Here is a 61,025-nt window from a genome sequence, read left to right on the forward strand (position 1 = left end):
ATGTGTATGGCACTCGTCCAAGAGAGGCCGTCAGAATCCTCAGCAGGCAACCCCGGTTGTCTTAGTGAGCGCAAGTGTGAGTGTGTGCTGGTGTGTGTGTCTGCACAAGAAGGCTGGTAGGGTTGGTAATTGTGTAACTATATGAGTGTGTGTAATTTTACAGACAGTTGGCGATGAATTGTGTGAATGTATGTGACAAAACCTTCAATTTAAAGCTTTTGTTATTAGCTGAAGCAAACTAAAACTGATATGAGCTCTCCCTTTCTTCCTTGCATACACTCTAGCACAGCCATAGGGGTGGGCCCAGTGACCACATAATGATGAGTGTAAGTAGAGCATTACCTTATCTGATGCAGTGTTGTGTAATATATCAAAATTCCTTAAGAGCTACAGGATGCAGTGGAGCATCTGCAGATGTAGAGTTCCCTTGCAAGTGGGCAGTTACTACAGCCACTAAGGAGGAGATCTGCCCCCTAGGGAGGCTATCAGGAGTGAGGGAGGACACTCACTTATAGCGCCACGCATCCCACTAATCCCAAAAATACAGCATGATGTCATGCAGATTCCAAGCGTGGACTGCAGTAGCAGAAACAGGGTCATGTGTGCACTTGACTAATGCACGACCGAAGAAGAAGAAGAAAAAAAAGGGAGTGAGAGAGGAGTAAGGAGGGAAAAAGGAGGAGAGTGAAGGGCTGTTTAAAATATTCAACCCCCCTTCCATTAACTAACGTGTAGGGATGGGAAAACGACCTGCACTGTACATCTCATGAGGGAGAGGAAAGAGGGAGAGGGAGAGAGATGGTGCACTGTGGGAGTGGACCTCTTTCATCCAGTAGCCCTTGAATCCAGCTCAGCATTTTCTCAGTGATGTCATCTCTTTTTTCACTCTCACTTCACCCTCTTCACTTTCTCCCTCACCTCCATCTGCTCTCTCACTCCATCCTTCCCGGGCTTTCTGCGTCTCGCACGCACATGTTCGCACCCCGCAACCCCCCCAACCCTGCACTTACACGACGCGTGATGCATTACAATGTACGATGCATCTTGTTCAGCACACATAGATCCCTATAAATCTGGAGCTTTCTACAGTCAGCCCGAGTTCAGCTGGAACAGGACGTGTGGGGTTGGTTTGTTTCGCCGCATACCTCTCTCCGTTCCTACATTCTCCTGTTCCTTCACACTCCAGCCACGCAGCATCATCTGACAAGGCACGGAGAACACTGTGTTAACAAACAGGGAAATGGCTGCCAGCTGCATGGACAGGGCTGGACAGGGGGGGGATGCATTGTGCTTGCAGCTTTTTATTGGGTATGAAGAGAAGGGAGAGGTATGGGGAGAACATGGAAGAAAGGAAGGCGAGAGGAGGAGTGTACGTAGCTCAGGCGCAAAAAAAAAAACCCTCCCTTTGAAGTAGTCATTATTTTTTACAGCAGTGGAGTTGGTGCAGAATATTTACAGTGTAGACAGGTTTGGCTGTACTCAAGAAAGATTCAAAAAGACTTTCATGAGGGAAAAGTGTAAAAACCCCGACAAGTCTGCACTTAGCTTTGCAACTTATGTTCGAGTTCTCTGCAGGAGACACGGATCTGACCGGTCTCTGCCAGCGAGGACTGGTCGGATCTGCTGTTCAAGGAGCCTCAAACACCTGCCTACATAAACTGTAGCTACTGACATTATTAATCTATTTATTAATCATTTAATATAGTTTTGTCTTCTGCATGTTCTCTGGCTTCCTCCCACAGTCCAAAAACATGCAGGTTAGGTTAACTAGTGACTCTAAATTGGCCGTACAGGTGAATGTGAGCGTGAAAGGTCATCTGTCGTCTGTGTGGCAGCCTTATGATGTGACCTGCCCAGGATGTAGCTGCAGCAGGTTAGCGCTCTCGGTGGGACCTCCAAAGTATGTTGTGACAAGCCTTATCACATACCCAGGAGGAACGAAGCACGTCTTCTGACCAGAGAAGGGAAAACTGCATCTCTTACAGCTCTTCAAACAGCATCTCATTGTTTAAAAGTACAAGCTACTTGTCAGCTGAGTAGCATCTGACTTCTTAAGATGGAATAAAACACAAAAACCTGCTATGACAGCAGAGCATATGATGTCATATGACTTGCTGTTCAGTCTTTAGCAAACAGTCATGTAACTTCCGTATGAAATGTTTTCAGTTTCAACATGAACCAAGTGTGCAGATTATACAGTAATCAATATTAAAAATGACATTAATGTTGTTATACAAGCTTAATTTCACCTAAAAATGACAATTCTGTTACCTTATCTTTAGTTTGCCTCTCACCCAGTATCAGCTGTGACCCTGAATGGGGTCAGCAGTGACAGATAATGAATGAAACAATTGCTTGAAAGCACTATTTTCCTGGAAGCTGACTGTAAAGTTGCAATGTGCCAGATTCAAGTTTTGCCAGAGACATTTGTTGCAAGTCACCCTGCCTCTATTGCCCCTCATTTCCCATCAACTCTCTGTCAAACATTCTGAAAAGAGTGATTTTCCCTGAAGAGGAGCCCGATCCCTCTCAAACTCTACCATACTACCTCCATAAAAGGAATCACCTGGGTCTGGTTCGGCATTTCCTGGATCTAACACAAAGGACAGTCAAGTGCACTGGGTAGTCAGGGCAGGAAATTAATTCAAATCTGATATAACGGGGATGTGCTTAGATTGGCCCGAGGTGATGCTCAAGCACCTGCCCTTTTGACAGCTGACTAGATAAGTGCCCTTTTTTTTTTTTACACACAATTTTTTAAAAATATTTTGTTCTTTACAAATTAGCCCATGGCATCAATTCTTAATTAAAACCGTGTTGTAATGCCTGACAACTGCATTTAAGTTTAATTCTGCAAACCACACAACCCACTATGACTTCCCTTCTCGCAGTCACCTCAGTTAACACAAATTATGTGGAGCAGCATCCACGTCTGCATTGGTGCAGGCTGTTCTCATGCACTGTTTGAACCTATACCTACGAAAAGTAATGCACCACAATTCATGTATATAACCCACATAATCAGAGAGACTGCCATCACGTGAACAATGCGCTGACGGGAGTAAAGAAGTAAGTAGTGTAAAGAGTGAAACTCTTCATAAGAACAACACAGGACTTTCCCCCAGGAGACCAGTGTTTGGAACAGCGTGATACAAAGTAGGGATGCACCGAAATGAAAATTTGTGGCCGAAGCCGAAGCCGAATATTATTAAACGCTTGGCCGAATACCGAATATCGTTGTTTAGTTTTTCATTAGTTTTTNCACAACTGATGGGATTCGCCTTTCGTTTCTGCTGCTGGTTGAAATCTGTAGGCTGCTCGCACAGCCTGCTGAATAATTTAAGCCTATTTTGCTCGCTCAAAACTATCTTTAGTCGCAAATGCGAGTGCAGTGAGGGACAGATCGCCACACTGCCGACATTTTACTCCGCGCGTCACGGCACGCTGTTTGATTGCGTTATCAAAACACGCCGCTATTATTTGGCCTTGCTTTTAACTTATTCCACCGAATACCGAATGTGTGTTTTTTTGCAACATTCGGCCGAATATATTCGGTTACCGAATATTCGGTGCATCCCTAATACAAAGTGAACTTTGAGTTGTTTAAAGGTATGTCATCACCATGTTTCTTTTCCTAAATCTAGCCCAAGTAATGCCTGCCCAAACCTAACCTACGTTACTCTACGTTAAATACGTAACTTCACGTTACACACATTATGTCACTTATGGCGTGCTAATTCATTAGATATCACACAAACCATTGTATGTGCATTTTCATAAGATACACAAACTGTATAGACTCACAAGTCAGTCTTTAGACGCTTTGCTTAACTAAAGACTGATGACTTTCTCCCTGATTTTGTGTTTAGATGGGCGGATACAATTTCAGAGTTTAAAAAAACTCCCTACGTTGCAGAACCAATAGTAAATCCGCAGTGCGGTCCTTCGGTGGCTCGCTGAACTCTTGTGCTCGTAAACATAGTCCGACTAGAAACACGTGTAGCGGTACAAAATGGTTCAAGTCGCTGTAAGTCCTTCATTTCCACAATCTTGTGGACTGAGCACACGTTTGATAAAACGGAGGTAAATCTCTCGGCATCCATTTTCAAGCTCTCTGTATGTTTGTGTCCTTGCAGACGAGAAAAGGGGGAGCGCACATTTCCGGGAGGGCGTGTCCTTTTCAAAAATGCAAGAGGCGTTGCTTTGTTGCCGGCCATTTTCTCCGGTGTGTTAAACACACTTTAGAAAGGAGTGTCCCCAGACTATCAGAAGGCGGAGATCTCTGATTGTCTGGTGGCGAGACTACAAACTGTATAACAAGGATATGTTGATTGGCGAGAGCCAGCCAGGTAACAGAGTGTTTCGCCCTGAGCCTCGCAATTGTTTGTCTCCGTTGTGAAGTTAAACCACTATGCATGAGTGTGTGGCTGTTGAAATGAATAAATATGTTCATTCATTCATTTTCCATAATCGCTTATCCTGTTAGGGGTTGTGGGTGTGCTGGAGCCTATCCCAGCTGACATTGGGTGAGAGGCGGGGTACGTCCTGGATAGGTCGCCAGACTATTGCAGGGTTGAGACATCATTCACGCTTATATTCAAACCTACAGGAAATTTTGAGTCAGCAATTAACCTAACATGCATGTCTTTGGACTGTGGGAGGAAGCCGGAGCACCTGGAGAAAACCCACGCTGACACGGGGAGAACATGCAAACTCCGCACATAAGGGCTCCCCCACCCCAGGGTTCAAACTCCCCACTGGTGCTGTGAGGAGACAATGCTAACCACTGCACCACCATGCCTTAAGTTAAAGTTGTGCTACTGTATGGAACTTTGTTTTTTATAAGTAATTAGGAGGGGTGCCTTTTTTCTCATGTGAACCCGCCCCCAGAAATACCCTTGCACTGCCCTGTGATTTAAAGTGAAAACATCTGTCATTTTTCTGACCAGGTCTGCCTCTGCGGAGCCCTGCACATTCTGCCACACAGTTCTCACATCCCTTCTCGTAAAAGATCTCAAACGCAAAGCGCTGCTACATAAGGAGACACCTGATGGTACTAAAGTTTGAGTTTCACTTCACGTTCTGCAAGCAGGATGATTCACTACGAACCACTCAAATGACCTCGCTTCTCAGAGCTCACTTTATGGGTACTAGACACTTTTCAAATCAGACTACCTCAACTTGTAATTAAGGAGCTTCCTGCTGTTGTATGCAATGAGATGAGGGTCACCCTGTTGCGAGGTCCAGCCTCTTTCTGATAATCTGAAATAAAAGACTTCTGGTGATTATTAAAGAACAGCTGGAAACCACAGTAACGGCAGATATTAGAAACACATAAACTGCTCACATCTTAAGAAATAAGATTTGGCATTTATTCTGCCTCAGAAGCTTTTAATGTAAATGTTGCATTTTGAGGTCAAACTGTGTTCTTTTCTGGAAAGGGAAACAATCATCTGTTTTATTCACGTCCAAACACTACGCAATTTTGGCAGGTCCTCCACAGATGTTATCACTTAAAAATGAAAGTCTATTCTCCTTCAGCTCATGTAACATTGTTATTGATTAGAATAATATGCTAAATGATCTTGTCAGCAAAACGATCATCATGGGTAACAATCAACTTATGGAATCTTTTTTCTGTAGAATATAAATGATCTTGAGATTCACATTACTTCCATAAAAAATTTTAATCACTCAGAAAGCAGTCTGTCGAGAGAATATCATGTTACATTGTGAGTCTCGATCTGTCTATGACCTCATTTATTGTTTTACTCCTTCCGCCTCCGAATGTTTCTTTTCATCACTTGTTCCCGTTTGCTTGTTCTTTATAAAGAGCTAAAATGACTAAGAGACATTTATCTGTGTGAGCAAGAGATGAGCTCATCAACCAAGTGTGTCTCAGTGTCTGTCTGTTCATTAGCAGTGTCCAAAATGTCCAAAACACTACATAACCATTGCTATCTGCAAGCCTTAAAGGCGCAGTTCACCCCAAAACCAAAGATACATATTGTAACTCTTACCTGCAGTGCTATTTATCAGTCTAGATTGTTTTGGTGTGAGTTGCCCAGTGTTTTCATTGGCCGTAGAGATGTCTGCCTTCTCTCCAGTACAATGGGAACAGATGGCACTCGGCTTGTGGTGCACAAAGCTCAAAAGCAATGTCTCTTTCCAGAAATCATGACCCGCATACTCACAAGAATCCACAGACCTTTTTGTGAGCTGTTTCATGTAAGAACTATTTTCTTTCCATCAATGTACACCTGTCAATTGAATCACCATGCAGAAGGAAGCGTGCATCTACTCATGAATGAGAGCCTTATGGTTGTGACAGCACAAGATGTACACATTAACGGTGTCCTCCTTGGCTGAACTGTAATATTAGCTAGCTCAGTAGTGCTAGGTGAGCTAGCAGTAGATGCACTTGTCCTTCTGTGCAGTGATACGGTTGGCAGGCGTAGTTTGGTAGAAATACTTCCTACAAAAGTGCTTACAACAAATCTGTGGATATAACTTGGGTATGCAGGTCATGATTTTTGGAAAAGAGGCACTGCTGTTCAGTTTTTCAAATTTATTTTTTGGTGCTTTGAGCACCACAAGCCGAGTGCCAAGTAGTTCAGTCACACTGGAGAGAAGGCAGACATCTCTACAGCTGATATTTGCAACACTCTAGACTGATAAATAGCACCACAGGTAAGAGGAAAACTACGCTTTTGATTTGGGGTGAACTGTTCCTTTAAACAGAGTAATACTCAGCACCTCAGTGCCAGCTTACAGTACGGTATGTGCAAGTATGTGCATCTGATTGACTAAAGGCACAGGGTATCCCCGTGACAGGGTACAACAACAACAACTTGGCAAACACCAGATCTGGATTTCTCAACTTTCATGTGGGGTCTGTTCAGGCCAGAAGGAGAGTGAGAACAGGAATTTGGTCTCCCTCTCTGTTGATTAAGCAGCTGTTTCTCTGGAGGTCCGGACTGGGTAACAGAGAGTGAAAGGGGAAAATAAAAAAATGAGAAAGTGAGAGTGAGGCCGACAGAGAAGAAATGGAGTGGCTGTGTAACAGGAGGCTTGTTTGGTTCCAAATCAGATTGCTTTATAGCAACGCAGGGGGTGAGTGGTTCCAGGCAGCAGACAATGGGCCAACAGGATCAATATTGACATTCTCCTTAGTGATAGCTGAGTTGGCTTGGTGAGGTCAGGGACTGGACCTTTGTATTAGCCAGCCAACATTAGTGGTCACGGCTGGGGGACACTTACTGTAACCTTGGCCTCTCAGCATAATGGTGGGTCTGAGCGAGCCCAAGAGAGATCCCTCCCCTTTATGGGCCTTATTACCGTAAGAGAGCTCTGTCCTCCAGTGGCCCGACTCGAACACAGATCTTTTTTCTGTTTTTGTCAAAACAGCTACCAGACCACGCTGGCACACGCGCAGGCCAGCTTGTGTGGTGAACAGCATCTCGAAGTGCCAGTTGTTGAGCGCAGCAGCCGTGGGAGATGAGGCGAGGAACACAAGAGAGAGTAAGCAGAGCACTTTTGGACAAGTGACCGTTTATTAGTTCTTATTCCAACAGCACTTACAATTAGACAGATTCACTGGCAAGTCCCGCGTGCTAGGCAAACACACACACACACAAACACTGGGTACAATCTTCTCTCAGAGTTATGGCAAGAGGTGCTACCACAAAATAATAAAACACTCCAGCAAATTCCATGTCGTTGCTTTGCTGAAACAACATCTCAATTGTTGTTTACCTAAAGTGGTCAATTAATCCAAGGCAAACTCATAAAAAAGGAAAGGATGTGGGTTGTCCAGGTAGTCTGATCCAACTGGCGGAGAGTCAGGGCTACTAGGGATGGCACACTATAACCCTCCCCAGCGTGGCAGAGGAAGAGGAGCGTAGGAGAAGGACAAGGAGGGAGAGGGACGGCAAAGGAGACGGACGAGAAGGAAAGGAAACTCCTGAGGAAAGAGGAGAGACAAAGAAAGAGGGGGTGCGGAGGTACTGGTGGCAAAGAGGAGGGGTAAAAGGAGGGGGGTGGCAGATCAGGAAGGGTGGGAGGAGGAAGGAGAGGAGGTCATCTGAGGTGATGGAGATTCTGTACGGTGGGCTGGTTTCATGAAAGATGGAGCCGGGCCACTCTCCTCCTCCTCCTCCTCCTGTGATTCTGTTCTGGCTCGAGTTACTGGACCGAAGCCTCGCTAACTCACATGCGCACTCACACACACCAAACACATGTCTCCAGTCTCCCACACACATGCTCATTCTTCTTCTACAACACACTTGTGAGCAGTTTCTTACAGAAATAGAAGTGACATCACAACAGTCGCGTTGTAAATCAATATATGTTGCTCCCAATGAAACACCCACGCACACATATGAGCACAGAGTTCCCGGTCAGTGGGCTGTCTCAGAGTCCGAACCACTCCGTGACCCCTCCTCTCCTGGGGTCGGGTTTCTGCCTCTGCTTCTCGTCCTCCATGAACTTCTCCTGCATCTCTTCAATGGAGCCCTCCGCTGACGTCCCATCCTTTTGGGGGAAGATGTCAGGAAAGGTGAACGTCTGGCCTTGGGCCTGGGATGCAAAGGAAACGAGAGCAAAATGAGCAAAGACACCATCACGTTCCGACCTAATAATAAGAGGAAGTAGTTCTTATTTTCTCTTTAAATCATTTCACAAACCATGTTTTGTGCAACAATAAAAAAAAAAAAGTGTCAACTGAAATTTCCTTAAACCACTTCCTTTTCTTTTCAGAGACGTGAGATACTGATTTGGAATTCAGGACACAGTTTCTCCTTCTATATTCCTCTTCCAGTTACACAAACGCTCTCTTTCTCTCTGGCATTCAATTTCTCCAACTCTCTCCCACATTTAATCTCTCATCTCTCTCCATTTCTCTGGTCTTGATTTATTCAGAGGGAAAGGATGGTATCCATTATTTATTCCATACCAACCCATCTCTGGCCATGGCTAATGCACCACTGGCCCAACTGTAGTCTGTGTCAGGCTGCCGTGGAGTACAGTACGGTACACACACAAATGCATGCCTGCACACCCACGCACAAAAAAATAACAGGTCAGTGGGTGCAGGCATGCACACATATCCATAGCCTATCCCTCTCAGCCTCTCCCATGGACACCTGGCAACAAGAATTCACTGTTATCAGTCTCAACTGGAGCCAAATCATTGTCCTGAAATGACTTGACTTCACACAAAGCCGGATCATATCTTTTAATGGTCAAACTGCACTGATGTGTCATTTTTTAATCACTGTGTGTTTGGATTTTGAGCAAACTGCGAATCCTCACAAATGTTCCCAAAGTGATTAATGATCACTAACATTGTAGTTCACACCAAAACAACAGCTTCCCCTTCATAATGACAGATAGCCAAAATGTCCTAACGTGACTTGTAAACTTCTCAATTATTTTATATAGAGGCCTACTACTATAAATGAATTGCTTCCATGAACACAATTGTCAATCAACTATTCTGTTTAAATATGTGAGATATTTTGTTTGGGGTCAGTGTGTAGGCGTTAAGGAATGGTCTGGCTCTGATGTGAATGTTACTTTGTCTGTCTCCAACCCCCAAAATACCAAGAGAAACATGCATATAATTACCACATAGCATGGTTTAATTCCCAAAGGGCGAGACAACATGAAGCTCAGTCAGCCAAAGATAAAGAATGGAGCTGGCCTCATCTACTTCGGAACCTGCTCGAGTGCGACAACCTACAGCAGAGTCTCGGGGATCAGTATTGTATGTTTAGACAAGTGTATGTAGAAATGTGTGTGCTCTGAGGCATGTTTGCATATGTTATGTTATGTTATATTATCACCAGGTAAAAACTTAATATCTATATAAAACAAAATGACAGACAACAAATTCGGATTGCACGCTCGGTGGACTTCAACCTGTAAAAGCAGTGACTGGATACTACAAAACACTCGAGAAAGACAGGCTGAGTTTGAAATGGCATGTGGGACCAGCAGCTCTGATCATCAACATGTCTCTCTCTCTTTCTTTCTTTCTTTCTCGTTTTTACAAACATATAGAAAAACACTCGTGTGCACTCTCATGAATGGAACCGCGTGTTGATCCGCGTGACCGATATATGTCCGCAGCTGTCCGCAGATGTTTTACAGGCAAAGTATGTCTGAGCCTCACACACACTAGTGCGGGCTGAATGTCTTCTTGCTTGCCTGAATGAAAGAGGTGCTGTTGGGTGCACGGGAGATCCTGAGAATCCTGGATGCACGTGTGTGTGTGTGTGTGTGTGTGTGTGCGTGTGTGTGTGTGTGTGTGTGTGTGTGTGTGTGTGTGTGTGTGTTAAATGCACTGTAAATAAATGTTAACTTTTATTTAGTGAATTGTTGTCATGTTGGATTTTGTATTGTAGGACAATGTTTATAAGGCACACATCTATGGTTATATGGTTATTTAAAAATGTGATTCAAATGATGCTTATAAATAATATTTCTTTCGGACAATGATCATTAAAGTTATAGATTAATTTGTGCTTAACTTTGACTGTGTTCTGAGTGTTTTATTACTTAAGTACACAAGTCCCTACTTCAAACATAACTAATAACAGAAATGAGCCTGCAACATATTTTGCTTAGGAAACGCTCCTCCTTTTGGTTTAACCAAGTTTTACAAAAACAAGAAAAAGAAAAGATTTTTAAAAGCAGCAGACTGGTTTTTAACTCATTTTGTCTTTAGCTTTATGTCTCATGTGTTTGCTGCTGCCAGAGGACACTGTTAATTAAGAGGTGTCATGCAAAACAGACACTATTGAATATGCCTCTGATAACTCAAAGTGAAGAGAAAAATGGGGAGGAAATGCAAATGAGCTGCTGATCATGTGTCAGAGTGCCTTAACTAATTCAGAACCCAGTTAGATTCTAAACACACAAAAACAAAACATTGTAATGATAGATTTCTACTTCAAGTGCATTATTAGCCAAAAAAACCCCAACTTAATTATGTGTTATCTATCTTAACAGCCCTTTTTCCAACACAGAACTTGAAATGATCTATTTTCATGAATGATTAACTCATAACATTGAATTAAGTTATGCTTTCAACCACATTTCATAAATATTTTTGTATTGTATTTATCATTACTGATCAAAATATCCTCAAGTTCTTAAGTATGTCTCCACAAAACAGTAAGTTCAAAACTTCCTAGGATGAATTCTCAGTTGTACATGATAAATAAGATGGATTATAAGATTATTATATCATTAGAAAATCAAATTAAAACAGTATTTCCATTTTCAGTTTTCAGTTTTACTCAGATTACCGTCCATTCCAATGGGTTTTTCCCCCCCAAAAAATCCTGAGTAGATGCCTAAAGCTCGTTCTTGATACTTTGACATGTATAAGTAAAATAACATCTTGTGTTTATTTTAAAAACATTTAATCACAAATTATGTGCTTAGACAATACTATTGATGGATCAAAATGTGCCTTGCACTTCCTGCTTGCCTCACAATCAGCCATGCTTGGTGACAAAGGGGGCGTGGCACTACTGCAGTCCACTTTAGATAATGGGGAACTCTGTGATTGGCTTATAGACACTGAGTCTAATAAGTTAGTGCATTTAGGTGGAATCAGACAACAGTAATGATAGAGCTAGACATCCTAGAAAATTGTATGTCCATAGGTATGGATGGAGGATCTAAACAGGTTATTGTAAATAAAAAACAACAACAACAACAACAACAACAACAACAAAGAGTTAAACTACACAGTTCTCATGCTGCAATAGGTATTTTTAATTTCCATTTCTGTATAATTAAGTTGCCACCTGTTTATTTCAAAATAAACCTCAAAGATTTTCTTTTCTGTAAAAGCCAAAAATAACGAGGCCCAAAAGCCACTCTCTATTTTCTTTGTAATGGTTGGAGAGACCACAGTCCACCTTCCACCAGCATTTCTTAGTTACTGACTAATCCTAATTAGAGGTTTTGAGTGAAAAACAAGACACCCTGGTGGGAGAGACTGGCTGGGTCTTAGCCTACACAGATCCAGAGGTCACTGCATTAAGATATTAACCACAACCCAGTCTTTTGTGTGCGAGCTACAATCGAGCCTGACATGTCCAATCTGACAATACTGGCATGACCAGGCTTCTAACTACATCCAACCATCCAAAACACAACTATTATGGAAACTACTATTTTGGTGTGATACTTTACACAGACTTGAATTCATGTTTCTCTTTAAAACCTGGCCATTTGAGTCTAAACTCTCTGATACCAGCTTTGAGGAGCAGCTAGAGCAAAAACATGCACAACCTTCAATCAAAAGAAAAACCACCCTGTTCTTGTGTTCCTGTCTTGCGGCAACGCCTGTATTGCAAACTACAGGAGGTTTTCTAGTGAGTGCAGTAATGCAGGAAGAGAGGCAAGAGTGCAGACCCAGTGAGGAGGAGAGGGGTTAGTCAGCCACAGGCAGAGGGTTGCCAAACACCAGAGAAGCACCTGGAAACTGAGCGCCCTGCCAAGGCCCTCAGTGTCTCTCTGCACTCACACACACTGCCATCGAGGAACGCATAATCCAGAACACAAACACTGGACCGGGCCAAGGGAAGTTTGCTGCAGGAGTAAATGGAGGAGAGGTGAGATGGAAAGAGGCAGCGATGAGAAAGATGGGAGTAGGCGACGTGAGGACGTGACTTGGGAGGAGGAAGAGGAAAGCAGGGGTGATGGAGGAAGGGGTCTACCACAGCACTATAAACACCAGACCTGGCAACGCGGGGGAAACAATGAAGCAATGAGCCAAACAAGACTTCACCCAACTTGAACCAAACCTTGTCGCATGACAATTCCCAGTTGTACGGCGCAGCGCTGGACACCTTATGTATACACATGGCGAAGATTAATACCGGCCTTAGAGAGCGCGATTCACAAAAACAACAAAGCCCCGAGATTGAAATCAACAAAGCGCCGAGACTCGTTAAACAAGTCTTATTGTTGGCAGCAGGCCGCACCCAGCATGTGTGTGCATGCGCGCACATGTGTGTGTATGTGTGTCAAGTGTCTGCTGGACACATTTCCGCAGTGAGAGAAAGTGCTGGCAGAGAGCATTCATATTTTTGTTTGAAATATATACATTGCACCACAGCAGAGGCAGACCCCATGTCCCCTCGGTCTCCATGTGCCCTGAGCCAAAACCATCTTTCCTGTGTGTCTGTCTGCCTCTCCTTACTTGTGTATCTGCGTGTTAGGCACAGAGAGAGTGTGTGTAAGAGTCCATATTGAGTGATTTATGGAGAAGACCGAGGGCCCTGGCCAAAAAGGACAAAAGTGGAGAAAGACAGTGAGGCATTATGCGCCTCCGAGGGTTTTCTTTCTGTTACCTACTATGCTTCCTAGACGACAAATTGTAGGAGTGGATATTTTCCCTCGCTCTGCCATCATCCTCAACATGCTATCCAATTGAATCAAGCTGCCATCCAGGAATATTGGAACGAGGCCCCACGCTGCCAGTGATGTAAACATACTCCTCTTACGCACATGAACAACCCATTACACCCACAGTTTCCCTCTCAATGGGAAAAGAAGGAGAAACACTGGAGGGGGGTTAAGAGGGGAAGGCAAATGTTGTCATTGACTCACTACCAACCCATCTCACTTTCCCCATCTGTGTGTGTATGTGTATGTTTCCTTATTAAGCTCTAATTCTGTCTTGCTCTGTTCCAGGAAGTGGGTATTTAGGGTGTCGGTCTGCGCTGTGTCATTTGGGGACCACTGTCAGACTTCTAACCAGTTGATTGGGGACATCTGTCAAATTAGGGACAACAAACGGTGTCCCTGTATTGTTTTCATAGCAGTTACATTCTGAAAGTGGTTTGTGTCTTTATTGGTATGTGCTGTTCACTTACAGTTGGTGGTAGCCTCAAGGGCACGAATGTACTTTAGTGAAATGTCCCTAAATCAACTTGGTTTTGTGCATGAGTGTGTGTGTGTGTGTGTGTGTGTGTGTGTGTGTGTGTGTGTGTGTGCTCATGTGAATACAACAGAGTCATACAGAAACTCTAAGTAATCCTGTTTGCAGCCCCAGAGGGAAGGAGGGAAAGAGGAGAGTGAAAAGAGAGAAGACCGGGCGAGAGATGGAAAGAGACACACAAAGGACAACTGTATTCTATCTGATTGACCTTTGCTTCTGATCTGTAACAAACTAAGCATGCAGTCGTAACTCAAAAACAGCCGTAGGGGGAGGAAAAGAAAGTCCTGGTGTGCGTTTGTGTGTGTAACAATTTCCCCGTAACAGGAGGAAAAAAATAGAAGAATGTTGAAAGAATGGACGAATTTGTGTCCGGCAACCTTGGAATGCATGTGAAATCAATACAAGGAAAATGTGAAGGGGGGGACTCTTTTATTATTCATAAGCTTAGATTTAAGTATGAAATATGAAAGCCGCAGTTGTTCTGGCTTGATGTGTTAAAATGTCTTTGATGAAAACAGGAAGGTGCCGGTGCGCTGCGCTTTTCCGACCTGGAGCTGAATAGAACATTATGGCACAGTCGGCAGCTGAGGACACAAAAGGTTGATTCAACCTGCTGCTCTGAGAGTTAAAACATAAGGGACACGACTGGACCGGACTGGACTGGGACCAGACATCACCATGTGACAGATGAGATACTCATCAGCATTTAAATACCTCTGAAAGAGCTGCACAGTAAGCACAGAGTTAGAACTATGCTACAAATCTGAGAAAAAAAAAAAGACGGCTTTCAAAGACGATTACTCAACCCCATTGTAGTAGCATTGACTTCATTTTCCAATATCCTCTATCCACAGGACAGCCTCCATGGTATCAGATTTTATGTCCTCTGGAATGAAATAAGTTTGGCGCAACATTTTATTACTTTGAAGACTGTTTAACAGCTGTAAACCTACTCTTGAGGTCAAACGGTGACTTCCATTCAGATAATCGAGACGACGTAAAAATTGAATCCATCAGAAAAAAAAAACCTTCTAACCGCTATTTTACGACCTGAGATCAGCCTTTCTTTTGTGCTCTCTCGAAACCTTGTGCACCTAGACTTATTGTGCAGCTAAATAAGATGTGACTGAGGGGTGGAGGCCAAGTACACTGACTTCTTGGATGACCACACTTGACCGAATTAAAGAACAGAGGAGCTTTCAATGTGGTCACAGAGACTGAAAAGGCTTTAAAGTGGTCTGAAAATGTGAAACTGAGCCATTCACACTGGCCATTAGAGACTGTCAGACAAACTACATATCCCTTTTTATTGATGAGGGACAATCCAGAAGGCATCACAAGATAGAGCCATTCACAGAGCACTCAATAAAAATCAACCATATGTTGGCGGTTGCCGGTCAAATCTGGACCGCACACTGAAACGGAGAGGTGTTGACGACGCGGTGAGAAATCTCACGAGGCTGCGGCTCATGCAGCTGCGGTGGCAGTGTAGTGGGTTAAACCGTGGCAAAGCACAGAGACATCTTAAGGAGTAGTAGTAATAGTAGTAGTAGTAGTAGTAGTGTGTGCGTGTGTGTGTATGCGTGTGGTGTAAAGAGACAGAGAGGTGTTCACATTGCGGTAGAATCTATTTTGACCACACGGTAGGAGAGCCTGGCAGACTACAGAAGGAGAGACCACAGTGATGAGGTTACCAGGATTAGAGCTGAGGGCAACCCCCTGCTGAGTGTGTGGGATATACGTGTGTGTGTGTGTGTGTGTGTGTGTGTGTGTGTGTGTGTGTGTGTGTGTGTGTGTGTGTGTGTGCATAAACCCTATTTAACTAGGGAAATGTTGACTGCAGCATGCATCATGCTCTTTTTCAGCAACTCATCAACTGCTTAAAAGAGCCACCGTTCTCCGGCTGCTGGCCAGTGACCAGCTCCACTTGACCATTTGGAGGAGGTCACACGCCTTGCTCAAGGACAACTCAACTCAAGGGAGGAGCATTTACTATAATCTTTCCAAACAAGCTTTAGCAGCCAGACTGTGAATTTAAAAGGTGTGATCACACCTTTCTGAGTGCGTTTTCTTTGGTCTCAGACACAGATGAAAACGCTGTTGCATTTTTTCTTCTCGGTTCATTTAAGTTCACACTGGCCAATTACAAGTGAACCGGGGCTTGTAAACTAAAGTCAGATGGACTCACAAGTAGCTTGTTTATTGGACAGGGTTTTGGCAACCTGTCATCCTGCAAGATTACGGATTTTGGCAGCTGAGGAACATGGGGGCAAATCTTATTTCAGTTCCTTTAAGTTCAACGGAGCATTATGAACTTCTGTCAGACGTCTGCGCTTTTTGACATAATTTAGCATCTCTGGTCATCATACCAGATAAGAAGGAAAGAGCTGACTAGAGTGATCAGTGCTGGCTGTGGTTTGCTCTTGGTTCATTTTGTTATGCTTGCCTTTCCAAGCATGAGTAACTGCTGGCTATCCGATGTCAACATCCGTCTCCTTGTGCCCATAAAATCATATGAAAAAATGACCAAACAATGGACAACATGAAAATGTTTTTGGGGCTGTTTCTTGCAGTTAGTTCACATAACATGCCCTGTTCTAGCAATCCTTCCACCAGATTAAAACAAAACATCTTGATCTTGTGCTTTGTTTTCCTTGTTACTGGTCTCCAAACAGATCATGACTGTGTCCAGCAGAGGATGAGGTGCAGCTGGCTCCTCAAACACTCAGTACGTTTACATGCACACAGTAGTCGAGCTAAGCTCAAAGCTCAGCTAATCAGTCAAGTCGGACTTCTCGTCTTGTCTGAGTATACATGCAGAAGAGAAAATCGAATTTCTGACCAATTACGTCTGACTCCGCCTCGATAGGCGATATATATATGTCAATATACGATGTAGTGCGTATTGAACTATGTAGTTCCGGCTGACCCGAAGAGGAAGCTAACGACGAATGAAGATGGCGGAGCATGAATGTAGTTTCCTCGTGCATCTTCTGCTTCTCGGTCGCCATGATGTTTGTTTGTTTGCTTGTTTTTCCAGGAGTTACTGCACTGCTATATACTGAACTGCAGCTACGTCATCTCCTCATTCTTTCGGGTGAAAACCCGCAAAAGAAAAAGCAGTGCATGAGCAGAACGCAGAGTCCGACTCCAGTCGGACTAAGTGGATACATGCAGCAATAGATTTTCAATCGAATTATCTAGGTGTGTTAGTCGAGCTATGGATAGTCCAATTTCAGTCGGACTAAGCCAATAATTCGATTTTCTCAAGCTGCGTGTAAACGTACTGACTGTCACTGTCGTCATGACTGTTCCTTCGTTTATCTTTTCCCTGACTAACAAAAGGAAGTTTGTCTTCACAGCCAGTTAAAGAGGTCGTCCCCAATCTGAGACAGTTAGGTATGCTTAGTGAAATGTTAAAGCTGCTGTCAGACTTGGTGCAGTTTTATAAAGTCTTCTTGTGTCTTGTATACAGAGGTGGGACCAGGTCTCTGTTTTGCAAGTCACAACAAGTAAGTCAAGTCCCAAGTTCTCAATTTTTGAGGAATAAACAATCCATAATGCACCCTTCACCAAATAGTATGCCAATGTAACAACAGAATAATAATATATTCAATTTACAAAAATTATGAATGCTTTTTAAAATTTGTATTTACTTTACAACCGCATAGGTTTTGTTACAAACCAAATGATCTTTGGTTTAATTTTTTTCCAGCTGGCGCTCAGTAAGGTTACATTAGTTCTTTTTTCTTCCTGCAACTATGTCTGAGGCTGTCGGACTGGTTCAAAGTCTCGACTTACTGGGAATGAATAGCATTAATGTAAGTGATTCAGGAAATTAAGGAAAATGAATTGATTCATGGCACACTTTTTAAATAACACACCTTTTCATCTTTGGCTTGAGGGAATGTATCAAGTATCTTCAAGTCAAAAGGCTCAAGTCAAGTGAAGTCATGAGTCATTGGTGTTAAAGTCCAAGCTGCAATACTTTTTTTTATTTTTTGATTTTGCCAAGTTGAGTCTGAAGTCAGATTTGTGACTCAAGTCTGACTCAAGTCCACACCTCTGTTACCAACCACAGTAATGACTCCCCTCTCTGAAAGGCTAAAAGACAGAAACCTGGATATGCGCTCAAGTAATTACGCCAAATCTGCCAATGCCCTAATAGCTACAGAGATCAGCTCTATCAGTCCACTCCAATACAGTCCAACAGTTGATGTCAGATTGTATGCCCACACCTACAGAGAAGACTGTGCTCACATTGTTGATCTCTACTCCTTAGTTTCTTAGCCTAATATTACATTATCTATGGGTGCTTATTTTATCTGCAATCACAGAGAAGAAATCGCCAGAGAATACTGGGAGAGGCAGGAAAGACGATGGACGAGGGCAGAGGAGGAGAAGAGATGTAGTATGATGACTGTAAACAGCTCCAAATGCCAGGCCCCTGGGTGGGCCACACATTCACTCTCACTTTGTCTCACACACACACACACACACACACACACATACACACACACACACACAATACTCTGCCCAGTTATGCCTCTGTCCAGACCTCCTGGTAAAACCCATTCCAGGAACAGAAGAGTGAGAGACAGAGATGGAGATAGAGTGAGGAGAAGAGAGGGTGAAGGGGTGATGAAAGTCAACACTGAAAGATAGATAAAGCTGGACTGTTCCCTCAGGACAGGCAGAGAGATGAGGGTGATTCAATGGGAAGATGTATGAAAACATAATAAAACAGTCAAAAAAAAGTCAGGTAAAGAAGTCGAACTGTTGAGATGACATGAGAGCCTGAGATGCAATTAGCAAAATAACAGCAGAGAGAAATAGTCAAGTAAAATAATCTCTCTCAGTAAAAGACAGATAAGTGGCAGTGAGAGTCGACCACTAACCAATAGCATCCTGCTGTGGGTTCATTCAGGGTCACGACCCCGGCCCTCCCTCCAATTACAATGACATCTCCTCCACAGCTCGGCAACAGCCAAATAACTTGGTCAGCTTTGGCTTGCAGCAGTGTGTGTTTGTGTGTGTGTGTGTCTCCATGTATGAATGACATGCAGACACAATAATGGCCTACAGTCCACATGATGGAGACAGGCAATGTTTTGGACACTGTTTACAGGCAATGTCTTGTGTGCATGTATGTATATGTTTACATGGCGATATTAACTGCTTGCTGATTCTTGACTTAGCACTGGTGGTCATTTTATAGTTGGGCCAAACATACGGGGCTGCAATGCATATGTAGAGTCTCAGTTATGCTAATGCTGATCTTTGTCACTGATTAGCTGATGTCATTATTTCTATTCTACATCGAAGCAGAGTCTGGAAGTCTTTCTGACTGAGACTAAGCAGTCCTATGGATTTTCTATCCACCTGAATCGACTTTTCTTTTTTTTTTAAAGTGACCTGTGCAAATCCAAATGTATGCAAATAGAACATGACTAACATCCAACATTGCATTACACGTTTCCACCTGGAGGTAAAAACAAATGGTTAATGTTTCGTAGACACATTTCGACAACCGCATTGTGTCTCCTGTGACTGCTTGACAATAAAAGCAGTGTTTTGCCAGTTGAACACTTTAAATGTAAGGTAGCAGCGGTAAAATATTCCGTAACTTCATACAGCTCTGCTTTGATGTAAAGAGACTCAACAGTAAAGACTGAGGCAGTTATCAACAAGACAACATTGACAAATACATGAATTGCATGAATGCATTTTTTTCCTGTAAATTCCTCATGCTCAGGTAGGCAGTCTGAATCCAGGATGGAGATGGTGGACTCTGCCACTACCAATAAGAACTACTATCTATAGAGTTCATTTCTAAAAGTAAATGCATTTAATGGCTATTGCTGTAACAATGCAGACCATAAACAGTATCAAAACTGGGGCTTGAGTCCATCGAAATTTAAAGGATTAGGCTGTAACTTTACATAATGTTTCTTAGTCACTGTTCTAAAAATGTTCAAAGCATTTTTTTAAACTTACAATACAGTTACAATATAAAACAACATTTGAGCACAGCCCTAAAATAATGAGGCTGCATGAACTCTTGTGTCCACTTTTAGCAAAGACATGATGTGTAGTTACAGCCATCCACATAGGGTCCTAATCAGTTCCGTGCAGCCAGGCATTATTTAATCTTTTTAAATATATATAAACATTTTTAGAATAGTACTTCATTGGATTGGTATTTGGTATTCGCCAATACCTTATTCAAGTGCAGAGTTTATATCAGATCAGGAACTGGCAGGCGGAGAAAGTTGTACTGGTGCATCAGTGTGTGCTTTAATGAAATGGAAGTAAAGTCAGGTCATCTGACATTACTATGACAGATAATAATTATGCTATTGTTAATGCAGTCATACAATGAGAAAAGTGCAGAAATTCAAATGCACCAAGATGCACAGAAACTCATATTAGAGCTGTCAATCTTCCTCTATAATCCCATTCAAACTTAATTTCTTATCTTCTACTTTTTAATGCACAACTTCAGCCTCGTATAATTGCTAACGAAAATAATTACCAGGGATTTGACATCACCAGTTACATCATGATTATTAATTAACATTGATTAAATTGGCAAGGTTGGTTCACAGACCAACAAGTGGGGAGGACAACCCACAAACGCAATTCATTTCCAAGAGATTTTCAAATGAATGGACATTTGCCGTTATTTTTGGTGTTGAAAAAGATTTTTGTCTGGCCTGGCAAGATTTCCCGTACCTCCTCATGTCACTACAAAAACCTAAGTACAGTAGCAGCTGGATGAAGGGAGATCATCAGGGGGCTGAAAGTTTCTGGTTAGCTAAAGATGCCTTATCAAGGTAAATGACCATCACTAATTATCTATTTTCCGCTGGCTATGTTGTATGTCATATTCAGTAAATATCACAATATAAAATGTGTGTTTACTGTTTAAAAGTCACAAACGTAGGAAGATAGCAAGTAGCCTACTCACCCATCTTTTAAGCAGTTACCTCGAGCACACAGCTGAGAGGTACAGTGGATTGTTTACATGATGTAACAGGAGTACATATTTCGGGGATTCAGTGTCTGGACAGAGAGTGTCCGATGTGACACGATAGTCAGACGCTTGTTCTCTGTTAGGACACGGTGGCAACAAATTTATTAAAATGAATAATACCCAATTGAATGGTGATTTTGGTATTTGATTAGTGTTTTTTTTTTTACTATTTGATTTATATTCGACTGCTTAAATTCGTTCCAACAACTCATGTAATTGTCTAGTACCTAAAGGTCCCCAGCTCTGGTGTGTACGTGCTTTGTGGGACAAAGAGCAGGAGCAGGAGTCAGGCAGGTGGAGGAACACGGGCTCTGATGTCAACTGAAAATACTTCAAGATCTTTCACAGGGACCTTCTGACACACTTGGTGCAGGGCGTCCAGTGATACATTCGCGCATACTTCTGCCCGGAGACAAACAGAGGGTGTGAGTGAGAAAATGTGCGTGTGAGCGTGCATGTGTTTGTGTGTGTGTGTGCGTGGTAGTTTTCATGCCTGGACATGTCTGCTCCCAGCCTGCTACTGGAGACATTGGACCCTGGTAACAGAGCCCTCAGGAAAAGATCATCACCATCTAAATACACACCCAGCCACCCACAAAGACGTTTACATCCATCTGGTCTTGAACTGGACACTCAGAGGACAACAACAACAACAACGACAGCACCAACCAAGAACAACACGACCAAATCTGTCCATATTAGCAATAATGACCAACAAATGGTGAATCATATCGCCTTCTGTCTCAGACGCCAACCCAACCTCTGTACCTTAAAGCCAAATCACACCTACCCCTTGCCTATCTCAACCACCCACCCCCATTACACACACATACACACACATAAACAGCTGTTCACTATCATTATCCCCTCCATCTATGTCATTCACCCCCCCCCCCCCCCNGCTACCAAATACACACTCACACAAACACACAGTTAGACTCTTGCACACAAACACACACACACTCACCCCTACATGCACATGCAACATAAACATCCAGGCAATGCCCCTGCCCCCTCCTTGACTCTGAGGAATGCGGGGACCAGCTGGTGGAGAAAATAAAAAATGAAGAAGCATACCAAAACAGGAAATGCATCAGCAGGGGCCTATCAGAGGGCTTTATCAGGCCAGTGGCAGCCCCGCAGAGAACCTGGGTGGCGCCGCATGGTGATTGGCTGATCAAAGTGGCAGCTGTGTCATTACAGGTCACGAGGTCAGGGGTAATCAAGAAAGGTTACGAGTACGCGCTCGTGTGCACGTTTGTATGTGTTTGTTGCCAGAGCTATCTAAATAGAAGGGGAACCTGGAGGAAATGTGGGAGGAAATGAGGGTGATGAGAGAAGATGCTGCGAGGAGAGATAAAGTGAGGATCAATCGCAAACTACAAAGGAAACACGCAGACAGAAATGTAGAGACAGAGAGGGAGAGGATGAGACTTACAGATCCAACTGTGTACCTGAACTGCACCATTTATTTGATGTTGCATACGTCTGTACTCTCTTCAGACATTTGTCCCACTTGTCCCACTTTTGTTTTTCTTGACATGAATCTCTAATAAACACTTGCCATGGTGCTAAATCTGCGGCGCAGTTATAAAATTAGACGAAAGCCATTCAAAAAAAGGTTTGCGTGTGAGATTCCAAACCGGATGGTTAAGACCCTGCTCTGTTCTCTATAATTCATGTTCTCTCTCCACTGAGCTCTTATGAAACCTACACATACACACATACACTCGCACACAGCGCCCCACACACACACACACACACACACACACACACACACACACACACACACACACACACACACACAGGGTTTTACTTAGGAGTGAATTTTCCAAATCAGGAGACACGTAGGGAGATGGGGGGCATTTCAGCGAAGCTTGATTGCCAGGAAAAGCTTCTCCTTTTATTAGGCTTACCACCAGTATACGTGCACGTGTGTGTGCACACACACACACGTATATATGTACACACACTAATTAGCGTATCAGCCCATTCCTTCCTTCCGAAGATTTATACGCCTAGAAAGCTGACAGATATGTTTAAGTGAAAGTGGAGCTGCATGACTCGGGATAAAAGGAGAGGCGTGATTTTCTCACTAAGAACTGATAATAAATGTATTTCTCCCAATTCTTAGTAAAAACATGTTAATAAAATGTTTTTGAAAAACGCCTGTAACGTCACTGGTTGTACAAGAGCTCACTGGACATGGAGATGCCCTAAATATAGCTCTAGTTTGTGCAGTTAGGGAGCAGAGATCTTCTGTTAGATTTTCTGGCAAAGTTTACTTGGCCTTGATCGCTGTATTACATTGTATTTTGTGGTGATATTTAAGGTGATTGTACAAATATGTGTGCAGTAGAACATTGCTGTCGATATTCAGTATGTGCTTTTATCTGACAGCATCATTTTTTATCTGTAAAAGTTAGAAACAATACAATTTGTCCCTTAATCAGATTTGAGCACAATTTTGCCAGAGCTAGGGTTTGATAAATGTTCATCCTCATCTTCATCAGCATGGTTTATTGATTTCAGACTAATTTTGTTTTCATTTTTGATGTTCCGTCAAAGCTTCTTTTTTTTTAAACCTTGATACTGCGGCAGTGTCTCTCTGTAATGTTTGACATTTTTGTTTCTGTCCTGTCCTGAGTGAGAATGACAAGGGTCACGTGACCGACAGAGGTTGTCATCGGTTACTGTTGGCTTCTGTTAGCTTCCCCGGACCCCGGGTTTTTTCGGACCTAACTGTATTGCGGAGTTTTGCACAGCGGCGACTGGATCTTTGCTCTCAAACCACAAAAAAATGTGATGGCACAACAGTCTCCTTCAGTACATTATTCTATGCTTTCTTTTGATTTTCACATTGGCTAGTCATCCTGTTTAATTTGTCTTCTGATTAAATCGGAACCGTTGAAACAAGCTGTAGGAAGCCTCTGCAAGTAATTTGTTGCTGGCAGACACTCTGTGCTGCAATAAAATGGTTAATCAGCAGTGCCGTGCACTGTAGAGCCGATGCGCTGCTGGTTCTGCCGGCCTGAATAGAATATAATGTCTATAGCCTTACTGTTGTGTACAGCATTTATAAACTGAGCTGAGTAGTGATGCGCGGGTCGACCCGTAACCCGCGGGACCCGCAAATGGACCTGCGGGTCGGGCAGCAGTGATCGTCTGTTAAATCGGTCTGTAAATGATATTTTGACATTATTGGCTATTACTGTCATGGCATCCGAAGGTACTGATGCGCTGAGCAGGTGACAGTCCGCGGCCGTTTTCAAAACACACTTGTGTCACGCACTCCAAAAGAAACTTGTTGAAACTTTAAACAATAATTTATTGTACAAAACGGGGGAAACAAACGTTGACAAAAAACGGTTCCATAATTCATATTAAATTCAAAAGATAACGAAAAAACAGCTACAAGTTAGAGGGAATAGTGATAAAGTGGTAAAACTTGGCATTGATCCACAGCCTCAGACGGATGCGCTCAAGCGTGCCGTGCGCACACGCTCCGTTGGTAGGCTATACTATATTTTCACATTTTAAACAATGCAATTTAAAAGTTTTGATTTTTATTGATAACCTACATTTACCAACAACAAAAAGACTACATTTAGCACCAAAAAAAATGTTTAAAAAAAAACAATTAAAAAAAAAAGTAAATAAAAAAAGAATATCGAATACCAAATTTTCATAATGAATATCTACCCATAGAAAAGAATATTCAAATATCCGAATATTTGGGTACAGCCCTAGATATTACTTGAAATAAATAAATAGATTAAAGTTTGTTTAGTTCTGCCTTTCTGCTGCTTTCAAATACTGTTAAAAAACAACAACAAATTGCTGATTAAATTAAAAAAAAAGAAAGAAAGGAAATTAATTCCAATATTCCTTTATTGAACAAACTGAAAAGGCACCATTAACAAAGAATGCATGTTACATTGTAAAGCGTAGTTTTCAACTGATACTCTTTCAAACCACCTGAGTGCAATACTGCAGTGTTTTGCAGTGTGTTTATCGCACAAGTTGACACTGCAGTGACGATAAAACAATTTGTACAGCTCTAATATAAAGTCTATTATCAAAACTCAACACTATATGGCACAAATATGACCATCTTTTGTAATGTTCTATCTCTGAATTCATTGTCCTCTTGTCTTTGTGTGTTTTGTTTCAATATAACTTCAATATAGTTATATATAATAACTAGGCAGTGTATAAGACACTGCCTAGTTATTAGAATATGATCCTTCTGGCTACTTTTACATTATAATTGTTTTTAACTAATTATGCCTACAAGGTAAGAGGCATAATTACATAAGAGGATGCCATTTGCTATGAAGAGTAGAGTTTCAAATGTCAACAACAGCTAGTTACTACATTATAGGCTACCGTAAAGCAGCCCAGCACACAGGAGAAACATTGTCATGTAAGAAAAACTAGTGGTTTGAGCTGATATTGCAATTTTTTCATGTTATGAACTGTCCAGCCCTGTGTGAAAGAGAAAAATGAGACAGATGCAGAAGAGAAGAAAGCAGTGGAGAAAAAGTGGTAGCAGTTAAAAATGTTAATTGGTGTGATAAGCAAGGGTGAGGCAGCACAGGGAAGGGAAGGAAGCAGAGCGGCAGACAGACAGACAAGGCTGTTGGAGGAAAGCCTGTGTTTGCGTGACAAGGTGGAAAGAAAGGAAGAGGGAGGGAAGGAGAGCGGGAACCATCATGATCCAAATAGTTGAAAATAATAAAATTCCACACAGATAAGCAAGATTTCCCCCCTCGGCCTGACTGCCTGATTCAGCACCTCCACCTCCAAAGAGCCTGGGCTTCAGGAACAGGAGAGGGGGGATCACAGGGGTTTGCACCCCCCTATCCCGTACCCCTCTGCACCACCACCCCCAACCCTGCCAGATACACACAGTCAAATATATACACACACAAGCCTTGAGGGTCTATTGTTAAGCAACAAGGAGTCAATAACAGATAGGAGATGAAGGGAGGCTAAAGAGAGAGAAGCTGTGCAGCAAAACGTTGCCATCTAGTGTCAGTCAAACAGAGAGGAGAGCCAGACTTGGCCACAGCTTCCCTCTCATAATCACTCTCAATACAGCTGTTTCGTTCTCTCTCCCTCTCTCCCCCCTTTTTCAGCTGTGTCACAACTCCTCCATGTTTGCCACTCAGTCTCTGCCTCTGTTTGTTTGTCTCTCACTCCCCGTGCTCGTTCACTCCGAGTGATGCCTTCCTCGTGGATTGGGCGGGGGTGGAGAAAGCGACAGAAAGAAACACGGGAAATGAGCAATTTGAATGAAGCTACCACTTATTCTACAACTGTTGGTCCAACCCCATATCTTGTTTTGTTCTGTGGTTGTCAGGTCGGGACGTTGCTTTAAGGCGGCGAGCAATCTGACTGGTGCAACTGGTTTGCTGCATTGCTGCCAGTGACCCAGCACTGGAGAGAAACCATAACACCTTATTTACTACTTTTATGAAAACTTCACCCCATAATAAAGTGCCACTAGTGGCTAAAGGGACGACTTAAGGGAGTAAAAACAACCTCTGAAACAGACCTCAATATTTTCATGCTATAGAAATTACAATTTAAAGATGTGTGAAAATGGATCTAAGCTGTCCTCAGATGTGAGGAATTAGATCGTGACTACTATCAAAATAGTGACATCACTGGTTTATGTGTAAACAAAACTGGCTGCTCCTCCTCATGACAGCTAAAGGTCGGCATCGTGACAACACCTTAGACCATCTGTGTGCCTGCTCTCCCTTCTGCTGCAAAGTTTTCACTCATCATCTACTTTCACTACTTGCGCCCTGATGCAGACTCTCCTCTGACTGTATGAAGTGAGCTTTTGTCTGCAGATAAACGCTCTTGAATGGAGCTTGTGTGGGATTCTGGGCTGCCACGCCCCACAAAAGGACAGACTTAGGACGATGCTCAGCAGCGAGCCCAGACGACTGTTGATGCACATGCACTCCTCATCTCTGTGTGATTTTATTAGGCCTGCACAGGCTGTCGAATAACAGTTAGCTGGTGAGGATTTTCATGCTAAATGCTTGCAAGCATCCCACAGGTGCCTGGACGTGCCATGCGGCGCTAAACACACAAAGAACATAAACTGCTGCTCCTCCCTTCTGACCTCCTCTGAAAAACTAGAGGAAAATGTCTGAGATTCCTTTCTTTACATGGAGATCATCACAGTCTTTCAAGAACATGATGTAGAAACTTTGCTCACTAGCTAACAAATGTCTCCTATTCAATTAGAAAAATAAGGACAGGAATAAGTTCTAAATGTGATCTTCTAATAGTGTTGCACGGTATACCGGTACTAAAATAGTACCGCGGTACTAGAGTATTCCAAACGGTACTATACTGCATTTGGAAAATACCGGTACTTTGAAATTGATTCAATTCATTAATTTAGTTAATGTATTTTACTCATTTATGCACACAAACGCCTTTCTTGTTCCTATTGGAGCACAGATTGCACAAGTGGTGTGTAAGACAACACCTGTATCAACATTCGCAGCTGGCGCACGTGAAAAAAGGCAAGAGAAAGTCTGAATCGCAAAGGGAGACAACACGAGACAACACAAACTTGGTGGAACATTTGAGTTACCAAACTGTGACGTCCATACCGAGGTACTTACCGAACCATGGTTTTTTTGGTACCGTTACACCCCTCCTATTTACTGTTCTAAAGGTTTGTATCCAAAAGGACTTTTCCTTAGGAAAAGTACCGAAGAGTATCGAAAAGTATCGAAATTCATATTGGTATTGTTACCGAAACAAAGATTTTGGTATCGTGACAACACTATCTTCTAAATATTTCCACTTAAATTCAGTAGAGGTTAAATCACAGAACTGCAGATGTTACTAAATATGAACAAATAAAATCAAAGTTATTTTTCGAAATCCTCTAAGCAATGTTAAAATACAGCATGTCGTCAGATGAACAATCTAACCAGCTGCAGACAATCTGCTGATTGGACATCCTCCTTTTATTGCATGCATTTGACATTTACAGCACAATGTGGCACTGAACTAGATCATTCAGAAATGCTGAGACTGGTCAGGCATCCCATTCATATATTCACAGCGTCACCCTCCGGGAGCTTTCAACATGCACTCTGAGCACTCAGCCCGCTGAAGTGCTGCAGCTGGCACCAGCCAGCAAAGCTCGCTTGCAAACTAGCTGCCACTCTAAAGAGAGAAAATAACTCCTCCTCCGACCAAAACTCACCACAGCCTTTTCATTTGCATGCCAGGCAGAGAGTACTTTATCGTAAATGTTTGACTGACAATAATCCTGCCGAACAATGACTGAAAACATTCAAAAATGACTATAATTTCAGGAGTGGAGTGCTTTCTCTTTTATGAACAGCACCAGATTGGGTTCACGAGGGTTTCGAAGGAAACAAGGTTTAACTGGAAATGGTGGCACGGTGCACTTCAGCTGTGAGATGGGCCAAGAGAATTTAATGAGGGTAAACCACAGGGTCTGACATGCATTATGAACGTGATCGGCTGCAGAAAAAAAAAAGCCCTCTTCTCTACCAGGCACATTCAAGTCAACAATGAAAGAGGATTTGCTGCTAAAATGCTGCAGGTTTCCTGATAATAAAGGTGATGTGAATTGCTTTCTAAATACTCTCTTGTAATATCTCTTAAAAACCTGAGGAAAATGTTACACAAAGGCGTAGAGAACCAGACAAGAAATCTAATTACACCTACTATACATGAAGTAATGTCTACAACAGAGGTCAAAAAGTGCAATGCATAATTGGATTTTCCAACATCAGCCCTTTACAGCATCAAATAGACGGAACGGTATGAGTTGACTGCGAAAATCGGAAACAAGTGTTACCCGGAGCATAGCGGTTAGAGTTAGCCCTTTTAGACCCAGCTAGTCTTAGCGGTGCATGAAAGCAGTCTGACTCCATACACACCAGTCCCACTGATGTGCAGCCAGACCTAAAAGCAGTCTGATAGACTCAAGATTTTTCATTTTGCACTGCTGTTTTTGTCACCCCACCACCAGTACCACCACTCTGCCCCACACACACACACTCACACACACAGCCTCTTCTCCCTCCCCCTGATGGCTTTGCCCCGTCTCTGGACCTCCCTGCTCTGGCATGACTCCATCATGCCCTTAGTCACCTCCCTTCTGCGAGCCCCTCACACACACACATACACTTTCCCACACACAGTGAACATTTCACACATGCAGACGCTATCTCTTCCCCCGTTACTGGGGTCCCCCCTAAGCCTGAGGAAAATGGCCGTCACGGAACCCCGCTAACGGGAGGCCTCCCCTCAACCGCAAACCAGGAGTAAGGAATGTGACAGAGAGAGAGAGGGAGAGCAAACGTATTACTGCTGCAATATTAGCTGATGGAGGGAGCAGGGGGAGAGGGAAGGATGAGGGTAGAATGGGGGGACCGCGGTGTGAGCATCGACCCACAGAACACTCTCCCACATGTGGAGTCAATTAGGAACAATCTTGTTTTCTACCCACCGCTGCAAAAGAAAGGAGGGTTTTCTGGGGCTCTGTGTGTGTGAGTTTGTGTGAGTGTGTGTGTGCGTACACAAGAGAGAGAGAGAGAGTGAGGTAGGAAAGGGAGCTGAGAGAGAATGTTTTTTCCAAAAACCTGCCAGAGAAATAGGCCGGATATTCGGTTTTATATCAAGCCATTTTACGCACGAAGAGCCTGCATCTGAGTTTTTTCTGCCCGCTGTTCACCATCAAATGAGCATGACTTCAGAAACCGCGGCGTGATTGCAACTACAGAGCGAATGACACTTAAGGAAAAACATCAGTCCTCTGGGGCTGCGCATGCATGACTGATGCACATATGTCACAGTCGCAGATGTGTGTGTATGTGTGTCCGCTGTTCTGCATCCTCACACCTATCATCGTCGTGTGCATCTGGTGAGACAGAAGCATCCCTACTGACTCCGCTAGGAATTCCAGACGCACACAAAATCACAGGCCACTTCCTTGGTGTCAGACAAGAGGAAGTCTCCCCTTTAAAAGATTCATGGCTGCTTCAATTATGTATCCTCTTTCAAATTGTCGTGTTTAGACAATTTTCATTATTCATCCGTTTCAAGATTGATGGCTCCCAGTCGGGTGGGCGGCGCGGCGTAAACAAGCGTCTACACCGCTGTTGATTTATCTGGGCAAGATCAAAACGGCAGGCACAAAACAAAGGCCCCTTGCTTTTCACGTCTGCATCAAAGGCGCATTAAAACAGTGACTTTTTTTTGACATTTTGGAGGGAGGTTTGTTTGATTTCAAAGAGTAACCGACTTCAAACATTGGCAAGACGTGCAGGGAATGGGCCCTCCTGACCCCAAGCTCACCTCAAACACAGGTGTGAAGGCAACCACTGTGACCCGATGAGGGAGTCTAGGCTGGCACGCCACCACCGGGAGTGTCCCTTGAAACGCACACATACACTAAGTGCAAATGACTGCTCACATTCCATCCATGGCACACAAATACAGAAAGGAAAGCTGCACCAGGTGATAACCATATCTCAATATTTCCTGTAATAACTCTGGCATGTAACCAAAGACGACCTTTCACCCTCAGGCCCTCGAAGAACCCAGACTGTTGCTTTCTTCAGAGGGCAACCAGAGTGTGCAAACCACACAGGAGGGAGATTTAAGTCAGGGCTGCGTGATTTGTGTGCATCTACATTATGTGCGTGCATGAGAGGCATTCTCATGAGACATTTTAAATGGCAGGTAAGAAGTACGGTGCTTGTTATCTCTTTTTGGTGCATGTGTGCACCCTGATGTTCATCTATGTTGTGTGTCAGTTATACCACGATTTGTGTGAGTGAGTTTGAGAGATCACCTTCAAAGGCTGCCTGCCCCCTCAGGGCTCTATAGGGGAACATCGACTAACCCGTCTCACCTCTCTCACCCAGCAAGTCGCCCCACTTCAAAAATAATCCACGACACAAATGCTGAAGGCTCAAGGACCCCGAAATGCCCTTTCCCCCCCTGGGTGTTGTGTTTAATAATGCAGCCCCACAATCAGAAAAAACACAGAGGGCTGGGTGTTAGAGAGAAAGTTATTGTGGAGGGGTCTCCACCTCCCACTGTGTATGGGACAGGAGTCAATGAGCTAATGCTGCTCAGACAACACACCAACCAGGAGAGACAAGAAGTAGGACGATGAGTGTGTGTGTGTGTGTGTGTGTGTGTGTGCCTTCTCACCAGCTGAACGTAGGCTACTTTATAGTCCGGCTGCTTGACCTTCTGGTTTTTATGATTCCTCTTCTTATTGGAACCTGAGAACACACAGAACAGCACGTATTGAATTAGCTGTAAACAGGAATGACAACACATAAGCTAATTCTTGTTGTGTGACAACAGTGTTGATGGTGACATTTACAAATATGGTGACAGTGGGGTTGGGCAACATGACAATAAACAATGAAGACAATAGAAATTTCTCAGCTGCTGTAGACTTTGCTATACTGCCTCTACTGAAGTAGCTCGACCTATAATATCTCTAGGTGGGTTTTGGTGGGACATGTGAGCAAATAAGTGAGCAAGACTGCTTTGGTGTTTCGAAGTACCTTGATTATAAAAGAAAATGTTTAATACACTGGATGAGACAAAGTGACTTATTAATATTTTATCTATGAGCAGCTGTAATGATTATCACTATCACAGCTGCAACATTCAGAAAATTAACTGACAAGTCAATGAAATGGCATCTATTTTATAATGAATCAATCATTTTTCATTGTTTTCTGATGAGATTAAGACTAAATGAAGAATCAATTAATGAAGCAAATAACTGTCAGATTTAGATCCACCCCTAGGTGACAGTTAGCAAAATGACTAAGAACTGTCCTAACATCTATTTATCTTTTTTTTCCTTTAATTTCACATGAGAAAATATACAAAACAAGTCAGGAAATACATGTATAAAGATTTTAACAACAATGGTGGAAATGAGGCTGCAACATCATAAAATATAAAGAGAAAACGTTTTGTTTTGTTTTTTACGAAACGTTGACAAAATAAGAGAAACAATCAGGTGAACAAGAGAGGAGCACAAAAGAATGAGGTAAGAGACATAAAAAGAGCAGGGACCTAGATATAGATGTAGTATGTTTTTTTTTAATTTGATTTGATTTTTGCTTTACTATTCAATTTTACCATGTATTTTAGCAATTTGAAATAATTGGCAAAGTTATATATAAACAGTGAAATAGGGAGTACATCCTTTCTTACAAGTATGACTATTATATCTACCTCAAATAATCACGAGATTAACAGTATCTGAAATGTTTGCATCCAGGCTGTCCATAGAAAAATTATATCATTGTAACTAAATGACAGTATGCTATCTATTTTGAGTGACAACCAGTTGTGAATATCAGACTTAAAAATAAGCACTTGAAGATTTAAAAAACAGATGGTCAATGGTTTAATCAAAAGATGCAAGGATCTACTTCAAATTTAAATCTATTTACCAGCGCAGCAACAATCACATTACGCTTCATTCCTATCTGACCAACAGATATTTTACTACGCATTTTTGTTCATTTCCCAGTAGAACAGAAAATACTTTGTGTGTGTGTGTGTGTGTGTGTGTGTGTGTGTGGGAAAGCAGAGCCTGATCTTGTTGACTATGGAAGGCAGGTTAACCTCTTCCCCAGCTGGAGATGATGATGACATCATCCTCTCTCCTGTCAAACCTCTCCAAGTCTGGAAGAGAGGGGACTGTGGAAGCTGCTGAGTGTGTGTGTGGTATGTGTGCATTTGTGCGAGTGCGCGTGCAGAGGCAGGACGAGGAGTCTGGATTCTAATAAATCAAAAGTTAATTTTACTGGACTTACAGGCATTTCACACAGGTATCTCAATCTTTACGAAACGACTAAAGCGCGCTACTATCAATGACGGATAATGGCCGCAGCATCAAACGTTTCATCTCTGCCTTAGAACCCTGATCTCAATGAGACCCTGGTGGTCAAGTCAACAGGCCCTCTGAGTAACTGCCATTGCCATGGGAACGGTTTATGACATGAAAAACAAGGGAAACATTCCACTGTAATGAGTCATTTGTGTGTGTGTGTGTGTGTGTGTGTGTGTGTGTGTGTGTGTGTGTGTGTGCAAGTGTCTATGTGTGTGTCGTATGCGTAGCTAGTCATCACTAGCCAGGCAGCCCACTGCTCAGGGAAAGCCCTGAGCAGGGTTGTAAAACACCCCCCTCCACGCCCCCCTGGCTAACTGGAGGCCCCTGTGTGGGTGGGAGACAGAGGTAACGAAGAGTGTGTGTGTGTGTGTGTGTGTGTGTGTGTGAGACTGCTGAGGAAATCCACAGGGAAATGCTACAACCTTTGAAAGAGCGAGGTAAGACACTAACCTGCCCCCCCCATAAACAAAAGCCACACATGAGACGCACACTTGCACACCTTGAAAGGGCACAAAGCGTTTCTCCGAATTCACACAGGCCTTTCGTAACGCATACAGACACACAGACAGAGCTTTCATGCAACACTCGCAAACGCAAGCACAATTTCTCCCACTTTGAGATTGCGGTTTGGCAGCCAGCTATCACGTTACAAATCCCAGGCCGAAGGGGTAACCATGGCAACTCCTTCCAAAATACCCCTGCCGCCCATGGAGGGAAGAAAGGGTCGTTTGCGCCCCTCGCTCTCCTCTGCCTGTTGCCGTCTTTATGCTGCCAATGGAGTGGAACTCCTGACGCAGACAGGGATACCTTCGCTGACGCACCTCGGGATCACCAGGGGCCCTGAGCCGCCCTTTCTTCTCCGTCCCCCCACAGTTCACTGCTTTCCTTCCACCCACCCTCCCGAGGGGCTTTCCTTTTCCCCTAGCTTTTAATGACACAACCCTAATAAACAGCCTTAATGGGTCCTCCAAACTGGAGGCTAGGCTATGCTAGGCGCCTCTCTCCTCTTTCCTCCCTCCACGTCTCCTCCCCAGTCTCTCCTCCAGAGGTAGAGGGGGCTCCTCATGGCCCTTCAGGCACAGCACACAGGGAGCTCGTGCCTCTTCTCAGCACGTCCATCACAGTCGCTCCAACGTCAAGCCACCCATATGTCTTCTACAGTGCTATTATGAACTTGCAAATTCCTAGACTTGTAAGGAGCCCCTGAATCAGTCCATGCACACTTAAGCAGTTTCCTCCCCCAATAAAAAGTAAAGGGGATTATTAAGTCAATGATATAACACTGTTGGTTCTCTGATCATCCTTGACAAGGAGGGGGACTTTGGGGTTGGGACGTGTGTGGAGGGGACGGGGTATTTAGGGCCCTGAAGCTGCAAGTTTGTAAGTGAATAGTATGTGTTTGTGAGGAGGGAGCGTGGGGTGTCCTGGGACAGCTGGAGGCTGGAATGCTGCAGCAGCAGATTGTCAGATAAGCAGCTGTGTGTGTTAGAAGGAAAGGAGAGCCAGGCACGCTAACCACTACCGCAACTAGCCGCTGGAAAACACTCCCGCTGCTGCACGTCAATGGGAAGACCGTCTACGTCCCGAGCTGAAATTGCTAATCACTGCTAACCACCACTTAGAGTCTCCAAAACAGAATGAATTTGACTTTAAGCTTCCTAAAACAAGAATCATCTTTCTGTGAATTCCATACACCATAACCAAAATTTGCCTTACAATTTGTCATCTGATTAAAAAAACTATTAGGATGGATATAACCCTGAAGATTATTGTGGATATAACCTGAAAATGATGTCCAAATTATTTTTTATCTGGACAAAAATATTGACAAAACCTCACATTTAGTCCAGTATGTTTACACACCAGTAAATCCAACAAATTGTTTCAGAACAGTCAAATTCCTGCGTTTTTGTCATCCATCAAAAGTCTTTCAGAGCCTGAACTTTGTTTTACTGTTTTTTTTTTTTTTATAACAAGCACAAATTTGTAAGAGCTACAACCACGTACACACATGCATCCATGAATTGTCCCTTTTTGCCAATTGGCATGCACAGTTAATCAACTTTCCTTTGGCACCTGACCAATACTTTCCTCGAAATCTTGTGCAAGTCTGTGAGTCTATTCGCAAGTTAAGCACCTTTTAATGAAAGGCCACTCCCATTACCGTCCCCCCTTTTCACCATACACATTCTCACACACACACACACACACACACACACACACACACACACACACACACACACACACTTTACCTCCATGCCAAATTTCAATCTCCTAGAACAAAAACTGGCCGCCACAGGTTGGAGAATTTTTTGTGGACCAACAAGCCTGCCAAGATACGGAGCAAGGTATGGAGCTGCTGGTCACAGCTAAAACTGAAATTGACTGTGAGTGAATAACAAATATACAAAATAAAACAAAAATAAATATCAAATTGTTTCACATGACTACAATAATGGTGATACTATTGTATCAAACAATATTTCTGTGAAATTATGAGTGTTTCTGACATACGGAGCATGTGGACGTATAGTGATCGGAGCATTATGCTACAGGAGTAGTTTGAGCAGTCTGAATTGATGCTTTGATACTATTTTCTGCTGTGTAAAGTTCTCATCACAGGAATCCACTATAACATGAAAAAGTTGACCACAGCTACTTATAACTTCTTACGGCCATCTGTCATGCTTACAGATAGCAAATGTTTGATACTTCAAAGACACATCTTAATTAGAGACGGGGCTGTACAGATTGCCGAAACACTTATTTCATAGTATATTGTGAATACTGGACTGTAGTGAGTCGCCTTATGTATTAACTGTATAAACTACTTTTATATTAAATTCCAGTACAGCATGACTGACATGTGAATGTATTGGATAGACCTTTAATTCATCAAGTTATCAAATTATATACTTAACAGTGTTCCGAAGGCAAAGTTTAATACAGGGTGGAAGATTAGAGCTGAGCATACTGAGACTGTGTGTGTGTGTGTGTGTGTGTGTGTGTGTGTGTGTGTACGCGCACCATTTGCTCGATTTACTCACAACAGCTGCAGTACAACTTTAGGATTTTAATTTGGATGAAATGTTTGTGGCTTGGTAATGCATACCATGAATCAAGTGTTTTCACCACTGCCTTAGCCCTCTCTCAACAGTCTGGATGGGCTCCATGGCTTTACATAGATGTACAGTCATGGTGTGTATAATGTTCTTCCACCACGAGCTTTCCCAATCATAAGGTCAGTGACTCAGGGAACAATGTCTGCATTGTGGGGTGTTTTTTATATTCTCCAGCACTCCTTGCACTCAGTCCACTTAATGTGATACAACAAACCTTAGGAGCCAAATCCATATCACTGCACAGACCTCGACAGGGGTAATGTTATTGCCAGTTATTCCACTGACCCAAAGGGTGGAGTTATCACTTCAGGCCTGAGTAAACTCAAACTACAATTGCTGCATATTTGCCCTGACAGGGACAAATACAACTGTACTGAACTGAACTGCATTAGAATCTCTTCAAAACATATGTGTGTGTCAGTATGTAGGACTCACAGAGTTTGATTTCGCTAATAATTTTAGAAAACTGTCTACAAATGTAACCTATATAAAAGTGCTGGGTCAGCTAGAAATTCAGAACCTGATCTGAAACAGACCTACAAAAAGTTAGACCAGAGAAAACGCCACCTCTGACAGCAGCATGATAAGCAAAATGCTATAGGGCAGTGGTTCCCAACTGGTCCAGCCACAGGGTTCAGATTTCTCCCTGGTCATTAGTTCAAGGTCCACAAAGTTAATATACCAAGTGTAATACTTACTGTTTGGCCATGTTGGTGAGTCACTTGTGGTCCATTCAGAATGGACCCGCGACCCACCAGTTGGAAACCACTGCTATAGGGCAGCCACTTTTGGAAAAAATAGCAATATGCCAGTTTTCCTGTACTTCACTCACATGCTCTATTTCAGGCCCAAAACAGATTTTACTCCTGTAAAATCACGCCTTAGATATGATTGTGAGTTTACTTGGATCCATTCTGGTATAAGGCATTTTGGCACACAGATTATGTGGCAAAACAGCAGGATAAATTAGATGAATACAATGTGTGACTCACTCAGGTCATGGGTCAGGTCTCAGTTACTAGGGTCAGAATGGACCAGTCAGTAGGGTTGTATACCGAACTCGGTACTCTTACAGGTAAAGACCAAAATAGGTCGATGCTACCAAGTACCGATTCAGGATAAATACGCCGGTGCCCAATGTCGATACCTAAGAAAGCATCTGGGTGAGAACGTCAGTCGGCCACTGCGTCAGTCGCTCTGTTGGCTTCCCAGCGAGCCAAAACTATCATTGCAGCACCAATCTGCCACATTAGTTTCAGTGTCTCGTCTATTTTCTTTTCCTTTAGTTTTGTTTTTTTAGTTTTGTTATTACAGAGAAAGTAAGAATCGAGAAAAAAAGTAGCATCAATCATCGGTACCAAATTACAGGTACCGGTATCCATATTGGTTCAAATGTGAACGCTATCCAACCCTACCCTAGTATCAGCCACTCTAAGTTCTATTCTTATTGTGCTTGTGCAAAGCAGTGAAGAGACTCACCGAACTGTATCCTTGTGCGGATTGCTCCCACAGGGACGTCGTAGATCTTCTCCAGGTAGTTCTTTACGTCATACTTGGTCATTCTGTCCCGACATGTCCAGAACAGACAGAAGAAAAAAAACACCCAAATATGGAGGGAGAAGGAGAGAGAGAGGAGAACTGGGGTTACACAAGGTATTCAGCATCAGTGTTCACATGAGGTAAGGATTGTTTGAGTGTGTGTGTGTATGTGTGTGTGAGATGTGAAGGGAGTAAGAGAAGATGTCTGAGGTTGCAGTCCAACACTTGCAAGGTTACAAGGTTACATGCTGGATCACTGGCCATCAAATAACACCACACTGACTTAATTGACACAGACACAAAAAATGATACAGCCTATTTCCACACTGCATTCCCATAAACTCTGCTGTTATATTACCTACTGTAACTGACAGGACACTCCCCTATAAACCCATATTCAGCTTTTATACTCTGGAACATAAAGTGGGGAGAAGAGAAATGTGAGTGTCAGTGTTCATCCAATTAGCTGTCTGCATGTATCGATCGCGCCCGGTGAAATCCTACACAGGAAGTGGGCCTGGCACCAACTGATCCGGTGGGCCAGCCCAGCTAAAGCTAGCTCACTGGGCAGCATTTGGAACGGATTGCTCCGACCAGAGGAAGAAAGGCTTTTAACTGCTAATCAATCTAGCCAATTGGATTAGCCTGGTGGAGAGCACTTCCCAAATGCGTCTGACAAAGTGCTTAATAGCGACGCTGTGGTCTGACATGAGTGCCTCGGATATGGCGTCTTCTATCACCTCATATGTTCCTTTGATAGAACAGGATAATGTAATATTCCCTATTTTTTCAGAGGAAACAGCACAATACCTTGAGCTGCTGTAACAATATTTGGCGAGGCAAACATTTGCATGAGAAAATCCCATCTGTGAACACAAAGGCTCTTTGTACCTAGGAATGATGTAATATATGTTTCCATGCTGTACAAACAATTGCCTTTTCCTCTATAATACGCTGAATTTTGGCAAAGCTGGCACTGATGTAGACCTAGAACACTTCCATTTGACCTGCTAAGTTGTGTTTATCAAGAGAGGTAAACTTGCATTTACGATACTTGGGTAACTATTTCCACATTTGATTCCACCATTACAGAAGCGGGATGGTTTGATGTGGTGACTCTTGAATATGGTAGGGTTTTGTTACCAAACACCAACTTCAGGCAGCTGCCTTTGAGAGACAAGAGAACTAAGCACTCACTGAGCTCTCCCACTCAGACCCAGTGCTGGTCCAGGACCACTGGGGTTGTTAGGGTAGAGGAGTTTCTGTGTCACGGTGGGGGGAAAGGTGTAAACAAACTTGTTAAGGCCCCTTTAGACCTATTCGTCTCCCTTTACCCAGTCAAGAGGACAAAAATGTGTTTCTGATGTGACATGCAGATGCGCCTTTCTGCTCCATTTGCACCCACCTTCCCCCACAAACCCCCGTCTCACAGTGTGTGTGCTGGAGGGCAGTGAAGCAGAGCGGGCTGACCGGGGGTACTTGAGATCAAGAGAGGGAAAAAAGAGAGAGTGATAGCGCTGAGAGACAGGTTTTCCTAGAAAGCAGGGGCGGGGAAGTGGGAGAGAGAGGAAAGTGGCTTGGGGACTGTGAGGTTTCCTCTGGATCATTAGCAGATGGAACACTGATCCTGATTAATGGGGGAATCTAAATCCTACTGCTTTTACCACTCCAATTATTCAGTCACCACAAACACAGACTACGTGCACACTAATATCTCACTGTGATTCCGATCATGACAATATTCTGAATTTCATATGGGTCACGTGAACAGCATATTTTCGTTTGGATATTCTGAATTAAGCCTTATTCCGGATGAAACATTTTCCGATTAAGACATGTGGGATGTGCGGGTATTATTTGTGTTTTAGGACAATGTATACAGCGCACTCCGATATGCAAAATTGGGGTTTTTAACAGCAGTTTGTGACACATGGCCTCTTGCTCTGTGCCTTGTCATGGAGATGTTGCAAACAAACCAACAGTTTACAAGGCTGGTGTAGAGATGTACGCCGAAAAGAAAAGCCGACATGTCTGGCCAAAAGAAGAAACACACCGACTTCAAAACATTATGAAAGACTGATACCAACAGCTTTTCGGATAGGCGCGAATATCGCAATGCCAACCTTTTCAAGAAGCCGGTTGAAGGAATGAAAGAGGGAAGCTGTGTTCACACTATCGAACAAGTCTGCCACCAGTGGCAGTCCCCAAACCCGGAGAGGGCAAGCCTTGGGTTTCCAGCAGAGCACCATGGCCTCAGATTTGGAGGTGCTGACTCTCATCCTGACCGCTTCACACTCGGCTGCAAACCACCCCAGTGCATGCTGGAGGTCACGGTGTTATGAAGCTAACAGAACCACATCATCTGCAAAAAGCAGAGATGCAAATCTGAGGTCACCAAAGTGGACCCCTTCCTCCCCCCGGCTACGCCTTGAGATCCTCTTACTTGGTGTAAACTCCAGCCGTTGTACTTTGCCATATTTTGACGGGATAAACCACATGTTAGGGCACATTTATCGGAAAATTCAAGTCTGCATGTTAACCAGAATATTAGTGGAATATCTATTTTCATTCACCATGTAAACAGCTTAGTAGGAATATTGTCTTTTTTTAAATAAGGGCAAAAAAATGAATATGTTGTGCATGTAAATGTAGAGAGATAGCATATATGAAACACGTACAAGCTATTACTCTATTACTCTGCACAAGATGCCAATGCGTGTACACAAATAAACGGGTGTTAACTATAGCTGAAAAAGCAAATACATGACACAAAGATAAAACAATAAGAAAAAGAAAGCCCGAAAACACATACCAAACTGGTGAATTATCATTTATTAGTATCAGTGACCAATATCAGTAATAAGTTAAATGGAATATTTAACTAATAAAAGAATGTCTACACCTATTAATTTATATAAACACTATATATTTATAGATCTACAATGAATACATCCACACACGCACACACACCTACACATCAGTACTGAACACTAGATTTACAGGGTTTATATTAGTTTTTCTCTGACCTGAGTCAATACATGACTTCCATTTCAGCTAAAACTGGAATCCAGTCTGAGATAAAGCCTTGGGCTGAAAGCTGAGGAGAAAATGTCAAGTTAAGCGAGTACATAAACAAGGCTAAACTTAGACAAAGGGCGTGGTGTCTCCAATAGTGATGCAGGCAGCATCTGATCATCATCCCAGTTTAAACACCCATCTGACTCCACAAGCTAACCTTTCACACCTCTGCCTCACAGGAAGAATGAAAACCTGCCTCCAGCAACTGCCAGGGCTAAAGGCATCGTTCCTCAGCAACTGGTATATATTTATACGCAAACACACATGCTACAAAGATTCCTTGCCCAAGATGATGAAAGAACTCCAAACACAAAACCTAGAAGGGCATCGGATGACGCAGACGATGGATTAGGTTCAATTATGGTCCCTTGTTGCCGAGCAGGTTTAAAACAGCCACACAGGCATCACTGTCAGAAAACAACTTAAACAGTTATATTGTCTGCATTGTACAAGAGGAGGTGCAGAGGGGCAATATAAGACCTAAATCTGATATGAAGCAGAGCTAAAAGAATGGGTCTCTGCAGGCATGCAGGCACAGGTGAAGACACAGGGTAAACTTGATGCCTTTGTTTTGCCCCGCTGTGACACAGTTGCTCGTGTGCGACAATATAGCAGATTTGTCACTCTGCATACTGACCCACACTCCTCTATCAGCTGATCTCAAATGTAATCCTTCCTCTGCAATGCATCTACATGCTCCTGGATATTTCCTCTTCTCAAATATGGGCTAACTCGCAGCACGCCAAGGAAATTGTGAGTATCAGTTCCAGTAGTTTAGGGCAGTCCATTTACACCTGTGCCCTGAAAGCATATGAGAGAAGTAGGTGAAAGGGCACCGTTGAGAAAGTGCAAGACAGGACAGAGGCAGCTTTGACGGTCTTTGACTGAAAGGATAGTGAATGTATTCTTGAAGCACTACTTAATGCCACTTGTCTATTAATGCGCTGGTGCTAAAAGAACATCTGCCAGGTGAATGGGTGGTGCCTCTTTTGTACACAAAGGATGCCCTATGCAGCCACCCACTCACAGTAATCTTCAGCCACAAATAATACACAATATTGACTGAAACACTAAGGTTCGGCAGATCAGCACTGTTCGGCTGAATATTTGTAGACGCTGAAAACTGTCTTTATAACTAATGTCATGATAACTACCTTTGTTGGACGATATATGCGATAAACGAGACTGTCATTTTGAGACCACTTTATGCCACTGATAAAGACCATTTCAAACTTGACAACATAAACATTCTAATGGGTCCCTTGGTACTTCCTGTTAGAATGTTTGTTAATGCAGTAACTGACAGGAAGTGCACAGGGACCAAAGCTGTTGCCCGAGCAACAGAGCATCAGTCAAACGGTCTATACGATAATATAGTAGCACAATAATGCAAATACACCCTTTTAAAGAGCAATGAATTTTAATTCTTGGGAATTTTTAGACATTAGAACAGGAATATGAAAAAAAAAAAAAACATTTTTTAAAAGCTAATTAACGCAAAATTAATATATAGAAGAAAGTATATAAGATTATAGTACCTTTATGAGAGTAGCCCAAAATCATTCCGTTTAAGGCTTTATACAAAATTATGGCCAACAAAAATGCTCTTGCAACTAATAGACAAGATTAGCGGTGCTACAAGAACACAGCAGTTACCTCTGTAATCTTTTCGGTGCGCTGCTGGGGATGGTCGGCCGGGAGCCGGGCGGTTTGTTGGTGGATTAATGGAGTGGAAGATGAAATTGTTGCAGCATTAAAATACAAACTACAGACTTTTTGACTTGCTATCAGGGGTTAGCAAGCTCACAACTTTCAAGATGTTGACTCTTCCACCAAAAAAGTGCAGCCACAGACTACAAGTACGCTACACTGTGTCATCTTTAAAGTATGGTTTTATTTTTCTCAGACTTGCACAAGTAGGCGGCGCTAGAGAGGAAAAAATAAAAAATAAATTATAGCTGCTGCGCAGCGATGGGTCGGGTCTGGGCATTTTTAGGCAATTCTGAGCAACAAGCAGAAGAACTGGAAGACATTTAGGAATTTAGCAACACAATCTGCCTTTTGCATCAGCTGAGGCTTGAACTCACAACCTCTGAGACTAAGAATCAATTTCTATCTCACTGAGCTAATTAGTCAGTGACAATTCATGTGTAGCTTCACAAATTGACTAAGCCAGACGTGCAGGTTTAGCAGCCGTCCATGCATGGAAAAGCAGATTTCAAACCACTGTAAAAAATTCAGTTATCGAAACAAAAATCTGAAAATACACATATTGCATCTAGACAGCATGGAGATGTTGGTAATTTATTTTAACAATGATTGATTTGCTTCATAAGTGAAAAACTGATGTTTAACTAGTTGAGCTATGTGCAAAGTGAGAAGCCTCAGATGGTTTCACACTGAAGTATTGACACTGGATCTTTGTGCAAAGTCTGGTTTATTTTCAAGCATGAGAAGGCAGATTTTCTAGCAGAAAAAATACTTGAAGATGCTGATCAGTCACGCTCAGGCAATTTTAAGCAATAAGCTGGAGCACAAGAAGATGATTACATTACAACGTGGATTCTGCACCAGTTGAGGCTCGAACCCGCAACCTCTGGAACCTAAGACGGTCATCTACTGCTCTGAGCTAATTGGCAAGTAGCAACTCAACAGTGGCTTCACAAATTGAGTAAGCCATTCACTGTTGTGTAGGAAAGCAGCCATCCGTGCATGGAAACGCAGATTTGAAACCACTGTAAAAAATTCAGATTCATTAAGACAAAAATCTGAAAATACACATATTGCATCTAGACAGCATGGAGATGTTGGTAATTTGTTTGTAACAATGATTGATTTGCTCCATAAGTGAAAAACGAGAGGGAGAGAGAGATTCAAAATGCTGTCCAAAATTCAGTTTTTGAGATAAAATATTNTAGACAGCATGGAGATGTTGGTAATTTGTTTGTAACAATGATTGATTTGCTCCATAAGTGGAAAAACGAGAGGGAGAGAGAGATTCAAAATGCTGTCCAAAATTCAGTTTTTGAGATAAAATTCTGAAATTTGCCACAAATCATCTACCATGACTCTAGAATTTTGTAATTTTTTTCATGAACATTGAAGATTTATCTAGCAAGAATTTGCATGTATATGTTTACAGTACTGTTTACAGTCAAACACTTTGATGCACTGTAGGCTCAATTTTTGATAAATCAAAAATCTGAGAAACTTAGTTTTTGTAGGACAGTCTGAAGATGCTCTGTAGCAAGTTTGGTGTCAATTGAGCAAAAATTGTGGGAGGAGATAGGTTTAAGAACTTTTACAGTTTTTGAAAAAAACAGAGTGAGAGAACTTCATAATTTTTAATAGGTTTAAATGTACAAAAGTTTCTTCAGTATTGATGAAAGTTGTGAAGTTGTAGCACGTATGGTTGATTTGTTATGAATTTTCAAAGTTTTGAACTTTAGACACTTGCTGTAGCGCCATCAGGACTAATGGCTTGAGTTTACAGCTGAGGATATCTGGCATGAGACTGGACCTTTGTGCAAAGTTTGGTGAGTTTTCACCCATGGGAAGTATGATTTCCTCGGAAGAAGAAAGAAGAAGAATACCTAGGATTACAATAGTGTCCTGGCAGCTTAGCTGCCCGGACCCTAAAAATCGCTGTGCCCAAGTCTTAAAATGGTCAGCATAACCCTGCGATTTATATGACTTAAATAACTATAAATGTTTCAAAAAGTAAAACTATTGTAATTCTCCGCCAGTGCACATTATACACAAAAATAACAAAGCCAAGTTCAATGATTCTCTCAAACAACAACTACAGAGGCATCAGTTATCTTAAATTTGACTAGGGCTGGGCGGTATACTGGTTCGTACCGAAAACCAGTATTTATTTTCGTTATGATATGAATTTTTCATATACCGCAATACCGGTGAATAGCAAAAACAACGTCCGAAACATGCGCAGCAGGACAGTGTTTCAGCGGGGACCCATTTCACCGCTGCACACCACAGGCGCGCTTGAGCGGGGGAGAGTGAGAACATATAGAAAAGTTTAGAGGCGAGTTCTGAAAGTGAAGCAACTGTACACGATGACCCAGAAGAACTCATACCAAAAAGAGCAGTGTTTCCCCTATATGCAACTAGCAGCGGCGCACCGCCGTTTACAATTCTCCTCTGCTCTCTGTATCGCGCACGGCGGAGTTTCGCCCCGATGCGCACACACACCCACACACAGACAAAGCGCACACACAGACAAAGCGAACACACACAGGTGAGCACACTAAAGCACGGCTCAGGCTGCATTTTCCTGACCGAAGACGACCCGTCCCGAGTCCGAGACAGTTATAACCGAGCACAGCACTAATGGAGCGGAGCATGTGTTGCTTTCAGGCGTTGTCAGGTAAATAACAAATTCCGGCACTTGAATAGGCCATAGAACAACACAGCAGCATGTCAAGTTGGCCGAACCTGAGCAAAATACCGTGAAACCGATATGATTTTTTCTTAAAACCATGATATGAAAATTTTGTCATACCGCCCAGCCCTAAATTTGACCATATAATAAAATCTGTATGTAAAAACATGTTTTTGCTGTACTCACTGTATTGCTGCCCCCTGCACGTCTGACCCATAATGACCTATAATTTAGTATGGGAAGACCCACGGATACAGACCCTTTTATCAGGTTAACAACAATGGGATGGTTTAGCGGTGGGAAAGTGGGTAACTGAATAAATGTTATGTGAAAAACTATGTTAATCTGGTAGTTCAGCTTCGTCTTTGGGTAGGAGTAGTGGTCATCATGGTGAGTCATAGTTCAAAAATGGTGTGTGTGCTCCATTGTATAAACTGAATGCCGTGCCACAGGCCCTGTAAAATTGTAATCGCTGTAACAACATTTGATTCAGAGAACAGGGGTGTTGATGTTGTCATGTCCTCCTTGTTTTAGGATGAACGTTACTTTGTAAAGCGATGATTCAGTGACCATCATGCTTCTTGTGGCTACCATGAATCCTACTTGGAAAGGTTGCTTGTTTTAGCAACTTGACTTGGCAAACCACTGGAAAGCTTTTAATGTGGTTCCTTGTTTGATAGAAACTGGGCTGCATCTACATTTGGGCGTTTTATGGGGCCTTTTAGGTTGGCAGATCAGCTTTAAGCATTACAAGGGAATGGAAAAGAGGAGGATGCAGCCACACATAGAGGTGATGCAGAGTTGTAGGCGACAGGCGCTTACGCTTTGGAGGAACCTCAACCCTTCAACACATCATCAACTATACGGCTCATTTTTCCCCTGTATGTACGTTGCCTTATGTAGCCCTGCAAAAAGAACATTTATACAATGGTGACGGCCTAGCTTTTATTAAGGCTGGTGCAGTTGTTATTTTTAAAGTATGCTGACAGAACGTTCTGTTTGAATTGTTCTCACATCACCTCATACAGCAAAATTATGTAAGGTAATAAGCAGAAAATAATATCTTACATAGGCAGATTAGGGCTGCAACACATTCTTATTTTCACTGTCAATTAATCTGTCAATTATTTTCTCAAATAATCAGTTAGTTTGGACTATAAAATGCCAGAAAATTGTGAAAAATGTCAGTCAGTGCTTCCCAAAGCCCAATATGACGTCCTCAAATGTCTTGTTTTGTCCACAAGCCAAAGATATTCAGTTTACTTTTATAGTGGAGTAAATAAACCTGAAAATATTCACATTTAGGAAGCTGGAATCAGAGAAGTCTGGCAAGCATTTAACTGATTATGAAATTAGTTGGCGTATAATTAAATAGTAGACAGCTATATGATTAATTGCTGCAGCTCTAAGGTAGACCTAAATGAACTCAAACTACAAACAGTGATCTCAAAATAGCATTTCTCAATACCAAACAGCTACATTGTCCCTCTGACGTATTAACTTTGTGTCCTGATACGCCTCTCAGACATCACTTTATGTGCAACCTTTATTAACACAGTGTACGGTAAATATCCAAGGTACAACAAACAGTCCATACGCACGTACACACACATACACACACACACACACACACACACACACACACAACATCAAAGTACATTGTGTCAGAGCAGCTTAGTGGTGAGAATGAAACAGGAGAGTTGTTTTCTGCGCAGATGAAAGGCAAAAGAAAGCCGCTCCTCATTGTCAGCCTGCTCCATTGTCAGGTTTGGGTCGAGATATGCGCACTCACTACTTTAACCCTCCCATCTACGGAGACAATACATGCACAGAAGTTGCTCAGCACTAAGTATCAAGATCATAATAGCAGACTTTGTTTGGAGGGAAAGCCATTGAGGAACCTGAGACTTAGGGAGAGGAGAGACAGTTGAGAAGTTGAGAGTATAAGAGCAGCGTGTGAAGGATTAGATTTATTGTTCGAGTTCTGGTCTGACAATGGAACAGAAATAGATCAAAGACCAGGTCACCAGGAGTCACTAAACTCCTTACAGGGAGACGGGTCAGTAAAGACTCGCCACTCCTCTGCTGGCTCGCAAAATGACTTCCTATGACATAAACTGAGGTTAATTAGCGTGAAAAATAACCCAGTTTCCAGCTTGAGCCACGTGTTTATGAAGTGGAAGAGAAACAGAGTGATTGCCATGGCGATCATAACACTGTCGGATCCAACAGGTACTGAACGCTTGTCACAGTGGAAAGACAATGTGAGCTGCTGTGTAACAGGGTCAGTTTGCTCATGTCTGATTACAGTGAGAAACCGCAGCATGGTCTGGTTTCATAGTTATTAAGACGGCATAGTAGCATGAAATGTGACTGAGTAGTAGACTGAATACAACATTCAGCGTTGTGTTCTTTTCTTTGTGCGTGTGTGTGTGTTGCCGCTGGCCTCTAGCCATGCCAGGTGAGGCACAAGAGGTGTGTGTGTGTGTGGGTGTAAACCCAGAAATTTGATGATGTTCCTTGTCGAGCGGAGAGGAAATACTAACATAGCACAAAAGGTTTGAGAACAATCAAAAAGACAAACAAATACAGTATGTCCCTCCAGCAGGTAGAAAGAGAATTACGAGAGAACGCAACCCAGGTGTCTCAAACAACAAGTGCCAAAGAGGGATTGGTTTTGGACGTGTTGCAAAGCGTTTAAGAAAAGCACAATAAACAGAGGAGCCCAGGGTGGGACGGAGAAAGACATGTGCAGATGATAGCAAGCAAGTGATACAGCAAACAAGCAAGAAAACTGGAAAAAGAAGGCAACAGAGAAGAAGACAGACAAGCATAGATATCTAGCTCCCAGGTGTCGATGAGACAAAGGCCACCTTGTGTTATTGCCCTGAGAACGCCAACATTACCACTTCTCATTAACAGCTGCTCGGCACTACAACTTACCCACGCCAACACCGCCTACCCTTGAGAGTCATAGCTACAACAGCTTTCACTGCCGTACTGACTCAGACTCATCAATAAGCTGGGAGTGGGAGTGATATTTGGTTTGTGTCACTGTCTCTCTATGTGTGTCCATTTACTACATTGTGAGTATAAAAAAAAATAGCAGTGTTTCAAATGCACACTGAGGCCCCAGCAGCATATCAATCAGCCATGTACCTCTCCCAGGCATCAAAGACTGCGAGGAAAAAACCCTTACACACCCTTATAAACACACACGCACCCTGCACTTACCCACTTTTGTGCATATATACACAAAGACACACACCATTCTCACAAACTGACTAACCCACACTGACAAGCGTGCACACAGACACACACACAATTACATAAGCACCCTAGGAGTTTGGCAGAGAAGAGGCAAGAATCAGAGTGGGAGGCCAGGCACCTGGATGAACAGATTATGGTCTAAACCCCACCAGAGACACATAGATGATCTGCCTCAAACTTCAATTTTTCTCCCCAGTGTGGGCTCTGGCCCTCTCATCGCCTGAGGAGCACTGCTAACCTCAGTGACCTTGGCTCGCTGAGGTAGTCAAAATCAGCTCATCACTACTAAGTGCTGACTGGAAAAGACCTCCTGTTGCGTTTTATGGCAGAATACGTTGTCCAAACCCACCAAATTGACTAGCCATAAAACAAAAAAAACAAAATACACAGTATGCACTGTAAATATATAAAGCGTGCTCATATGTAAAATTAGGAGGCAGTAAAGTGGTATTACATATAGTATACCCCATTGGACATGAGTTTTGGAGCATGATCAAGAACATTTCGCTTTCATTTTCTGTGTAGATATTAATATTGGCTCCCTCAGATGACTAATGTTTGACGTCTCGCTGTCTACAACATGGCCCGAACCTCCACTGCAGCGCCAACTAAAAGCACTTTTGACCTCACCTCCCACCCCGCTGCCCATGTTAGCCTTTCGCAAGTCATCATTGCAACTCAGCTCATTAAAGACAGACGTATGGTGGTAAGAGCTCTCTATGCTGTTCAGGACTGAGCCGCCGATTTCTGTTCTTGAGGCTGTCCCGCCACCTGGTGGCCACGATGCCCAACTTCAGCTACATAATACTCTGCCAACTAGACTGCTTCAGTGCCAGTACAAACAAATTATTGCAGCCTAAAACGTGAAACATGTGTTCATTATATAATAGTTCTGAATGACGCTAAACTACTACTATAGTCTAACAAAAGCAATACGCTAAAATAACTTGGATGCCAAATAAAACAACTAATTTTGTAGTCTCATAATAGTAAGATTTACAGCTCATACAGGCCATCAGCTTGTGAGAATTTATTTTTAAGAAGCACTGTAAATTTTGCTATAGGAGTTGGTGCAGTCACCTTCATCCTCAAAGTTCGGGCCCCTGTGAGAGTTATCATCCAATCTGCTGAAAACATGTGGTAAGCTCTACAGTGCTGCTCTGAGGTTGAGCAGCCTGTACTTTAAGAAGACGAATACTATGATGAATATATGCAACTAAGCAGTTTATCATTTAAGGAACTGTGATTGTGTGCAGTGGCAATATTAGAGGAATAGATGTACTGTAATATGTGGTGTATGGCTCTATGGAGACTAGAGAAAAATACCTACAAATGAAGTTATCCATAAACAAAATTGGATTAGATCAGATGCCTCAAGTCAGATTTGACATTTGTAATTTTGACATTTGTCAGTAATAATTAATAACAACAGACATTATCAATTGATACTAAGAAATGTGTGCCAAACGTGGTCTGAAAACTGTAATTTAAGAATTAAGAACACACTTAAATAAAGTAGGTCTAGGCACTTAAGGGATAGTCGGATCTTTTTAAGAGGGGTTGTATGAGAAACTTAATCATAGTCAGTGTATCTGTGGATGTCAGTCGACACACCCCCAGTTTGGAAAAGTAGGCAGGAGTGCTAACATGAAAGCTAAGCAATGTACTGCTGCAGCAAAACGTATTTTAGCCACCCACAAAATCAATATCAGTTTAAGTGTACGATATATTGAGAATATTTTCACTGCTTTGCCTTGACGCCAGACAGCAATTTCCAATAGTGAACTGAAGCCTTTCACTCTCTTCAAAGCCAGACTCCATCGAGGAAAACAGTAATTTATTACTGCTGAAAGCAGGAGTTTCTGGTCTGCTGCTGCCTCGATCAGTTAGGGGATTTTTTGTGTGTTGTTGTGTGACTTTAGAGTTTAAAAGGATTAGTCTGGAATTACCAAAGTCACACAATAACAAAAACTAACCAACTGATCAAGGCGGAGGTAGACCAGAAGCTGTCATGTCCACAGGGCTAAAATTGCTGCTTTTGTCAATAGAGACTGGTGACTTTGACAAGAAAGAGCCGTCTGCATCAAGGTAAAGAGATGAAAATATTCTCAATATAGTGTACACTTAAACTGATGCAGATTTTTTTTAGGTGGCTAAAGTACATTTTGTTGCTGCCCATTCCGTAGTAGTATATTGCTTGGCTTCCATGGTGTTACTCATGTGTGGTTCGCCAAACTAGGGGCATGCCAACTGACTTCTACTGCAGGTAACACACTGACTCTGGATAAGTACCTCACACAACCCCACTGCAAAAGATCCAAACTATCCATTTTTTACATGACATTCAAAGTAAACATTCACAGTAGACTCTTCTGCGAGAACATTACCTCACCTGTGTCACAAACATTTTTAACAGTAGGAGACACCTGAAGATGATGTAATATTGCCTACATCACATACAACTTGACTTACCAAAATATGTGTTAAAGTGACTGAAACTTAATTTTATTCAATTACTATTGAATGCATCTCTGCACAATGACAGGGAAGTTCTGTAAGCAAAGACTTACTCCATTGGGATTCGAAACTGCACAGTGTCAGGAGGCTGCTCTTTTCCCGGCCTCACCAGAGTCAGGAACCAGTTGGGTCTGAAGATCCTCAGCTGAGGGTTTCCCAGCTGGTAGAGAGGGTATCTGAGGGGAGAGGCAGACTCTTATTATCCACAGTATTACTTCCAGACATTCTGTAGTATTTCCTACAACCGCACTAACAACTGAGAAGATGTCAGAGCTGCCCATGTAATCATGCAGAATTGTGCGGTCAGTTTTAGTTTCATTCGCTATAGCCAGTTGTTGTCAAAAGTTGATAAAAGCAAAGATCTAGAAAAAAAAAAAAAGATCTCTTTCAAAAGACAGTTGTGTAATCAAACCCCAAAAGGATGTGATCATTGCTTGTGGTTTGCCATCCAAAATCACACAAACCACACGCTGTGCCTTCATGTGACGTACACAATGACATACGGAAGTATTTGGCTCCTTAGCTGCTAAATGCTCCACTATGTTCACCAGCTGGTCAAAAACTTTGTCTGCTTTTTGGTGCTGGGCATTACGTGTACAGATTGAGGGTTTGGCAGAGCTTTTTCTCTGAAATCAGCTGGAAGATTCATATATCTCCTTATGCTCGTACCCAGCTCACTTGAAAACAGCAGAAAATGGCTTCTTTGAGATTTGTTTTGTGAGTTACATAAATCAAAACAATGGCCCTGAGAGTTTCTTTAAAGGGTCCAGTGTGTAGAATTTAGAGGGATACACTGGCATATATGGAATATAATAAGTATGTTTTCTTTGGTGTATAATCACATGAAAACAAGAATTGTTGCGTTTTCATTACCTTTGCATGAGCCATTTATATGGAGTGGGACTCTAGATCAGAGATTACAGATCTGTTTCTATGTTTCTACAGTAGCCAGAACAGACAAACCACACACTGGAAGCCCCTCTGCAATGAGCAACATCAGAAAAACACACATTTTTTGCCATGAAATTACTTTATTTAGTGTTTTTACTGGTGTTAAATCATTTGTTTTGGAGAGGAGGAGACCTCTGCGGATAATTTAGCTCCAAGCAAAACCTCCTGAATGTCTGGATCTTAAGTTATCAGAGGAAAAACTTGAGCAAACATTAGCAGGTGCCGGACTAACCGAAATGCCAAACAGCATCAAATGAACACTGATTTGTAAAGTGAAACTGCTTTACTCTGTGTTTTTACCCGTTTAAATCACCAGGTCCATTCGTTTGAGAGAGGTGGAGACCTCTGTGGATTGGCTAACAGTAAAAACCTCCTGTTCACTGAAGGAACTCTATCAGGATACATTTCAGCTGGTTGCAATCTGCAATCCTCACCGTGAGACACCACGACATTTCCCTAAATCTCTACACACTGTTCCTATAAGAAAGAAAGGTGGTGGGTCATTCCTGGCCAGAGAAGTACATGTTACTATAATGAGGAATAACCAACATTACAGATACACCAACTGTCAGTTTTATCTTCAAATTATGTGGTTTATAGTGTGGACTCCATGTTTTACTTGTTTATAACGTTGTATCATCTATATGCTTGTTTTTTTTGCCCTGTGGTACTTTACTGTAGCGATGCTGCAGTGTTCCCAGATGTAAGCAAATAATTTGGTAAGTCAAATGTTTTCACTACCAATAAAAATGATAGTCACGACAACAAAAAGTCAAAATAAACTGCAGTTGTCCTTTAACCCTGTGTGAAGCCTGCTAAGCAATAAAAACTCTCTTATACACCATCTCCCAAGGGTTCAAAATAATGCAAAAGGAAATAGACAATGACAAAAGAGGCATAAGTGTTGACATAAACACAACCTCTACTCATGGGGGATAAAACAGTCTCACACAGACATTTATTTTCAGTTAATGGCAAATCAAAAATTGTTTAAAGCTACATGATTGAATGAATTACCATAACATTACTGTCACATGTGAGTAGCTTTACTATCTAGAAGTAATTACACTGACCTGGGTGTCTGATGCTGTTACGACTCTAGCTGCACGTTAACGGCAGTTTGTTTTTAGCATAGCCGGCTAATGCTAGACACGCTATTGATACGTTTACACCATTTAAACTCCACAATAACACATATATAGCTGATTAAAGCGTACCGACGATGTGCTAAATAAATTAAAACAGCGTGTATGAGAAGCTGCAGTCAGACATGTTACAGTGAGCTGGAAAGAACACATGCTAACATTAGCTTGGTTTGCTAGCTTATCGACACTGCCTTAAAGAGGACTAGCAATGTCTCGCTGGGATGTCTCTTTGAATATTCACGCCTATAAATTAGAATAAAAGACTCGATACTTACAGTAGTCTTGTTACTGGCATCTCTGGAACTGGTTTTCCCGAGCAACAAGCTGCCAGGTAGTTGTTTTGTAGTCTTTTCAAGGTTGTCAAATGCTACACGTGCAATGATTTACTTCCGGGGACACTCGCTCAGCGCATGCGCAGTGGATGTAATCCATGTCCTTGAAGAAAACTTCATAGGGCTTCAGAATGAATGTAAAAAAGGCCTGCAGCTTCAAAACAGGGATTCAAGGTGAAGTGGGGGTATTTATACCTTTCTGAGGATCTTATATTTCTGTGCTACACTGGGTCAAGGAAGTATCCTTAATTAGACCTGTTTAGATCAGGGATGTTTAGGCCTAATGAGTTGAAAGTTGTCTCTTAACTTAAACAAAACAAATCTAAGGATTTTAAGAAGATATTTTGTAGTCCATGAAATCTTAATTATAAGACAGCAAATGTGTCTTTAAAATCTGAAAACACATAGAAAGCAGGGCTGCATTTAACACCTATTTTCATTCTTGATTCATTTGTTGATTATTTTCTCCATTAATCCATTAGTTGTTTGATCTATAAAATGTCGAAAAATGGTGAAAATGTCCATCATTGTTTCCCAAAGCCTAAGATGTGATCTTCACATGTCTTGTTTTGTCCACAATCCAAAGATTTTCATTTTACTGTCATAGAGGAGTAAAGAAACCAGAAAATATTGACATTTAAGAAGCTAAAACCAGAGATTTATTCTTCTTACAAACAAATTAGTCTACAATTAATTTAATAGTCGACAACTAATCATGTAAAAGTTGCAGCTCAACTGCAAAGGCATATACCAGTTATAAAAGCAAAAGACACTGGCTAAAAATATTGGATAAGAACAGAAAAGTATCAGAATTTACTCATTACTCCCATAGTATTTATCTTTATTTATCTTTAAATACCTGCCACCAATCCGCCTTTGTTAGCAAGAGGATTTCATTTAAAAACTCTGAGCAATAAACAGTTAGTGACAATAATAGCCCCATTAGGTGTTTTGGTGTTAAACACAAGACTGTTGATGATACTGTGCTGACAAGTCAACCTATTACCAATCCAGTAAATCTGCTGAATGTTTCTCAAACCTAATAATTCATCTGCATTTTGTCAAAATTGCTCAAAATACTCTGAGTTGAGTGAACACATAGATCACATCTCAAATGTGTATGGTATTTAATGTTGGCATTCTTTCAATATTAATTCTCATATTTAATTTAATCTTGCCATTTGAGATCAGCACACATGCAAAAAAAAAGTGTTTTATTCATATGCACATACAGAGTAGTGTATATTCATCACGGATGGAGGATGGAGAGCTAGATATCCATAAATAGACATTAAAATAGTGATAGTGATATTGAAACTATATTAGTGCTTTTGTATACAAAATATTCAGTTTACACTTGTCAGTTATGGATTTTTTCTCCTGTAAATACATTTTCCCCATTAAGACCAACAGCTTTCATATCCTTCTTTGATAATAGTTAATAATCTTGTTTCATATTCTTTTTAAAATTGTGTTTCTATTTTGGACATGTCACTGCTGTGAGTATTTTCGCAGGGCACATATGAGGAGACAGCAGCAGAGGGAGACCTCGTCCCATCTCTCATTCAGACCCTATGCCCCGGCGTCTGACCTCACAGCCACTACGATGTGCCTGCGGTGGGGGTAAGAGTGATTGAAGGCCTCCTGAGTGGAACATGAGTCCCTGGCTCAGCTGGTTCAGTCCTGGCAGGAAACGGACCACACTGACAGCCCACACTATGCCAGGGAGGGAAGTTTCCATCAGTTAAGATGCCATGGAGTGTGTGTATGTGTGTGTGGAGGGTGCTGGAGGGCAGTTAGGCATTTGATTATTATGCAGTTGTTGTAATGTTTACCAGTTGGCACAGGTATGTATCACACTATATCAGGGTGTCCTGTCATCATACGGTTGTCCAGTTTTTTTTCTGATTTTTTTCCCTCAAGAAAAAGAAGAGCGCACTGCCATCGGTTCATCGGTTGTTTACTTGTTTGTTGCGCTGGAACTGATTCATATCTGACAGCTGATATGAGAGCGTACTGGAGATTCATAAAGGTGATGAGACGGACGTGGGAAGGCCTCTTTCCAAACTACTGCAGTGTGTCCTGGCCACTGACACAGAAAAACCTTAGATTGTTCAATAACCGAACAATAAATGTTCAGTGAATTAAATTACAGAGTTAAGTTGAACACCATTAACTCTTAAATTGATCATTTCACATCCACAGAGAGAATTTATTTGAGTAAAGACCATAATCGACATGCTGTTCCAGTAATATTGTGTTATCCTTTATGCATGGCATTAGCAAGAAATATAATTTCCTTTTCTTTCATTACCATTATCCCTGCAGCGCATGAATATGCATACAAAAAAAATGAATTTCCCCTCTGGGATTGATAAAGTATATATAAAAAAAAATAATAAAGAAAAAAAATTGTATCATAGATGGTGTGAAATATAGTAACATGAAAAAGTGGTCAGCCTACACAAATACACTACTGATAAATGATAACTGATAAATTAAACTATGTAATGCACTTGATACATGATGGATTTGTTACTGGATACCAACTGGACAAATTGGTCAACTGCCCCAACGCCACAGACTCTTAGGGGCCCCAAATACCTCAGGTTTCTTGTGTGACAATAACTACATCATACTTTTATTAACTGACTACTGTAAATAATGTGAAATTTTAAAAAGTCCCAAGTACAACTCCTGCATTTATAGGCATTTTGTGCCATTGTCACATAGTAGACAGTAGACACATGACAGGAAATGGAGGGAGAGAGATGAAGGGAACGACTTGCAACAAGCCGGTCTGGATTTGAAGTTGTGTTGATGTTGTGGTTCATGTTCAGCACTTTAAACCCCATGGCTACCGGAGCACCACAGCGCCTGCAATTTTACCTGATCTTGTAATTTTAGATGACCTTTGTATAATCTATTTTTAAAGCTTTATTATTCCAGTGGATATGATGCGTACATGATTAACATTCTTTAATATATAAGAAGGTAATTCATTCCTTAAGTGTTCATTGTTCAGGAGGTTTTTACCATGAGCCAAATTATCCACAGAGTTCTCCTCTTCTCCAGATCAAACAGACCAGGTGATTTAAACTGGTAAAAACACTGAATAAAGCAGTGTCACATTACAAATCAGTGTTCCTCCCAGGCTGTCCTGCACATTAGTTGGCCCACTCGCCCAGCACTTGCTAACGTGTGCTCACCTTATTTCTGATCCAGACATTCAGGAGTTGTTTTTACCATGAGCCGGATTATCCGCAGAGGTCTTGAACAGACCAGTTGATTGAAACCAGTAAAAACACTAAATAAAGCAGTTTCACATTGCAAATCAGTGTCTCTTCAACACTGTCTGGCACGGCGGAGGTGGGCTGCTAACCTACCACCTGCGAATGTGTGCTTAACCCTTTTCTCTGATAACTTAAGATCCAGATGTTTAGGATTTTTTTTTTTACCGAGAGTCAAATTATCCACAGAGGTCTCCTCATCTCCAAAACAAATGGACCTGATGTTTTAAACCAGTAAAAACACAGAATAAAACAGTTACAGGTTAAAAAGAAATCTGTGTTTTACAGCTTTGCTCGTCATGGAGGGGCTGTTAACTTTGGTGGCCAACACGATAACACGAATGGCCCTATCTAGAGTCAGTGTTTGGTTTGTCCACTCTGGGCTACTGTAGAAACATGGCGGAGCGACATGGTGGACTCCATGGACAATGACTCACTCCCTATGTAGATATAAACAGCTCATTCTAAGGAAACGAAAACACAATAATTCTTATTTTCAGGTGACTATACACTAAAGAAAACATACTTATTATATTACAGTATATTCCATTTCTGGCAATATATCCCCCTAAATCCTACACACTGAACCTTTAATAGATACAAAATATTATCAAACTGCTAAAAATGATAATCCTCTTTTGTTGAAAAGAACAATCATTTAGAAAGAGAAAAAACATGTTATTCTTTGAGTGTACAACAGATTTTCTATTACCTTTATATTATGTATACTGTGTGCGTTTGTGTGTCATGTTAGTAAGGTTGATTTCCATGTCCTTATGGCCCTTATCCTTACCTTGGCCCCAGACCTAGAGCTGCCTTTGCAGTAGCAGTAGCTGCACTCATTACCTCCGTCAGGATGCCAATGTTTAGCAAGGTTTCAGCCAGTGCAGACCAGGCCAGGTCTAAGGGGAGAGGAGGGGGCCAGCAACATGAACTGGTGCAACCTCCAGCCAAAAGACCGGTCTCACACTGTTATCCAACTCTGCCATTTATAGATGCGATTCAAGCCTGTTTGTTAATGCACACAGTTGGGCTCTTATAGGGAAAATAAAAGTTAACTACATTATCTAATTTCACTGGTTTTAATAAGAATACAAACCAGATTGATGAGGTTTTACTGCTTTTCAAATGACCGGGGCAAAAGCCTGTGAGAGCTCTGCTGCTCTCATTAACTTTTTAAATTTGCTCTCTGTGAATTTCTTCTTTTTCCTTGTGGTACAGTTTTCAGAAGTCATATTCTGGTTAATGGCTTGGCTACTTACATGTAACTGCCTGGCCTTTACAGTAATTAGTGTGGAACACACAGTCACACACATGCAAACATGCACAAATATGGAAGTTATTTTGGACTTAATATTTGTAACCCACAGAAGAGGATCAAAACTGTTTACCAAGGAAACATACAAACACTTTTTATTTGTTTTGTGTAAAGTCATATCCAGGAATATACAGTGATTTGCAAATAAGCATAACTTACTCTGAAACTTGTTTAATTTCCCATACAAATCTTAGGTTTTATAAATGTAAATAGTTTCAACAAATACATGTAAAATCATGTTAAGGCATTTGTAAATCCATTTATACATGTGAAAGGGGTTTTTCACAGTCTTGGTATCTCTTCCTATCAGTTTGTCGGCCACCTGACATTTATGAATTCGTGAAGTCACACCCACTTTTGTAGGACAAAAGCCTCAAGAACGGCTTTCCTATGGAAACTGAGTTCATGCAGTTTGAAAAATAGTGATATGGGCCACTGAATTTGGCAAATGAGAAGGGAATAAAGCACTATTTGGACAGGATTAGTTTTACATGGGCACGTGGGGTAATGTCACTTTACCACAGGACGTCGGTAATATTAATGGCCAATTCGCACAGGATAAGAAATATCAGTAAAACTACCACAAGTGGGAGGGGTAAATCCATTCACGCACCGCCGTCCCCTCCTGTCGTCATGTGCATATTAGGGCTGTCAAAAGCACCATGAAATTGAGTTAGAATATTTTCGAATTTATTTATTTATTTTATTATTTATTTATTTATTTTTACCAAAAAACAAAAAAAATAAGATGCTTATTGCTGACGCAATATGAACGTGACACTCGGATGAAAACACCCGTTTTGACCTCACTGAAGTGCCAGGTATGACCAGCTTCTGCCTCGCTATCTGAGCAATGTTTGGATACTTCAGTGGGTAGTTTTCCACCACAAGAGTGGATCCTGGTCGGCTCGTAGTGGTGTCTCATTCTGGTTTCATCTCATTTGCGGTCTGATAAACAGTAAATTCACAGCAATCTTCCAAGCTGCTGTAGCTGTTATATTTTGTAGGACCTGCATGAGCATGGTTTCCATGGGAACACAGCTGTCAAGGTTTTTGTCATATGGGTGTGGTTTCATCTAAAGTAGATAGGAAAAGTGATAGATGCGTTCAGGTCCGTTCTCCTTTGTGTGTATGTGTGTGTGTGTGTGTGTGTGTTTGTACTTGTACATGCTATATAGTGGGGACCAAAAACTGTATCTTAGCAAGATAGTGAGGACAGTTTTGCAAAGTGAGGACATTTTGGCCAATCGTCACTTTTTCATAGGCCTGTTTTAGGGTCAAGACTTGGGTTTAGGTTAGGGTAAGGGTTGTGGTTAAGCATTTAGTTGTGATGGTTAAAGTTAGAGCAAGGGGCTACGGAATGCATTATGTCAGTGAGGGTCCTAACAAAGATAGAAGTACAAGAATGTGTGTGTGGGTGTGTAACTGTGGATTTTTCTACAGATCTGATGCACTACAAAATTGACAAAATCCACAAACAAATAGGAGGGAAGTCACAAATGTCATGCGGCCCACAAACTGACAGGAAGTGACCCACAAATGTGCCAAAGCCGTTTCACATGTACAAATTGAAAACCAAATGCATAAATATGATTTTACGTGTGTGTATATTATGGTGAAACTGTTTACATTTGTAAGACTTAAAACAGTTTTATGTGACATTTATATATGTGTTTACACAGTAAGTTATGAGTTTTTGCAAATCGCTCTGTATTTTTGTGGATATGACTTTACAACGCAAATAAAATGTCACATGTCACAAATGTCTTGGGATAGGGAGATATTTGTGGATCATAGTGCACATTTGTGGATTGACTTCTGTGGGTTACAACTACTGAAGTCCTATAAAAACTTTCATACACAAAGCATCACACACACATATGCATGCACAGAAATAACTATACAGGACATGTAAAGTTCGTGTCAGTGGCATAAGGAAGTTACGACAGGCCCCAGTGCACAATATTTTGACAGGCCATAGTGCACACTATCGTGCGTGTATTGTCTTGACACAAATAGAGACCTGACATTGGACAACATCAGCACACATAGTACCCAGCAATCATCATTGCATATCTGACAAAATATAAAAGAAAGTAAGAAATGATTTCATAATTTAATTTGATAGTTTCTATAGTATATTTCTATATTTTATACTTATATAGAGCATATAATTTTGTTTTACATAGCTACTGACTATACAGAAATATAAAGAATAAAGAAAACCATGATTCAGATGAGTTTGCCTTTTTGAGGAGATATATAGCAAATGGCACCATTTTTTAAAATTAATATTATTCTTTTTATTATCGTTTATCTTTGAACACAGGTATATTTCCAAGGTGGCCATCTGAATCACTTGCAAGGCCCCACTCTCTTGATGGGCCCCTCCACCCCAGGGGCCCCAGTGCAGTTGCACTGCCTGCACTGTCTGTATTTACGCCCCTGGTTAATGTTGCGTTCCATCAGCAATCAATTCATTTTAATTCAGACACTCAGCAATGCCCTCAGGATACTTCCAACTAAGTGAGACTTAACTTGTGCGTGTGTGAGAGAGACTAAGAAAGAGAGCTGGAATGACGGTTCAGGTCTGGGGCAGTGGAAAGTGGCTGTTTGTGTCACAGTATAAAAAGGGAGAAAGTAAGGGGGAGAGGGGGGAGCGCTCTAACAGCAGAGGTGGATTGACGGAAACAGTTCGGTCTACAGCGGGATTGTCCCGCCAAGAGCGGGCACTGGGGCCGCATGGAAACTTTCCCCCTCCGACTCTCAGGCAGCCGGAGAAGTTGTCGGTATTGAATATCCTGGAGAAGAAAAAAGGGAAACGGTAAATTGAAGATCCAGACGCAAAGATGGAAAAGTTTGTCAGTTGAAGTGAATAGTTTTGCATGTAACTGGACTGTTTAAGTGTTTCCCTCCAAAGCCACTTCGTCCTTCCATGAAGAATGGACCATACTGATGCTTCGAATCATTTCCATAAATAGTTGCTCGGCTAAACAACATGATAATGATAACTTGTGTTTTTAAGACTTTGTATGCAAAACACCTAATCCAGAGTTTATACCATCTGCAGCACCTTACTTTATTGCATAGAGCTACAGAGAAGTGGATCAAG

General features: G+C 42.0%; 1 protein-coding gene across 1 annotated transcript; it reads right to left on the minus strand.

Annotated features, from left to right (window-relative positions):
• Window positions 1-7,534: 7,534 nt before the first annotated feature.
• On the minus strand, window positions 7,535-53,386 carry mrpl23 (mitochondrial ribosomal protein L23). Its single transcript, XM_050073880.1, has 5 exons — window positions 53,249-53,386; window positions 50,931-51,053; window positions 37,551-37,633; window positions 31,236-31,309; window positions 7,535-8,577 (listed from the first exon to the last, which is right to left on the minus strand). The coding sequence occupies exons 1-5, from the start codon at window positions 53,266-53,268 to the stop codon at window positions 8,413-8,415; spliced, it is 465 nt and encodes a 154-aa protein (XP_049929837.1). The 5' UTR covers window positions 53,269-53,386; the 3' UTR covers window positions 7,535-8,412.
• Between the last annotated feature and the right edge of the window lie 7,639 nt (window positions 53,387-61,025).

The sequence above is a fragment of the Epinephelus moara genome, chromosome 20, assembly GCF_006386435.1.
Source record: "Epinephelus moara isolate mb chromosome 20, YSFRI_EMoa_1.0, whole genome shotgun sequence".
Lineage (NCBI taxonomy): Eukaryota > Metazoa > Chordata > Actinopteri > Perciformes > Serranidae > Epinephelus > Epinephelus moara.

What these genes read in the sequence shown, in the direction of transcription:
- mrpl23 (XM_050073880.1), bottom strand. Translation starts at nt 53,268, where the DNA reads ATGCCAGTAACAAGACTACT. An exon ending in ATGCCAGTAACAAGACTACT is followed by an intron (nt 51,054 to 53,248) that starts GTAAGTATCGAG and finishes CTCTCCCCTCAG; the next exon opens with ATACCCTCTCTACCAGCTGG. An exon ending in AAGTAGCCTACGTTCAGCTG is followed by an intron (nt 8,578 to 31,235) that starts GTGAGAAGGCAC and finishes TTTGCATCCCAG; the next exon opens with GCCCAAGGCCAGACGTTCAC.